Source organism: Corylus avellana, chromosome ca9 (assembly GCF_901000735.1).
Source record: "Corylus avellana chromosome ca9, CavTom2PMs-1.0".
NCBI lineage: Eukaryota > Viridiplantae > Streptophyta > Magnoliopsida > Fagales > Betulaceae > Corylus > Corylus avellana.
In genome coordinates, this window is record NC_081549.1 from 22,100,245 (window position 1) to 22,169,350 (window position 69,106).

Sequence of the window (69,106 nt, forward strand, 5' to 3'; positions counted from 1 at the left end):
CTTTCTACAATGTCCTCAAATGTTTCAATTTTTGCAATTTATCCCCTAATCTACCATTGGGGTTGCAATGTCCCCCTTCTGTGAATCAAAATGAAATACCCTCAATAAGATAAAAAAAACTTACCATTTCTTTTTTCTTTTTTCTTTTTTTCTCTTTTTCTTGTATCTTATAGAGGATATTTGTCATTTTGGGTCACAGAAGGGAGGACATTGCAACCTCAATGATAGATTGAAGGGGGGGGGAGGCGTGTGGGGTAGGCATTGCAAAAATTGAAACATTAGGAAGACATTGCAAAAAAGACGATAGTTAGAGAGGTGGGTAAATGTAGTTTCCCCCAACGTACAAGAAAATTTCATATGATACCTGTGCAGGATATAATGTTTTCTCTGAACCATCAGTGGTCCAGCCATAAGGGTTAATATTCATTTGGCCAGTGCTAGCAGCCTCAAAGATTCCATGGAGTTTTCTATCACTGTAGTTGAATAGGAACAGGGGCAAGCCAGGATCAATATTCTTCACATATGAAAAGTGTTGAGCTGGTAAGCCTGTCAAAGTTGAAAAATATATTTCATATTCTGTTGGAGCCAAATATATGAAGAAAATGACAAATCAGCAGCAAACATGTTGCTCACAAAATAAGATTTATAGTTTGTAATGTACAGAAATAATGCGCTTCACTTGTTCTTCTGATCATGATGCTTTAGCGCTTATAGAAGGGAGTTCAAGGTACAGCTAGCAGTTACGATTAGAGTACAATTAATAGGAAGAAATTCAGTATAATCTTGACATAATTTGCTATAGGAAGCATTTTTTTAATTACTAAGAAAGCTTCACAATACAAAACGAGAATTGAAACCCCAAAGAGAAAGACAAAATCAAAAGTAAGTTGCTAGACACGCAACGAGCAACGAGGGTAGATGACTGACCAAAGAGTTGTTTAAAGAAACATTCTTTTATGGTGCTGTTCGTGCAACCAAAAATGACCCCACCCAGCTGACTCTTCCCCAAATTTCTGGTGGAGACAGAGCTACTCAATGGATTTGGAGAAGAAGATGCACTTTCATTAATAATAAACGTCTGTGTTTTCCTCCCTGGAACCATTCTGTAATTCAAAGAGGCAAAACCATATCAGAAACCCAGATAATAAATGAATACTTATGCTGCCACAAGAGCCATACGCGTGATACACCACAAGCATGGAAAAGGGTGGGAAGGAATTAAAGAGATATTGGTCAACCATGAAGGATCATGAAACACATCTAAGACTAATCACTCTTACGAATGTACCCATGGCTAGACAACTATGAAAGAAGAAAGCTATTAATTAAGCATATTTAATTGAAGATAGTGAGATCACTGGTGAAAAAACTATAGGGGACAAAAGTTGAAATGAAGTCATTGACTTCCTCCCAAGGCAAGTTGTCACTAAACCACATTAAAAGGCATCAAAAATGCAATTTTGACAATTGCATGACAATTTACAATATGGGGTTGTGTGAGTTATCTCGATCAATTATGATAAGGCTTTTGAGGTATTGAGCTCAGTTTAACTGAGTGCATGAAGCACAAGCCTGAGACACCATTGAATGCAACTTATGTAGCTCATGAACATCAATCAATAATATTTCGGAGCAGAGAACATATTATGAGCTTAAAGGTTCATTCCTCGGGCAATACCACAAGAAGCATAAATTCAAATATCATTCACCAAAAATTAAATAAAGAAGAAGAAGAAGAAGATCTTGAACACTGTGAATCCCATTATTGCTCTAAAATATCAGCCAACAGAAATACAAAAGCATAATACTTTGAAATAAATGAACAAAAAATTATCATATTGACAATTAGTAACATATTAAAGCGAAGAAATCAATAGTAATATATTAAATATAGCACAAGCACACTACAGAAATATAATTCCAAAGAAACCACATAGAAAATAAACAAACGAAATGCGAAATAGGCAAATAGCATTCAATACCCATTGAATAGACCCCAGAAGTACCAAATGGCTATAATGGTATGGTTCATCAAAATCTAAAAGGACTCATCAAAAACTCGAGAAATGAAAGAACAGCATAAAGAAAAGGAAAGAAAACAAGAAAATCGCACAAACCCAGTTCTCTTATTCTAATAACCCAATCGACCAAGACCCTAAAACCCATAAACTCCGCGGCCAAAAAAAATCCAAAAAAAAAAGAAAAAAGAAAAAGAAAAGTAAAAAGAAAAGACAAAAAAGTTGATCGTCTAAATCAAATCAATCCATTCACAAAACTCCTCGCATTGTTTGCCTTACTCGTTCAGAAACATAAAGCGAACGGATTTTCAGAGAGAGAGAGAGACGTACTCTGAGAGTGGGGTTTTTGGGCACCAAAACCTTCGAGGAAACTCACGCGAAGCGCGAAATGGAACGACAACGAGAGCAACTTATATGACAAGCAAAGACACAGAGTAGTGGAGCAGAGCTGCAGAGGCAGGTTGACACGTCATTACTCAAAATGGAAACTTTGGAATTGGGTTTCTCATTCAGTAATCCACATTTTTTATGCACTTTCTCCACAAGTAATGAAAGAAACCTTGCTTTTTTATTTTGGGATTTTTCTTTTTAGGTCTCATTTTATTATTTGGTCAATTTTAGACTTGAGTTTACAAAGATTTATAATATGTGAAATTTCTCAAAAAAAAAAAAATCTATCTTTTTATTTGAATAAATAACAGAAATGAGATTAAAAAAAAAAAAAAAAAAACTATTATATCATTCTTATTAAAAGTTTTATTTTTTTAAAAAAAAAAAATCCAATGAGGTGCCACCCTTGAAACAAAATGGTGGCTCGGCTCCAATGAATAATGCTATAAGTTTTCATAGAGTCATCACAAATGTGATGTGGCTTTTAAAATCACCAATAGATCAAAAGTCAATCAATCACATTTCAAATTTAACAACGGTAATTTTAAAAGCCACATCACATTTGTGATGACTCTAAGAGAATTCTATAAAGACTTATAGCATTACTCGGCTCTAAGTTTCCAACCACTAATACAGACTAGCTAGAGATGATCATTTTTTAATTTTTTTTGTTTTATTATTGTAAATTTCTAATGAGAATGACATAATAGTATTTGCTGTTATTTTATTATTTATTTGAGAAAAAAAATTGATAAAATTTATTGATTTTAAATTTTTGTAAACCCAAATTTTAAATTGATAAAATTAAAAATTGAAATCTAAAAGGCAAAATTTGAAGAAAAAAAAAATATATATATATATATAATAAAGAATTCCAAAAACTGATAATGCGTTTCAATAGTACAGAAATGCGGTCTGCGTGTTTACCTTTTTGTACAGAATGTTTTCTTCGCCATGGGTGATGGGTTAATGCCTTTATTGCAGATCACATGGTTTACATTTTGCAAGAATCTCAACTAGAAAAAGGGCAGCCACTGTACTATTAAGAGAAATATTATACAATATATTTTTATTTTATTTTATTTTATAGATGTATTATTGTCAATCAGTCCATTAATCAGCCTTTAATTCTTTTTTTAAAAAAAATATCTAAAGAGTGATTGACATTATAGTAAAATAAAATAAAACGTAAGATAAAAATATAATATATAGTATTACTCGTGGATTAAATAAAGATAGAAGTATATGGTATGGACGGATTTATGGTCGGCAAGTGATGTTCATGTACTTAAAGAATAAAGATAAGGTCTCATGATTTTGAATTAACAATTAAGGGATTTTCTTGGTATAAAATTTATTGAGATATTATAGTTTTTATTACAATTTTTTTATAAATTTATATTTTTTTTAATAAAAATTAACCTAGTGGTTAGTTAGAGTTGTTACAATGCCACGTGTCAATATTATGAAATAATTGTACGATAAAATTATAATTGTTTGTATTACTTGAAAACAATAATAAACTATTAGGGAAAAATAACCAATCAAATAAGTGAGGTTTTGTTGGTGTAATATGGCTAGGCCCATATGGGTCAATAAAGAGAGAGGGACAAGGCCTGGAGATAGGAGAAAAAATGGGCTTCTCTTTTGGGTCATCAATAACCCCAGTCAGAGTTCAAGGCCTAGATTCTGTGACTGTTGATGGGCCTCGAAAACGCTTTGTGGGTTGCCACAAGACAGTTCCGGAGAATAGTTGTAAGAAGATTGGATGGCCAGAATTGGAATTTTACCCTTACAGAGCAGCCGTTGATAAAATGCTCAACCCAAGAAAAGAAAAAGGTTCAAGATTTGTGCCCTATAATAAAGGAAAGTGTTTGGAGAAAATTACTTTAATTCAATAGAGGGAGTCGAATTTTGCACAACTACTTTTTCGGTAGGGGGACTTGCAAATACCAAGAAGAAAGGCTCAAAGGCTTGTATAAATGAGCCGGGAATACTTTTGATGCTTAAGTTAATATGAGATTTTGGGAAAAAACTTTTCTTCCTCAAGAAGATGAAAGTTTCATCTAGTGTATGTTTCGAATGAATGAGGCGCTTATCGTTCCTCTTGAACCTTGTTTCTCCTAGTCGAAGACCATGCCTTCCTCGTACCGTTATATTACAAGTCGTCCTTAAGTTGGATGATGTGTAATGAAATCCGGGGTAGTTCAATGGCTCCAACAAGAGATGTTTCAAGGAATTATATGTAGTTAGTTATAATGAAAATATATTTTTACCATCTTAAAAAATAAAAAGATAAAAATATTTTTATACTACAAGTCTATAACTAACGGGATATATTCATCGTGGGCTTCTAAAAAAGTTTGCTGACATGTCGGGGTTTTTTTTTTTTTTTTTTTGACAAGTTTACATAGAGAATAAGAAAAATTCGAACTAATAATTTTGCTTCATAAAACATAATTTTTAACTGATTGAACTACCTTTAAATACGAGTGTTTTTTCTTGTCAAGTAACGAGAAAGATCGGGTAAAATAAGAGCTGTTATTGTAATTATTGTGTAGCTGCCCAAACGTATTGATGGGTCAACCTGAATTTGGGCTAACTTTTGATCTCAGCCGAACTGAACGGAACCCTTTTGAACCTAAATGTTCATTGAAGGGTGCAACGTGCATTTAGCCACTGATCAAGGACTGGTATTGGAGACATGCAGTGGATGTAAGCGTATAGGGGGGACTTGGAAGACGTTGTCGTTGGGTAATCGCAGGGGTTTCCCAACACCCATCAATCAATCAAATCAATCACATCAATCGATTGCTTTGCTTTGCTTTAGAATTGAAATTTCTACGTAATATGATGTGTGTTTATCATGTCACATGTAGAAACAACTGTTACCACAAGTGGACTGGTTCGACTCTCAAAAACACATGATTAACTTTTCATTTTATTAGTATTAGTTGTTTTTTAATCCATTAATGCCTACTTGATGAAATGTTGTCTCACGGCAATAGGATCCACGAACTGGTCAGTCATCCATAAAATGACAAGTTTGCCCTCTTAGAATAATTAACCGGAATAAATCAAATAAATAGTAAATATATGAAAACTTCTATGAAATTCGCTTATTTTACCTATTTAAACAAATAAACTTCATTAAAAAAAAAAATCATATTTATTAGTACTTGCAATAAATTGGTAGAGGAGACTGTTCACACAAGGAAGTTGAGGCAAATCCCTTCTAATTGGGGAACATGATTTTTCAGTTTATTTAAATTGAATTATATTCTATTAGTTATAATAAAAAATATATATTATTTTTTTATTTAAAAAATATCTATTCAATATAATTTGATATCATTCAATTCAATTTGATAAGAAGAGAATCCTATTTCCTTAATTAGTTGGCTGTCGTGTCCTCCATGGCAACATGGTTCTGAAGACAAACCCCCCAGGACCGACCATGTTCATTCAAAGCTCAAGTCCTCCAAGTCAACAGACTCATTAATTCATGAGCTTACTTGTTCAACTCTCCATATATAATTGTTGCACAGTGCCGCTCCTGCTCTTTCTGCAACTCTGACGCTCTCGCCAGCAATTTATGCTAAAAAAAAAAAAAAAAAAAAAAACTGTTGTATTTAGCTTAGCAATTTGAAAGAATATTTAACGATTTGAAGAGCAAGATTTAGACATCAAATGTAAAAACTGTTAAAATAAATTGTTAATTAATTAAATTTACTTTTTTTTTTATCAGTTTAAGCTTGTAGAATGAATAGTACCTTAACATAGTATTAGAGCCAAAGATCTTGATCAAACTTTGACTCTATCAATTCACCTCCTATTTAATTAAATATTTTACGTGTTAAGCCTCATTTATTAAAAAGGAGTTTGAACCCACACGTAAAAAAAATATTAAAGAAATAATTAAGTAATTAAATTTACTTCTTCCTACTAGCTTAAACTATTAGAATAAATAATAATTTAACAAAAACATTTTTTTCAATCAATTGTTCGTGTTTAATTTCACTTTCTATTTCAACCTTTAAAAAAAATATTATAGGACACATATTGTAGTTATTTTTAGGCACGTGAGCTAAATTCTAAAAGTTTTACTTGTTTCGTTTTTCTCGGTAAAAATTGTGGACAAACAAGTTGTGTCAAGATAATAGGTAGAACCGATTAACCGATTAAATACATTTTGAGAGCTGCTATTTCTCCATCTCTATTTATCGTCTATTCTTTTTTTGTTTTTCTTCAAAATTAATAATTGTATTTTTGGATTCTACATATGTAATAATTGATTTGAAAAGAAGATGGATGAAAAATAAATAATTCAATGCTAATTTTGAAAGTCACGTCAACTTTAAGAGAATAAAAAGATAGCCTCTACCATTACTCACAAAGAAGAGATGAAGAAATATCATACATTCTAGGAAAAAAAACCCCATATATCCTTAAATTACTATGAGATTGTCAATATTCTTCATTTGAATTGTGTCGATGTCTTCCAAACTCCAAAATAAAAATATTAATGTACTCTCAATAACAAAAATACTCTTAATAAAAAAAATTAAAAAAGTAAAATTGAGGGTCACCGCACTCACAGACCCAATCTTTTCTTTTTGAATTTACAAAAATATTTTTGTCTTTTATGAATGAACCGTTCATATAAAATGTACTCTAGATAAAATAAACCGTCCAAATAAATACTCTTAATAAAAAAAATTTTAAAATAAAATTGAGGGTCACCGCACTCACCAGACCCAATTTGTTCTTTTTGAATTTATAACAGTATTTTTGTCTTTTTGTGAAACAAAATAAGAATATTGATGCAATGAACCGTTCATATAAAATATACTCTAGATAAAATAAACCGTTCAAATAAAAGATATTGCATTCAATAGGTATTGCACCGAATCCCAATCATATAAAGAAAGAACATGCAAGATAACATGAAACTTTGGACACGGTTCAGACATAAATAAAGAGATTCAAAGGTAGGGTAACACCTTCGGCAAAGGTGGGTTAATTTGCTTTGTTTGGGCATGGCATGGGTCAAGACTAAGAATGATTGAAAGTAGTTGCAGAAACTTTTTAAGTTTTTTTTTTTTTAATTTAATTTTATTTATCTTCTGGTCTACCAACCTTTGATATTTGCTTAATGAGCATTTAACCCAAATGGGTAGATTTAACCCAATCGGGTCTTCCTTCTTCTGTCCTCCTCGTTCCCATGCTTGAAGTGGTACGATGATGTTCTCCAACAAAGAAGCGTAAATTAAGAAAGGTAGCGAGGAAAATGATGTTTACTTTTTTTGTTTCTATGTCCCGAAATCGATAGCTTTAATAGCAATATTTTCGATCCTATGTGAGCTGTAGTCCTTATTATGCACTACTGTTGGGTTTAGTCGTTATCGTGGGGGCATATAGAGTTACCATGGTCAATGATATTCATGGAAGAATCTTAAACTGGCCTGCTTTAATTTTCCCCTGCAACTACAATTGATACAAATTTGCTTTTAAAGCAATGAGTGTTTTTTAAGTCATTTAAATAAATAATAATAATGAAAAAAAAAAAGGTATTTCTCACATTCAATGTCACTTTTAGAAGTTGCTAAAAATTGATTTGTAAAAAATTTCGATTGAATTGTAGAGGCTGCATTTGACAAATTGTATTTTATTGGAATCTGTTGGCGTTTGTTTTTGCAAATAGCAATTGTACGTAAGCTTTGTTCTTTGTTTGTTAGATTGGATTGAGTGCAATTTGGTGTCTAGATTGTAGTATGAGAGACCTTTTATGAGGTTTATTTGTCTGAACAAGTATTTGGACATTCAAAATTTGTTCAAACACACGGGCTATTGGAAGCCTCTCTCAATTAATTGTCGTATGGCAACTGAAGACAGCAAAATCATAAGAAAATGAAAATATTATAACCTTGCATAGGCAAATTATAATCAAGAAAGAGTAATGTTATATATTATATTTTTATTGAATTTTATTTTTTATTTTTTTAACAATGATTTGTTCAAAAATTGATTAAGGCTGTTACATTATGTTGTGGAAGAAGCAAGAACCAATAATATGTTTATTTACTTCTTTTTTTTTTCTGTCTTTTCTAAACATTTATTTGGGACAATTAATTCATGTGTGACTACATGGCATTGCATGCATAGCCTTTTGTTGGTCTGGTGGGTAATGAAGCTACCTATTCTAGCACCAGAACTTAGCCATAACCTTATTCTGGAATAATGAGAAAGATGGAGCAGCACTTTCATGTACCATTTGCACTTATGCTTCATCTTGCAGCAAATGGGGGGTCTAGCATTTACATCTCATTTCCTCATAACAAGACATTCTCACATAGGTAATATGTTTCAACTTAAGTTTTGGTCGGTTTTAATTATAACTGAACCCGTTGGAATCAAGATATGCATTCCCATAAAGTAATACTATGAATTATATTTTTATCTTATAACAATTTTACAGTACTTATAAATCTATTAAATCTACTAAGGACCACAGCTTTTGGAAAACATAGAAGTAAAGTACAACATGTTAGGTTGTTTTTGTCTGAAGTTAGAATGTTCTGCACACAAAAAAGAAGAAGGTGGTATAATTAGGACGCCTGAGACCTTTAGAAAGAGTGATGATTAAAGGAGATTTAATCAGTGAGGTTTGGTTTTTAGAGTCAAAAGTGATTTTGGTTAAAACCGAGAAAAGTTAAAAAAGAAAGAAATAATTTAGTTTGATAATTTTGTATCATATAGTTTTGAACTCCAAACTTTTTTTACGAGTTCCCATGCGTATGTGAAATCTAAAACTGTACTTTATATAATATTATCCTGCCCTTTCTAGATACCAGTTCCCTCCAAAAGCCCCTAAACATGATCCATCCATAGGACAAATGGATAAAAGCCTTATGCCAAAAAGAAAAAGAAACATCAAATTCTCCTTTTATTTATTTTTTTAATTTTTTTTTACATGTCCGCACAAGAATGAGATGAAGATTCGAATTAATAACTTCCGCTTTATTGGGCGTAGTCTTAACCAATTGAGCTGCCTTTAATTTATGAGAAGCGTGTAATTTTTTAATATAATTATTAAAAAAACACGTGCTTCTTGCATGCTTGATCGAGGTATGGCAGTTTTATAGACTGGGATGAAGAAAAATTCTCAAACCTATTTTGAAGGAAATTTATAACCTTTAAAAAAGCTTAGTTTGGTTTTTAAAATTGTGCATTTTTAAACGCATCAATTATTTGACAAATAAAGGTGTTCTAATAAGGTTAATTAATTAATTAATTGAGATATTTCCCCCCAAATTTCACATTCTTTATGATTGCTGGCCAAGCTTGGTTATTCCAATAGACCCACATTTGTTTAGTGGTGAAAAGGTAGAGAGGAGAGAGGTGGGGAAAATGATTTTAATGGGGTCCAATGGTTAAGCATGACCACCATGCCTAATTGGCTTTAGTCGGATCCCCAGAAATTCTCTTTCTCTTATTAAGCCTCTTCCCCTTCCCCACACAAAAAACTAAATCTGTTTGGTTTTTTTTCTTTCTTTCTTTTTAGAATCCAATGCAAATATTCCAGCTTTCCCTCAAAAGTGGGGCCGAAAGGTCCCCTTCCATTTTCAACATCCCTAACCCCTATCTCCATGTTTTCATACTCTCATTAAAACAACTAGTAAAGCAAGCTGTAAAGGCCGTCTGTCCATTTTGCCCCAATTCCGCGGGCACCCTCAACTCAAAGTTGAATTTTATTTATTTATTTTTTCTTTATTTTTATGGGTTAACCTCATATTTATCCTTTTAAGTACATATTATTTTTAATTTATTTATTGAGTAGGTTGAGCTTTCGTCATATGTTGGGGACATGGGTTCTTTTGTTTTCTTTTTATTTTTATTTTAAAAAATAAATAAATTGTTGCGTCTATGGCTATAGTTATAATTTTAGTGGTTTTTTTTTAAAAAAAAATGAGAAAACATGGCATGATAATCTCCAAAATAGGATGAAATTATTATCAAAATTACTTACTTGAATTAGGGTCCGTTTGGAAGTGCATTTTTAAACCAAATTGCAATTTTGGAGTGTTTAAAATTACGATTTTAAAATCGTGAAAAAATTCACAATTTTTATAAGGGAAATGCTAGGTGTTCTTCTAATGTTCTATTGGTGTTATCTCAACTGTGATGGAGCTTTTAAAATTATCGTTGAATTTGAGATTATTATTATTGACTTTTAATTTATTGGTCATTTTAAAAGACACGTCACAGTTGGGAGGACACCAGGAGAACACTAAATGAACATGCACCTAGTATTTCCCTTTTTATAAGCTGACTAGGGGTGTTTATTTTAAAAAATACGAATTTAAACTAAAATCACGATTTCGCTTAAAACAATATTTGGCTCAATATTTACCTATTTGGCCATGAAACAACAATTATATGCTAATGTTATTTAAACACTCGATTGATAAAAAAAAAAAAAAGTACTTCTTAACATGTTTTATCAAACGCTTATGCGATTTTAAAAAAGTAGCAATTTCAAAAACACAATTTTTAAAAACGCACTTATAAAAATCGTATTTTCAAACGGGCCCTTAATGAGAATTTAAATTGGAAATTATAGTTGATATGGAATATCTACGCAACAAAAATAACCAGTATAAAATTGGCAAAACAAAAGAAAAAACCAACATAAAAGTATGTATAATGTGATGGGTATTATTAATTACGTCCCTTATCTTCTGGGCAACATTATTGTTAATTAATTCACTTGATAACAGATCCCACTATCAGAGTAAACTACAAGAAAGAAACATTAGATCAGTAGAAGCATGATTACTGTTTTCTGCTTTCACTTTGTCTACGTACTTACTATAAACCCCCTTTCATATTACAAACTTATATAAAATTATTATAATTTTACAATAAATTGACTAATTCAGCTATGTTATGTGTGAATGGGTGCACATGTATATACTATATACACGTATAAAACATAACATATAATGTATCCTGTCAATAGAACAATTACCTCACTAAAAACCACTTAATTAGAGAACAATTACGTGTTTATGCTATGTTACATGTGAATCGACGATTGATTGTTTACAAATTGCACGTGTGTAGACGTATGCATCTAACAATTTTTGTCTAACGATTGACGATAAATACTATTTTAAACAAAGAGCTTATCCAATCATTTTAGCATGGTCTTGTTTCTAAGACTTTAAACAACAGAACAACCACCTCAATAAAAACTACTTAATTATAAAATAATTATGTGATTTAGTTATGTTATGTGTGAATCCGTGATTGGTTGTGAATTGTATCCATTCAATTATAAGATTTTAAACAAGAGAATACCGCCTCAATAGAAACCACTTAATTATAAAATAATTATGTGATTTAGCTATGCTATGTGTGAATCCATGATTGGTTGTGAATTGTATCTATCCAATTGCACATGAGTATACACGTATCGAGCAAAGAAATTTTGTTTAAAGAGATGGGTTATCCCAGCACTTCAGCTTAATTAGAGAACAATTATGTGTTAATTGGTTAAAATAAAGTAAACCCTGCCCCAAAGTGGAGGGCAAAACACAGTCAATTTTCTTTTTCGGTGTTTTCTTTTGTTTTCTTTGGACCGTTCGTTTGTTTGGAAGATTTTCAGAAAAGACAACACTGTGTTTTACTGTTTGTGTGTAGCCCGAAATTCGAGCTCGGGAGGCGTGTCACAGTGAGAGGGCCCCACACGTGGCGAGAAAAAAAAAAGGGGGGGAAAAAAGAGCTGATGGGCAAAAACGGCAATTCGGTTTTTAATTTTAAGGCTTGTGGGTCCCACTTTTGACGCAATAAAACCCGTGCTCTGTGCACGGCTTACTCGTGCGCCGAGTCCTCAATTATTATTGCCCTCTCTACACTCCCACCTCCCACTCCCACTCCCACTCCAACTCCACAGTCCCACTCCCACCGCTCTCTTCCTTCCGTACGAGTATACTGAAAACCGGCTCGGCTCGGCCGGTGGCTCGATTTTGAAAACCTATTCGCACCACCACAGCGCGTGTGGTCACACCCTCTCACATTCAAAATCCTATGCTTTTAAGCTGTTTTTGAATGTTCAAACCAGAATCGCGGCTCAAATCTCTCTGTTTCCGCTTGTGTGTGTCTGTCCCCATCTCTTTCTCTGGATAGAGAGAGCCCTGGGCTCAGAGCTTTTCGCAGAGAATCCAGAGCAGAGCTTCGTTGCATACATTGTCTCCTCCTTTCTCTCTAAACTCTTTTGCAATTTTTCACACAGAGATACCATTTGGGTCTCACTCGAAAAACCCATTAATGGAAGCCGCATCGCCCATCTCCATCCAGAAGAGCCCACTGCAAGACCTCCCAGAGGCGTCGCCGAAGCCGTACAAGAAAAGCTTGGTGACGACGCTGATGGAGGCCGCCACGCTCCGCTCTCCTTCCTTCAAGGAGGACACATACTTCGTGTCCAACCTCAAGTCCTCTGAGAAGAAAGCTCTCAAGGAGCTCAAGGACAAGCTGTCGGCCTCTGAAGCCGCTGATGCCTCCATGTGGGGCATTCCTCTCTTGGGCGACGACGAGAAGGCGGATGTGGTGCTTTTGAAGTTTCTGCGAGCAAGGGACTTCAGAGTCTCGGACTCGCTCAACATGTTGCTCAAGTGTTTGTCATGGAGGAGTGATTTTGGAGCTGATAATGTTGTTGAAGAGGAACTGGGTTTCAAGGAGCTTGAGGGTGTGGTAGCCTATATGCATGGCTATGACAGAGAGGGTCACCCTGTTTGCTATAATGCCTATGGGCTTTTCAGAGACAAAGACATGTACGAGAGGATCTTCGGCGACGAGGAGAAGCTCCAAAAGTTCTTGAGGTGGAGAGTTCAGGTGCTTGAGAGAGGAATCAAGCTTCTGCATTTTAAGCCCGGTGGTGTTAATTCCATGATTCAGGTCACCGATCTCAAAGACATGCCCAAAAGAGAGCTCAGGGTCGCTTCTAATCACATCCTCTCACTGTTTCAAGATAACTACCCCGAACTGGTCGCTCGCAAGGTAAAATTCCTATTTCATTTCATGATCTTTGTTTACTTTTCTTCTCTAATCTTTTTTTTTTTTTTTGGTGGGTTCAGATTTTCATCAATGTTCCGTGGTACTTCAGCATGCTGTATTCAATGTTCAGCCCGTTTCTAACTCAGCGAACCAAGAGCAAGTTCGTGATTTCTAAGGAAGGGAATGTGGCCGAGACACTCTACAAGTAAAGTTCTCTCTTATCTTGCTGCTTCTTTTACTACTGTCAAATAATTACTATTACCCGCGGCGTTCTTTGTCTAGTTCCTGCTCTGCACTGAGTAATTTGATTGAGAATCTTCTTCATTTCAACGTTTTCTGCAAATATGTTTATGGTTCCGAGACGCCCTATGATTTCCCAGTCTACTTTTTGACATTTCTGGTTTTGGGTTTTTGTTTCTTTTGGTCAAGACAAGCTGCTTTGATTTTTTGCTGTCTCTGTACAACAACTCTGTAGTCTTTTCCTTCGTGCTCTTTTGCGCGGTAATCTTCATCTTTCACCTTCACATTGTGCCTACTTGGAGCTTGTTTGCTAAGCTGGGTTTTGCTTTTCTGGACAGGTTTATTAGGCCTGAGGATGTTCCGGTTCAGTATGGCGGACTGAGTCGACCCAGTGATCTCCAGAACGGTCCCCCGAAACCGGCCTCCGACTTCACCGTTAAAGGCGGCGAGAAAGTTAATATACAGATCGAGGGGATTGAGGTTCCTTTATTATCTCTATTTATTTATTTTATTTATGGTCCTTTTTATTATATTAGTACTGAACTTAAATATCTATTGCAGACTCCTTAATATTTTTGCTTCTTATCTTTTATTTATTCTTCTCAAAATAAAAACATTAACAAACTTCTAAAAATATAATGAAAAAACACATTAATAAATAGATACAGATATCTCCATTAATTTTGCTCCCTGAGTTGTTAGTGTAAGTGAACTCTTATGGGTCTATTTGCTGAGCAGTTCTCAGCAACCCGCCCTCCTATTTGGGCAAGTCGACTCTTTTACTAGTAATTCGAACAACAAATTACCCGTCTTCAACTTTTACTATAATTTCCTTAAAATTGAATTTTTTATTTAATCATTTTATCAATTATAAATTGGACTGGCAAGATATCTTGTGAGGAGATTTGTAACAACACTGGTTGATGGGAAATGAGCTGGGTATCATTTGTTTACAACTTTAGTTTTGGATCATGGTCAAAGCTCTCTATAATATATATATATATTCCCAAAATAATGGTTTAATTGTTATGGTATTGGGCTCATTAGGCTGGAGCAACGATCACATGGGACATAGTGGTGGGGGGCTGGGAGTTGGAGTACAGTGCAGAGTTCGTGCCGAGTGCAGAAGGCAGCTACACAATTGCAGTGGAGAAGCCGAGGAAGATGGCCGCCTCGGAAGAAGCAATTCACAACTCCTTCACACCGCGTGAAGCTGGCAAAATGGTGCTCTCAGTAGATAACACTGCCTCCAGGAGGAAAAAAGTTGCTGCATATCGTTACATTGTGCGCAAATCCACAGCCATAGTACCATCTACCTACAACTATGCTTAATTAAATCAAAAGGGTGTTTTTTTTTTTTTAATTCTTGTTTATGTTCTTTTTGAGGGGTTTAAATCAATGCTGTTACTGCTCTGAACTTTACCTTAAAAAACTCTACTTGATAGTACTAGTGTAATGTATAAAAATTGGTGGCATTATATATTTTGCTTAGTGTAGAAGAAAAGCAGTTCAACTTTGCTTATGTCAGTACATTGTATCTGTTTGTGCCAGAGACACAGTTTTGCTTTGTCTTGGTGTTTGGTTGGTGTCTTTTGTTTCACGGCGGCGGTCCGCTCTAACGACATGTAGCTCTCTCTAGAATAGAATCTTTTTTATTTCATTTGAACGGAATATTTAGTTAGTTATATTGAAAAAAAAAAATTTGTCTTTTCAATTTTTGAGGAGATAAAAATATTTTTACAATATAACTAATTTGATATTATTAGTTTAAATGCGCACTAAAAAGGATCTTAAATTCTTAATTCCTTCTCTCTAGACGCTGGATCTCATAGCCTAAATTCAGTCTATGCTGTAAATGATATAAATTTTGAGCAGAATTCACCTTAAAAACTGTCTTACAAAAAGGGGGGAGGGGGGGTTGTGTTATGATAAAAGAGGATCGGTTGGTGGTGACAGTAAACAGAGTGAAATTTGCTTTGTGTCTGGCCCTTGGAAAGGGATTGCTTAATGGTCGCCATGCTTTCTCTGGTTCTCAATTGTCTCTTTCATTGAGGGGTGGCGTTGTTGGGGTAATCAAAAGTTGGAAAAAGCGGGGAAGAGATATTGACTGCACTGCACTCTGGGGTTGCTGCTTTTGAAGGTTTTTGACATGATATGAGAACTACCATCCAAAAGATAACAAATGATATTCTCCTATTACAATGTTGGAAATTTCAATGAAGAAGACTGGTCGTAGCCTGTCGGTGTCCCGATATAAGAATAAAATTATATGTATTAATTGTAATCAAATCTACTTAATTAGATAAATTAAACTCTTCGACTCTAATTTATTTCCCGTTTTGTCAAAATTGATCACACCATTATAAGTCATTCTCTATGGTCTCTTTCATTCAATCAGGATGTTGTTGTTGTTGTTGGGGTAATCAAAAGTGGGGATGAGATATTGACTGCACCATAGGGGTTGCTGCTTTTGAAGGTTTTGTTTGACATGAAATGATGCTACATCCAAAATGAAATGAAATGATTTTTCTGCAAATCTATGATGGAAATTACCATGAAGATGATGGGTCACGGTCTCACGTTTTAGAAAGCGCAGGGTTCGAAAATTGTGGTGTGTTGTCGAATTTTGTTGATGACTTTCTTATGAAATTTGTTTTCGTCTTCATTTCTTTCTGTTGGACCTTTTGCTTAGATTTAAATGCAATCTATTTACTTGGTTGAGGAAATTTTAATACCCCATCACCAATCCTCAGCACAAAATTGACCCAAACGTTTTGGGTGGGTTTGTCATGTGTTTTGGAAGAAGTTTTTTTTTTTTTTTTTTTAATTGAAAAATATTTTAAGGTGACATAAGAGTAATGTTAGAAATTTTATTTTTATCTCTGTCTCCAAGCTAATTAGTAGTTACCTTGAGTTGTTGATAGTGTGGAATAATGATGAAATAAAAGTGAATTTGTATTTTTAAAAATGTTTTGTATTTGAGTTATTTGCTAATGTTAAATGAAACCTTAAGCTTAATGTAGGGCTGGCAATTTAACCCACGAACACAACATGTAATTTTAGAATTATGATTTAGGTTAAGTGGGTTCAGATCTTACACGGATCACCCATTTAATAAATGTGTCGTGTTTGGGTTGGCAGATTAACCGGGTTGACATGAACCCGACATATGAACCCGTTTTGCCAACCCTACCTTATTGTATTGAACCATAATTGCGTGCAATATGTAGGACATTGTGTGCTATGTAATAGCTTTAACATGAGCAAATTTTAAATGAATGATTCCATCCAAGGGACAAGAGTAGCCAAACCACCACTTTCAACAACCATGTAGTTTGGCCACTCTAATATCCAGTTTAGAAGCAATAGAAAATATAAAGAGAGCCCCTATGGTACGGACCATCTGCAAACTACCACTTTTACAGCACCCAATTAGCATGTGCCACATCATCATTTAAAGTAAATTACAAAAAACCAAAATGAGAACAAATATAGCAAATCAAACTGGAAAAAAAATACTAAAAAGACCCTTGGCCACCAAACCCAGCAAACCCACAGCCGGCGTGGGTCTCATCGGCCATGACCCGCTTTCAAACCCGCCGTGACCCGACGAAATCCGCTTCGAAACCTGTTTTTAAGGCCCCAAAATCCGTTTCTAATACCTTAAAAATTGTTTTTGGATTTAAATCTAAAACATAGAGGTAGAAGGTTAACCCTTTAAAGATTTTATTACCCTTAAGACCGAAAACCGACGTCGAAGAGAGGTGACCCACACCATGGGTCTGGCGAAACCCACAACAGACCCGCGGCATGGGTCTGTCGTGGTTCACGAAAGGGTCTAGCCAGACCCCTTCTCAAGTTCTTTTAGCTTTTCTTTTTTTCTGTCTCAAACAAATCTAGTGCATGTGGGTTTAGGTTATGTTGGTGCAATTTTTGAGTTTTTGCTTAGGTGTCAGTCAGGGATTGGGGGCTCTAAAATAGGGGTTTTAAGAATGCTTCTGACCAAAGTTAAACTCAAATATAAAATAACCTTTTTTTTTTCTTTTTTTTTTGTAATTTAAATTATTCATTTTTATTATTCCAATTATATAATAACATTACAAAGTCACATGCATATCTTACATATATACCAAAAAAAAAAAAAAAGACATAATTAGGAAGTCACAACAATATTCACCAAATTAAGTAACTACTATAACAGCAAACTAAATGTAGGCTTAAATAGTTAGCCGGATAAATCCATTTAGGCATATTAATGCAGAATTAAATAATGTGTGGGGGTACCTCTCACCTATTTCTTTCTATTTAATAGTGGCACTGGTGGGGGCCGTTGGTTGGTTTCTTGTGCAACAAAGAAAGTGGTGTACACCCTCAATTATTATGGTACCTTATGTTGCTCATCAGGTGGCACTATGTCTCTCTTCCCCCTATTCTATTTGTACCTTCACCACGCTTTCTACTGTCATCTTTTTTTATTATTTTTTTTAAATAAAAAATTTTGAAAAGGTGGCATGTGATGTAAAAATAAAAAATTATTTTTGTGTTGTGAAATAGTATTTTTGGTCCGTTGTTTGTTAATATTTTTATTTTAATAATAGAAAATAAAGATTTTAATGATATAGAAAGACTTGTGTGTTTAGCAAAAGACTTGAAAAAGAGAGTTGATTAGAACTGTAGCAGATTTGATTGATGTGAAAAAAATAGTAAGAATATTTTGTGTTAAAAAGTTTTTTAAAAAAATTATTTTGTAGTGATTTTTATATTTAAATAATAATAAAAAGTAATTGATATAATATAAAAAGTAAGAATGTTGGAATTAATTTTGAGATAAATTTTTTGGGTTTGGTCTAGTCCAGTCGAGTCCTTCGGCAAACATGCTGCAAAGAAAAAGACATTCTCGGAAGTTAAACTTAACTACTTACATATTGTCTATGAACACCCTCACATTTATAAAAGTATAATAAGAGTTTAAAAGATTCTGGGGGTCCAGTATTATTTTATTAGGGGTGGCTTGTGCATATCAATAGATTATTATGAGATATATGAAAATTAAGAAAGAATAAAAAGACCATGGCCACTCTGGTCTACATGTGAGGCTCCGCCAGTCGGCATATTAAATTGGAATTCCCTAGTGTCTAAACCTATAATTACAAGGCAAATATGAGATTATATTTGGAAAATTGAACAGATTATTAGATAAAATAAGTTTATTTTGGTTTTTAATTGCACTTTGTTGAGAATCTCTCTTTTTATTTAACTTGGATTCAGTTTGGGCCAAATTTCAATTAGGATTGGCACACGTGTCAATTATATATCGATTTGGGACACATCTCAATCCCAATCAATTCGGATCCAACTGAAATTTTTATAAATTTTTTACATATTTAAATACCAAAATGATGTTTCATGTATTATATATGATGTCTCCGAGAGATAACTCAATCAGCTGAAACCACGTCTCATAAAATTGATATTACTAGTTCGAATCCCCCTTTCCCTCTTGTGCAGACATATATATATATATAGGCGGTTAGCGGTCAGCTGTCCCAGGCCGAATTTCAGACACGATTTTCTCACGGGCCACCTGTTGGCCCATTAAAACCTGCACTCCCCTAATCAACCAAGTGATGGGCCATTGCCCATCACCTGCGCTCCTCATTGACCCAGAAGATGGGCAATTGAGGCCCATTTATTGAGGTCCTTCTAAGAATGCTTCAACTTTTACAAAAAAAAAAAAAAAAACCACAGCATTGGACCCCCCATTTAAGGGATAATGTAGCTAATGTGATGGTAAACTTGGAGTAAACATCTAAATTTTGGTGATGAAGTCCCTTATGATCAGGAAAAAACAATTTCCTGAAATTGATATATGTTATTACTTGATCTCACATCCATTTTAAAAGTGAGAATCACAAGCATGTGAGAATTACATGAATTTAATAGATTAGTGGAAAGAATTTCTTCAGAATCATTTCATAAACTATAGTGGCAGCACAGCAGAAAAGAGGAAAAATGAAGAGGCAAACGTGTAAAAGAGCTGAACCAGACAGCGACAGGCCAGCACTAGCGGCCTTGAATGTGTCTTACATGCACCAAACCATGGAGCCCTATATATATACACACACATGCATGATACATCCATCTCTACCGCCAAATCCTCAGAAGTCAAACCTTCTTGAAGGGAAGAAAAGGAATTAAGGCACAGCCACAGGCAATGTTTGCACCGCAAGATCAAGAGGCACAGTCCTTCAGGCTGTTGAGTGGCCACACTATACCAGCCGTTGGATTGGGCACTTGGAAGTCTGGTTCCAAGGCCAGGGAATCCGTTTTCACTGCAATTGTTGAGGTACTGCTGCCTACTGCTAACATTTTCATTTTTCTATTGTAAATTTGCAATTGTTCTTCTTTAATTGCTCTCTTGGGTTTTAGAAGGATTCTGCAAATTTTTTCCCCCGAATTTCCTCTGCTCTATGCTGCTTCTTATAACCTGTCATTGTAAACTAATATGAACTGGGATTTTTACCTTTGTGCAGGCTGGTTATAGACACATAGATACGGCTCCAATGTACGAAGTTGAACAGGAGGCATATCTCTCTCTCTCTCTCTGTTCTGAAAAGCTAAATAGGCAGCAAGAAAAATGACCGATACGTGTGTGTCTTCTGGCAGGTTGGGCGCGGAATCCAGGCTGCCATGAAGGAAGCAGGGATTGAGAGGAAGGATCTCTTTGTCACTTCTAAGCTATGGTAATTAGCTGGTAAATCTTAGTTAATGAAGTAAAACTATGCAAATCAGAAACTTATTTAATGTTATGTGGAGGGTGATTTCAGGTGCACCGACTTGTCTCCTGATAGAGTTCGAACTGCTCTGAAAAATACTCTTCAAGAGCTCCAACTTGACTACCTAGATCTTTATTTGGTAATCTTTATATGTAATTTTCTCTTTATTTTGTGCTTGTCACTTGAATGTGAGGCTGTGGTTGCTTTGTCAATGCTTTTGTGACTTCGAATAATCTTGTATGGCAGATTCATTGGCCCTTCCACGTTAAGGATGGAGCCAGCAGACCTCCTAAAGCAGGGGAGATATTGGACTTCGACATGGAAGGGGTGTGGAGAGAAATGGAGAAGCTTGTCAAAGAAAATCTCGTTAGGGACATTGGCATTTCCAATTTCAGTCTGAAGAAGTCAATAAGCTTCTGGGCTTTGCCCAAACCACTCCCTCTGTGTGTCAGGTGATGACATTACATTAAAATACATATTTATACAGAACTTAAATGGTATATGTATTATAAAAAAGAAACCAAAATTGTTTTGGGGCTCAGGTGGAGATGCATCCTGGTTGGAGAAACGACAAAATGCTGGAGGCATGCAAGAAGAATGGTGTTCATGTCACTGTAAGGCTATTACTGATCTGGATGAGCTCATGAGCTATTGATATTTGTTGTATGGTTCTGCTGGTGATTTTTGTGCATGAATTAAATTCCCTGCTAGGCATACTCACCACTGGGGTCATCAGAAGGAGGCAGAGATCTGCTCCATGATCAGACGGTTGAAATGATAGCAAAGAAGCTGAACAAGAGCCCAGGACAGGTGCTGGTGAGGTGGGCCATCCAGAGAGGGACAAGTGTTATCCCCAAATCAAACAACCCCGATAGGATCAAAGAGAACATCAAGGTGTTTGGGTGGAAAATCCCAGAGCCAGACTTCCAAGCCCTCTGCAGTTTCCCGGATCAAGTACTTTATAGTGCCATTTATTCTATATTCTTAAGAGTTTTTTCTCCTTTTATATTACAATCTTTTTCTTGTTGGTTCTGGGTGCAGAAAAGAGTGCTGGATGGTGAAGAGTTTCTTGTTAACAAGGAAGAAGGGCCATTCAAAAGTGCAGCTGATCTCTGGGACCATGAGGACTGATTGCTCTGTTTTTTCCATTAGATGAGTGGCCTTATAAGCTGACCCCAACTTTTGGGGAAAATAAAAGTTTTCTACTCTGTTTTTCACTCTGTTTTCAACATATTACATTATCTTAAAAATGTAAACTAATAAAAAACCGTAAATTTAATTATTTAACTAGTATTAATTACTCACAAAACCTCAGGGGTTGAAGACAAATCCGACGAGAAAATCACTCTGCTAACGAGCTTCATACTCCTAAAAAAGTGCTTCAATTGATAAAGCTGAAGGACATAGACCTATCTAGGGGTTGAAGACACAGCAATCGTCAAAACCGAGTTTAATTACTTCACTTTCTTTGAGCCTTGCCGTTTACATCTGAAGGACATAGACCTATCTAGCGGCCGTGAGCAGCTTGCATCACAGGCCGTCATTACTCCCGGCCCCGGCGCCGGCCTGGTCAACGTAGTTGGTGGGTTTGTGAGGAACAAGCATATGGCTGTACAATCGTCAACAGAGGAACATGGGTATTTACGCCTCCACGCTATAACCGCACGTTTTACCAACAATTTGGCTGCCATGGATCGCTTCTTTGAAGAAGCAACGATTCTTATAACTTCAATGTTTGTTAATACATCCCACACCTGCGAAAGGCAATCAAACCAATATCTTCAGCTCCTCAAATTCAATATATATATATTCTCAGATTTTGAATTGAATTGTGCATTCGAAAACTCTTACTCCATCGGTTGCTAGAACGATAAATTCATCATTGTCTGTAAGCTTCCTATAGGAAATTTCAGGGGTTGAGATGAGGCCATGATCTTTGAGGCAGAAATCTCCGAAAGCCCTTGACATAGCAAGACCAGGGCAGTCTTCATCAGGCATCCATATTCTATAAACATCAGGTTCTTCATGCATTGCAAAAACTCTGCCTCTACAATTTCTGATTCTTTCAGCTTCACCTGATTCAACATCAGAATTAATAAACAATGTTTATTTGGGCTTAATAGTTTAGTTTGTTCATGCTTTGAGGAAGAGAAAGACAAAAAAAACACCCACTTAGAATATCAGGTTTCATGTCAGCTGTGAGTTGAATAGGAAGAAGTTCATTATTGTCTCCTCTAGTGGAAAGAATCGCACGAGAATCTCCCAAGTTGGCAATTATCAAGTGGCAACCCTGAAAATTTGGAAAATAATATATATAAAAAAACTATAGATTAGTTCACAGCAGTTTTGTTATTCGGATTGTGAGAGAGTTCCTAGCAATCCGAACCATAAATATGAGAGAGTTCATAGGAATTCTCTCACATTTATGTGCTAATAATCTGGATCGTTCAATATGAGGCTCCTTCAACTTTGTCTCTAAAAGTACCTGTTTAACTACAGCTACCGCTGTGCTACCACTGCAAAAGCTATCAATGGAGGAATCTTGACAAAGTACTTCATCAGTTTCCTTGAAAGTTTCAAGCAAACTGGCCTCCCATGAAGGCAAAGACAGATTTCTACTGTTATTATCGCTAACGCAATGTATGGTATCGTCATTGTTGTTGTGATTATCATCATCGTCTTCATCAACCAAATCAACGTCACTATATTTGCTGCGGTTGATTCTTGAGAATTTAAGTGCTGCGGAGAGATTTAAGGGTAAAGTGTCGCGTACATGGCGTGCAACTTTGTGCCCGGAGGGACCATGACCATCGAACACGCCGCAGAATAACATTTCTTTATCACCAGTAAAACCCTGAAATATTAATTTTACACGAGTTTAATAACATAACACTCAACATAATATATTAGATGAAAAAAGAAAATGAACTAGGCCGATAGTCCACGTGGCACTTCACACGTCAGCAATTAAGAAATTAAATTTTATTGTGGCGGACGTCAGTGTGATGTAGATTGTCCAAATGAATGCATTGTTTAGCAAAGTGACATATATAAAAGCATGACAGGACTAATAGTCACTGTCAAAATTAGGATTGGACCTTCATTCATACTTGGACCCTCTATGAGAAATCTTAATTTCGTTCTCTTAATTTCGTCCTCGTATAGAAGATTACCCCTCATGTGGGTTCAAACTCATTTCTAATAGCTGAATCCCAACACGTAAAATATTTAATTTAAATGAGGAGTAAATTAACGGAGTTAAGATTCGATTGCAGGACTTTTGATTCTGATATCATGTTAAACTACTAGTTATCATAGGACTATTGGTTTTGATACCATATTAAACTACTGGTTAAGCTTTTGGAATAACTGGTAATTTAATAAAAGAGATAGAGCCAATAACAATTAAACAAAATTCTGATGAATAACAAAACACAATTGGAAAGGATCTTCTAGATTACAATGAAAACATTAAGTTCACCAATTTGGCAAAATCGCATGAGAAAAAATATCAGATTGAAAAGATAGAAAAATATATGTTTTCAAAATTACAACCAAAAAAAAAAAAAAACGCATTATTGAAGTGTGATTTTAAGCCAAATTTTATTTTTACTAAATATTTAATTGCATTTTCAAATCACTACTTTTTTTTAAAAAAAAAAAAAGCAGAATTTGAAACCGCAAATCCGAAATACGTGGAAGAATTGCAAAAGATAGAAATGAAAGTTACCTCCCAAACTGTCATGGAATCTTGATTGATTCCTTTTCTTCCTTGCTGGGTGTACATGGATGTGAACCTCGAAGGCCCTTGCAACCTTATACGAGCCCCGCCGTCTCCATGCCGGATATCATCCTCTTCATCAACTTCGTCTTCCCTTTCATCCACGTCTTCCTCCATGGACGACTCTCTGTACATGCCATCCTTACTGCAACAGACTCCCCCCATGTATGGAGCTCCACGAATGACAATTTCCAAAACAAAGAAAACCCAACAAAATCCAAGCAAAAATCCCAGAAAGATTAGGCGGGGGAATGAAGGAAGAAACAAAAAAAAAAAAATTGTAGGATATATCTAACGACAAATAATGCAACAAATGATTAGAATTTAAGAGTAAAAAACGGCGTACTCCTGTTTCAATGTGTCTTGGGGTAATTTGTTCTCTGAAAATATGTAGAGTCGGAGAGCTTTTTTCTCACAAAATGCAAGGAAGACACGACCTGTTGCACAATTACCGGAGTACCGTACCTCTCATTTATTGTAGGCTAAAATTTAGTTTTTTTTATTATATTTATATTTCTTAAAATTATAATAATTTTTTTTATCATCTTAATATTTATCACTTATATGGAATTTTATGTATAGAAAAAAAAAAAAAAAAATCAAATTTACTTCCTAATTTTTCATGGAATTTCAATATAGTCTCTAATTTTTCAATTTTGATAACTAGAACCTCATGTTTTCATATGATTTTAAATAGGTCTCTTAGTTAAGTTACATCCAATTAATTATCAGTATGCTATGTAAGACCAATCAATTAATGTTACTTGACTCTTATTTGACACGTTATGTAATATGCCAAACGAGAGTTATATGGCATTAATTGATTGGTCTAATGCGGCATATCATAGTTAATATTGTAACAGTCCACCACAAAGTTATTGTAGAACGTTTATGAGATCCTCTAATCCTATCCCGTTAATGGTTCAACAAATATACAATCATAGTGCACACCTTCACTTGAGGTGTAATACAGCTGCATTATGATCTAGAACCATGAGATAGTCAATCCTGTTACCCTTTTAGCTGGAAGTGAATAATAACATTTAAAAAAAAAAACTCCTAATCTAGTGGCTAAAATTTAGGAATGGATATTTATTTATTTTCTTCGAGAACTAATATCGCCATATTAAAGGAAGGAAAAAAGAAAAAAAGAAATTGAGCATTTAAAAGATAACATTTTAAATTAAGTGGGAATTAGAGAAGTACATTTTTCTCGAGAAAGCGGTTCAAATGATTAAAGAAATTGGATAAAGAAGGGAAGTGCGACATGGAAATAGACAGAGCATAGGGTGTAGGATTTAGATGTTTAATCGGCTAAAAATGATAGGGATTGGGTAGGTACTAGGTAGCAGAGAGAAACATTGTTTAATTAATCCAAAAAGTGCTGACAATGATAGGTAGTAACAGAGGGTAATACTGTTTATTAATTTGCTTTAATTGGGTTAACTCTCCGCTAATTTCATGACAAATTCGAGAATTTTTGGATAAAGATTGTCAAAGTCCCACAGCTCCGGATCCCACGAAGCGCTGTTGTTCTTCGTCCTTTCCTGTAAAAACAAGGAGCGATGATAGACCCCGGTTTTAGGCCCATGGATTCAGTGGGTCTGGCGCCTGACATACCACGTACTAGCGAGAAAAAAGGTCCGCCCTTGTCATGTCACGGGCTATAGCACAACCAATGAACACAAAGAAAAAAATGGTATGAGAATGAATGAGACATCACATCCCATTTCATTTGGATCCCCAATTAGCGCATCTCTCTCTCAGGTTTATACAACAATTCGCTTCTAATTAGTAAAGCACCACGACAACAAGTCAAAATCATCATCAAACTTCCAAATTTTGGGAGCCTTTTGTGCCAATCATGCTATATCAATTCTCAACAACCCCACATCCCCCCCACCATTATGTAGCCCATTGGCAATGTTGCTGTGAAATTGTTGGAGACTGTATCCAATCCCCATCACCAATATGCTCCTCAATACAAACAATAAAGTACTAAATAAAACTTTAAAGCTGCTTTACACCACCTTCACTAGATCTTGCTCATAAAAATTCATACATACTATTCTAACATCTGGATTTTACTTTAAAGCCAAGAAAATCCTTTTTTTTTTTTTTTTTAATAGGTAAATTACACACCCTCACCCTCCACCTTGCTAAAAACAATTTTAACTTCATAGAAACATATACATGGAATTTATGATGAGTACTATAATGCAGAAAATAATAGCATTCTAAACATGAACAGAATGGAAGTAATAAGGAAATCTAAAGCTCGATTGAAGAAGAAATTAAAGCACTTTCAAATTGTGTTCAGCTTTAAACAAATGAAGAACAATGAACAAATAAAATTTCATTTTCAGCTACAACCCTTGACATCAAAATTAAAAAAAAAAAAAAAAAAACAAGAGAAAACTACAACCTTTCAACTGTAAAAAAAAAAACAAAGAAAAAGATGTCACAAGAGAATGTGTATAGTTGCTGTTACCACCACTGATGAACAAGAATCCCACTTTGCCGCAAAGAAGAGAAAAGATCCAAGCATTGGCCGTAGGTTTTCTCATACTTGGGACTCCTCTCACCAGGGCAACATCTCTGCCACCGATTGTAATGACACTCGAGAAATATCTCGTCGATCAAGCAAATCGCCCCGGTCTCAAACAACCTCGGAATCAAATCGAACTCCGTCCCTTCCACATCCATCTTCATCACCACAAAGTCCTTCTCCGACACCGTGTTCTTCAGCCACTCCGCAAAATCAAACCCCTCAATCTCATTCACCTCACCGCCATTCCCGCCGCTCAAATGGCGAATTCTACCCATTCCTCGACCTTTATCATCGACATCGCTCTTGCCCGGATCGTGATTAACCTCAAACAACAATGTCTCATTCCTCACCCACGCCGCGTAAGGCAACAGTGTAACCTTCTTCTTCATCCTATACTCCTCGTGAAAAGCCTTGTCCGCCTCAATCGCATACACTTCGAAGGTTCTGTTTTGCTTTGGGTATTGCTTCCTGAACCAACTTCCTATACTAGACCCGTAACTCCTAGCCCCAACATCAATGTACACATACCTATTCTTAAAGCTTATATCAGCCATTGACGGTAAATACCTTATCTTCTTTATATTCCTCTTCAACGTGATCCACGGCTTCAATGGCTCCTCCGTGATCAACGGCTCCGCGTTTCGAACCAGCTTTCGCTTATGCCCCGGAACCAAGCACTTGTTCTCCGAATTGTAATCCGGTTCGGGCTTCTCAAACTCGCTGCCAAGATTATTGGTTTCCACCCGTTTTCGCAGAACAACTTCGCGTATTTGAGGCGTCGACGAATCCAAGCCGTCGATGTCGCGTGATTTGATTAAATCGCAGGAATTGAACAGCTCAAGAAAGGAATTGAAGCTATACGTGTCGTTCGCGCCGATGTGGACCACCAGAAACCCTTCGGGTTTCAGCGTCCGTTCGATCTCCGCCGCGAGATCCAACGGCCGGGAGGCCTTGTCGAGGCGGGCCCCGCCGGAGAAAACGAAGTCAAAGGTGTCGTCGCCGAAAGGGATTTTGTTCGGGAGGGCCTTGATTACCAAAGGCCGCGAGGCCTTCTTGAAAATTCCGATCGAGTCCTTCACTCCGATCTGTCTCAGGGTGTAGACGTCCTGTCCGGTCGGGGACTCCACGCACAAGGCCTTCGATTCCGGTGAGAGGCGGTCCTCGGTGATCAGATCCTGGAACACCGAGGAGTAGTAATGAACGGCCTCGATCCAGTCCTTGCTCGTGTAGAGATCCCCGCCGTTTGTCGCCTTCACGACGTCGCTCGCAACAATGGCCGAGGCTCCGGGGCCGGCGCCGGCAATGACGAAGTTGAAAGTCTCCGGCAACGAGAAGAAACAGAAGTCCCCGACGTTGCAAGACTCTCCGGTTATCGTAACAACGTAGGCAAATCGGACCACGATGACGAAAACGCCGAACAAAAGCAACCGTACCAGAACGTTCCTCAAACAGCCAGGCTTCCCTGTGGTAGGCTCCATGCTTGTTATGTTGCACCCTCTTTTGAAAAGATTGAGAAAATACCCAAAAAACTGTAGTATGAGAGAAAGGGGGAAAGGCGGAGATTAGCGAGAGCAGAAACGAGCGGAGGTGTGGTTGGCTCCGACCAAGGAACTTCCAGGAGAGAGGTAGTTGCACAAAATAGGTAAATAGAGATGAAAAGGAGGGGCCAAACGGGAAGACATGGTAGGGTTTTTGTGGGCAGGCGAGGGTTTCTTTTTATGGGGTGGTGGTGGCGATATCGGAACCCATGATTCTCTTTCCTTCACTCGCAGTCCACCACCGAGTCTTGAGACGGGTTGTATATGAGGAGGAGATAGAGACTAAAGCTGGAGGTGTATTAAGGTTGAACGCGGCGCGGTGACCGGAATAGCCGGTTACAACGCGTAAAAGGAGCGGATAGAGTTGCGTGGAAAAATTGAGGACTATGTCATTATCGCTAATTAACAAGTCTTCCCCTATTAGAAATATAATTGGGAAAGACTTCAAATTTTCTATAAAAAATATATATTTTTAATAATATTCTATATACATTTTTTGATATGCATGAATGCACAAATATCAATTTAATAAAGACAAATGCTATAGGTCAATAAGTTCTTCGTATTTGACCCATACTTTTTTACAAATTCAATATATCAATCATTAGATTTGTGGGGTTTACCATTGACTTATATGAAGTTCATAAGTCTACAAATCTAATGATTAATTTGTTAAATGAGATGGGTCAAATATAAGAATTAAGATCCTTTACAATTTCTCTATTCCAAGAGAAGAGAGGGCTGAAAAATTTGTAAGAGATTGATAAAAGAGGCCCCTCTCACATATGACATATTTCTGCCCAACCAGGAGGATGCAAGAGTACTTGCGTAGATCTTTGTCCCACCGAAATGGAGATTAACTATTTCACGATCAAAAATTGTATTTTGTTCTATCTAACAATGTATATCATGTTATGCGATGAATATGTTGCAATGTCATTTAATTTTTTAAAATAATGTGGCATCATATATATATATATATATATATATATATACAAAAATAAAAATCTTAACATGATTTCAATGTGCAGTAGAAAATAATTGTTTTAATGGTTAGTTAGTAGAAGTAGTATTCAATCCAACTAACACCATAATTTCAATTGCCACTTTGTATGGAAGGTTGTTGTAGTTGGCATAACTAAAATCTACTACCAATTATGGAAAACATTTATAACAGATTCGCAGCCTATACTCCACTGATGGACTAGTGGGATTATGAGTTGGAGAAACCATGACAAGTACTAGTCAGCCACGTCATTATCTTTCTATCTTCATGCTAGTCTCAAATGACACTATCACACGATTCCCACCCATTACTCCAATTTCTATCCTCTTTTTTCCACTTGATTATGGGGAAAATGCAAGTCCAATCAAAGGTAATGGGCATTTTTTTCTTCCCATTATCCGGGCGGGTGTGATTTTTGTTTTTATTTTTGTAAGTAGAGGAGAATAATAGATTAAAGATATATATGTCCGTTCATTTAAAATTATATATCTCTCCTGATCTCTTTTCATAAAATAACATTAATAATTATTGTATGTAGTCTTACTCTTCTCCTTAGTAACTACTTTACTTGAGGAGGCGCCTCCCCGATACTTCATCTTTCCTTCCCTTTTCTTCTCTTTCACCGTTTTCCGCTTCTTCCCATTTCTCCTTTCTCCTTCCATCCCGCAGCCACCTCCCTATTGTCATCCATTACCACCACGGTACATCCCTCCTCCCTCCGTGCTGGCCTCTCTTCTAACAGTCAGTTACTAGTGATTTACATGATCACATTTCGTATGCTCTCAACCTATAAACCAGTGCTTCATAACATTTATGGGACATCCACACTATTTTTGTTGTTGATCTTTTTGATTATCTTAAAATTATTATTAAATTTTGATTTAATTAATAATTTAAAGCTACATAAATTTTAATGACATAAAAGAGACATAGAGGTGACATTTATATTTATGAGTGATTAAGGAAAGCGAGGTTAATAATTTTCCTTACAATTTGTCTCGTGAAAGGAAAACAAAATCACCGGATATGTCGGTCAACCCACGGACTTCTTTGGGAAAATAGCAACACGCCAAAGCGACATAGACGCACCCGGTGGGCGCACCAGACGCCGAAGTAGCCGTTAATAAGTTTTGGTTCTGTTACCCAAAAAAAAAACAAAATGAAAAACGTTTTGCACGGAAAATATCCATAGTGCCCTTCTTGGAAAGCCCCAAACGGCAGGTAGTTTGGACCACCGCGGGAATAAAATTCTTGCGATGCAATTGGGGAATTCACAGTGTCCCACCGCTCACATGGGCACACAAGGGCTGTAAACGAGGACGCCAAACCTCACTTCTTGTTTGTTTCGTTGGTAGTTGATACAGCTGGCGCTAACTAACAAAAATGAATCACATTACACATTGTTCATGCATCTTCCAATTTCCACCATTTTAATGCTTCATATTTGAGGTGGAACTAAAATTTTAGGTTTGAGGTGACAAAATTTTTTTTAAAAAAAAATGTAACTTCACTTTTAGACTCTTGAATTACCACACGATTTGACAAGTCCTCTAAACTTAAAAATTTTTCAATTTGACAATTTGAACCCTTAAACTCTCAATTGCAGTCAATTTGAACTCCTTCGTCAGATTTAGCTGTTAACTTGTAATAGAAATACCTAAAAAGACCAAAATATTCATGATTTTCGGTTTTTTTATTTATTTATTTTTAATTTGAAATTCATGGTAAATTTAGAATTTTATAAAAAAGTTAGGGGTATAAACATTATTGTCTTACTTTTAACGTTTAAAATCTAATGGAGGGATTCAAATTGACTGCAATTGAAAGTTTAATAGTTCAAATTGAGAGGTTTTGAAGTTTGAGGGGGCTTGTCAAATCACGTGGTAATTCAAGGGTCTAAAATAAAGTAAAAGTAAAAAAAAAAAAAAAAAAAAGGTAAAAATCTATTTTTAAAATAATTTATATGATTTTAAAAAAACAAAATAAAAATTATGGAACCAATTCGAGCTTCTCCCCTATAGTGGGCCAATAATGATCTTGAATTTAGATTTGATGAGTTCAAACATTGTCTCTATAATTTCATTCTCATTTCAATTGAATACTTTAAATTTTGAGCTCCACTTATTAAAAGAGACAGAGTTCAAACTTATAACATATTTTCTAATACCATATTCAATTATTATTATTATTATTATTATTATTATTATTATTCAAAATTTTTAATTGATAAAAATTAATAAATTTAGTAATTACATTTATATTCTAACAATAATTAAATTCACTACATTTTTATTACCCGAAGCATTTGGAATCCCATCCAAGTGCTGACAAATACTCACCAATATCTTAAAACAAAAAAGCAGTCTCACTTAAGAAAACGGCACAAACTTATCCATAGTGTCTTGTCCTCAAAACAGAACATCTCTTTTAATAATAGTGCCATAAGTAAGGCTATTGTTTATGTCGTATCTCTGAATACGAAGTCAGAAAAAAGTTACCATCTCCAAATATTAATGTGGCACTACTCATGCCATCAACCACACACAACATAAGAAATGAGCCTTACTATTAGAATAATTATACAATTTTTAGTTAATAGTTGACTACGAATTAAATTGTTTCTTAAGAATATTGTCAGCACACAAATTTTTTAGGAATTCAAACATGTTAAATGAAAATTGATATTTATTATAGTGGGTTGAAATAAATTTCTCTCAAATCAGTTTGTAAAAAATTTATATCTTATTGTCAGCTAACTATTTATACTGTAATTATGAGAAAGCCTTTATGAGACTCACAGCGTTACCTTACCTTACCTTCACCATGATACGGATTCCAAGTTCTTATGGCAGAGCATGAGGAGATTTATCATCAATATGATGCTGGGAATGGAAACCAGGAGCACGACTGGAGTCTTCGTGGTCCAAGATAATAAAACCATCAGTAAGAGTAACGTAAGCATAAGACTTTTTGGTAGTACCGACGAATTAGATGGCCGCGGCGATGGAATCTGGGGCGGAGGACTCATAGTATCTCTCTAGATCTGGCAAAAGTGAAAGACCTCCTAAAGTAATTCGAATGGGGGCTAACCTGACCGCTAAGCCCACTCTGGCCTCGCAGGGCGGGCCCCGTGGTTGCGAGCTGGAGCTGCCATAGCTTATGGCTAGAGCAATGGGAGGGGGCCCCGGCAGAGAGAACAGTAAGGATAACGAGCGCTCCGCCCGCTTGACATACCTCTTATGTGCGTCTTTCTATTTAAGTAGGTGACTGAACTATCTAAACCTTTGTTGTTTTCGAAATCATTCTCGTAATTCATTAAAAGGAAAAAAGCTAACATCAAAGGTCAGCCATTACAATATCAATGACATATTGATGGGCTTCTTCTCTTACATAGAGTGCCATCTTTGCAAGCATATGATCGGCTCCATTATCCTCCCGTTATACATAAGACACTCCCATAGCTGAAAGCAATTCAGCAAAATATGGGCATCAACAATTAACTGTCCAAATTTAATTGGGCAAATAAGTCTCGTAACAACTCTTTCACTAATAATTTAAACAACAAATCAATTTCGATCCCAACAGAAAAAAGGATCAAATAAATGGGCAATAAAGAAAAAAAAAACTAATTGATGCTATGGGTCTTTAGAGCATATTGGGACCCAGAACAGGCCAAAACTAGAAAAAGCATGGTCCCACAGCACCGTTAATAACGACTTTTGGGCACGCAGGAAGTCGCCAAAGCAATTAAAGGGCGTCGACATCCGTTAAATGCAGCCGGTTTCAACGGCATTATTGACAGGGCGCTTTTTACATCCGGCCCGCTAGATTCATGTTGTCTCCATTGGAGCTTTCTAGCAGCAGCACATCATGTTAATCCCATCCACCCACATCCTCAATTATCATACCACTTTTTCCTTTTTTTTTTTTTTTTAAGTCACTAACATAATGATAAGTTTGAAATAAAATGACCTTTAGTTTATTATATTTTTAGTATTTATTTTTTAAAAAATATAATAAATATTGATTTGGTTACATGCCATGTGAAGTGGGGTGTATATGGATTTGTGATCATTTTTATAAACCAGAATTATAATTTATTCTTTTTTTTTTTTTTTTTCTTTCTAATTTTGAGAGAGATGAAGAAGCAAACAATAAATAAAATATATATTTATTTATTTATAATCTATTCACAGCACTTAATAATAAGCTTAGTAATGGATAGACCCAATCATGAGATCCGACTTTCCAGCCAGTTGATAATGCAAATGAAGACGAACAAAACATTATGAAGCATGTGGAAGCATGTGATCATAATCATTTATCATCTCAAACCAAGTCAGCCCTCTTCTCCATAATAAAATCAATTTTGTTACGAATAAAGTAGTTAAAAGTACATGTTTTATACATGAAAAAGGGTGCAAATATTAAATTTGTTAATCTTGATGAAAATTCTACATGTCAAATTGTTTTTATAATTTTCAAACTATTCTTTTAGAGTCTGATCGGTCATGTGATTTTGCAGGTCAAAAGTATATTTTTAAATAAAATCGTAGAAAGTGTTTCGTTTGGGAGTGTACTTTTTTAAAATGAAAAATTATATTTTACCCTCCAAAAGTTTGGGGCGATTTGTAATTCGACCTCTAAAGTTTCAATTTTGGCAATCCACCCGCCTAAAGTTTTAATTTTTTGCAATTTGACCAATTGTATCTAAAACTTTTCATATTGCCTCTAATTTTATTTTATTTTATTTTATTTTTTTTTACAAAATTTTTTTTAAAAAAAAATTCGGTCTTTGGCCATCTAGCAATTTTTGCACTCCCAAATTTGTGTGTGTGTGCGTGTTTTTTTTTTTTAAAAAAAAAAAAAAATCAGGGGCAATATGAAAATTTTGGAATAATATTGGTCAAATTGCAAAAATTTGAAACTTTGGGAGATGGATTGCCAAAATAAAAACTTTTAAGGTTGAATTGCAAATCGCCTTAAACTTTAGGGGGTTAAAATGTAATTTTCCCTTTTAAAATATTATGGTTTGAAAACGTAAAAAATTTTATACTTTCAAATCATAGATAATGATGTGTGTTTTTAAAAACATACAATTTTAAATGTCAAATTACGATTTTATCAAAAGTTTAATTGTGATTTTAAAAATTATATTTTCAAATCGCATATTCTGAAGTCACTATTTTTTTTATAACATGTTTTAAAATTGCAAAATCAAACAGACTCTTAATCTTGTATAACAAAATTGATTGATACGGCAAATTCAGTAGATAAATTTCTTTCAAAGTACTTATGTCAGTAAAGCATGCATTTTCACATACATTTTACACATGTCGGTTTAATAGATTGAATTTGAAAATTTTCCATTTATTTGGTGAATTGTGATAAATACAAGGACCAATTTATCATACAAGAGGATAAGCTTAAATAAAATTTGAGTAATTTTTTAAAAATACAAAAATGATCAAATAGGAAATATAATAAACGAAAGAAGCATTGAAACAACAGCTAGCGCATCCTCTATCCCGTGTGAGATTGTGGGTCCAAAGGAGGTTTCTATTCTTCTTGGCTTCCAAAAAGCATTCCAAAAAAAAAAAAAGGGGCCCACTCTCAAGAATATGATTCTTAAATAGTCTAATTATCTATTTCATCGTTATAACTTTAAATTTTAATCAAAGCAAAAGAAAAAGAGAATTTACAACCTTTACTTGCTTTGCACTTTGAGTGCCGGTTGAAAGTAATACAATTCTTTTTATAAAGTAATACAATTCGTTAGTAAGCCTTTGTTAGTAAAATATTTAGTACTTTTAGCATTTCTCTTTCAAATCACATATTTTAAAATCACAACTTTTAAATCGCATTTTTCAAAATCGAGAGCCCAAACAAACCCTTACTATTTTAGTCATTGTAATATAGACTGTCACGTAACAGTTAACATAAAACTTATTATGTTTGCCCATATACTATGTAACACTTTATTTGATACTCATTTTCATAAAATATAGACTGAATTTCTAAAAAATTATAGTAAAAATTATAATATCCAAACATTTTCCTTACCATTTATCTTGAGTGTAAAATAATGTTGTTGTGGTTATTATTATTATGATTATTATTAAGTTGTTAATTGTGCATTTAAGCCATAGACTAAACCTAGAACATTTCATGTCATTATTCATATCCACCTCGAAACACTGCATTTATAGAACTGTTACATCCAACTGGTATCCATGTGGAGGCTAATTATCATATCATTCAAGAAAAGTAGTTCAATAATGACTAATTACAGAGAACATTTACAAACATCACCTGGTAAATTGATCGAATATGAAAACTTTTTACAATTGATTGTCGGAATTGCACCTAACTCGAACAACCACAAACAAAAAAAAATTGCAGAATCCACCTACCTAACCAAACAGGTAAGACATAGAAATCCTTATTCTGCAAATGACAGAAATGCAGATAAAAAAAAAAAATAGAGATTAAGAAACATGTGAACGTAGATATGATGTCGTGTCAGATTGGAATTGAGAAAGGAGAGAATCTTGAAAACTAACTGTAGCTGTGGAGCATGAGGTAAGAGGGAGCATTATTGGGAGCTTTCTGAAATTAATTGTTCCACGTGAATGATGAGGTGTCGTTGCTATCGGCAGCATGCAGTACAGCTAACATTCTTAATGCTGGAGGGAGGAGCGGTTGATTTTGACCCAATATGGGTTGGACGGTGGAGATTGCTCCATGGGCCTTTCAAAGGGCAGTGCCGGGTGGATGCCTCCATAGAATGTGCATGTAGGACCCACATATACCCTGGACAGCATGGCAAGTTGCCCTTGATATACACAACTCCAAAGCCAAAGGTGTAGGGTATCCCAAGCTGGGACGGGAGGGCGGGGAAGGGCATTTGGTTATGGTTATGGGTATGGACCAAGAGTTTTGGGCTATGCTTGCCCATCTACCTTTGGGCTTTGGAGTTGGTCCAGGCCGACTATTACATGATTAGGTTTTCGCCTTTTTGTATGGACTATACATCGTTTTTTATTTTTTATTTATTTATATATTTTTTATTCTCACTTTACTGATATCTGTCTTTACTTTTATTATTATTTTTTAATAAAATTGAGTTGATAGCTGATTAGCAATACCACATAATAGGATAAAAGTGTAGCATTTCTTATGGAAAAATTATTGGTGTTAATATTTTTTTTTCTTCATATTTTTTTTTTTATCTCATTTTACAAATCAACCATTAGATTTGTGGACTTATGCAGACCTACATATTAGTTAATGGTGACCCTAGAAATTTAATAGTTAATCTATTGAATTTATAAAATAATATAAGAAAAATATAAGCAAATTATTGACACCAACTTTTCTCTTTCTTATGGATATGTAAGATTTTTATCTCTCCCAATATAATATGACTTTTTAAAATTATTATTGAATCAAAATTCAATAGTAATCCATAAAAACTTTGCGGCACTCTTGCTGCCCAAATGAACCGTCGACAGAGCTTATTTTTACGATTATGCCCTATTGCCCTTTGCCTTTCACGTACCAACCCAACTTATGGGCTGCCTAAAAATCTTCATCCATGGAGGAATGAATTTGGCTTACATGCTGTTATTATTAACATGTATGTTGTAGTTTAAGCAACGGTTAAGATTGAATATCTCAAAATCTTTCTTCATTTTCTTTCTCCTATTAAATGCTTCTTAAAGTAAGTCAATTTTGAGATTCAATTTTGACCGTTGCTTACACTATAACATACATACTATTATTAAAATAACAACATATAAGCTAGATCTGAAACTTACATGCCGTTATTTTAATAGCATAAAGTTGTACATGCCCAAAAAAAATAAAAAGGTGCCCATTTAGAGAGCGAAAAGAACCTGAAATGGCTTCGCCTGTTGATCATCACCAGGACTTCCATTAAAACGACAGTTTTGACTAACACAAATGGGTTTAGAGTGGCATTACCATAACGTGGAGCGACAATTCCTGACATGTCGTTTTATAACATTTTTATTCATGAAATAAAACAAACCGAGTCAACCCGTCCACTTCCAATGCCAAAATGTGGCCACAAAGGCTGTCTCACTTTGATTAGACCGTATCACCCGAAGTTAGTTCCAACTATTCCGTTGTTCTGTTATTTTTATTAATAATATATAATTTTAACAATTTTGTTATTTACATTACTAATAATCCGAACAATAAATACAACAAAACTCTTATGAAACTCACTCCCAACCTGTTGGTGAAAATCTACTCAAGTAAGTAGGTCCCATGCAAAAACATAACTAAGTAGGGTCCGGGGTAAGGACAGAGTTTTCCTTCAAATTGAGCTATAGAAATTTTTTTATAAAAATGATACGTGTCCATTTTTTTTGTCCCGGGGTAATAGCCGCCAAAAATCTATGTTTTTTTTTTTTTAAAGGAAATATTCCCTCTAAAATTAACTTTTTACTCCCTCAAATTTTTATTTTTATTTTTATTTTTTGTCCCTTACGCTTAAATGTCTTGTTTCACCCCTAATTTTTAGGAGTTTTTTCATATTTGTTGCTAAGATTGCTATCAATCCAATTTGCAAAATTGCTAAAAATCTCTATAGAATAATTATATATTTTAAAGTTAAACATTAATTTAATAGATTGGATTGACTAATTTTTCTCAAGTCCAATTTACAAGATTCCTTTGTTTGTAGCATTATATACTGAGAATCTTCTTCACCATATATGTTTTTTCAAAACAGTATTTTATTATATATATATTTTTTTAATTTTTAGAAAATGATTAATTATTTAATTTTATTATTAAATGAAATTGTATGATGATAAAATTTATGCCATTCAGAAAAAAAAAATGATTAAAATGAAAACATTTTTATAAGAATTATCTAGAAAATTTAGAAAATTCTAATTTTTAATAATTTCTTGCTTTTCGGCTGTACAAGTGGACTAAGTTCCACGTGGGCACACCAACAACCAACCTCCCGTGTAATAAAAGCAACTCTTCGTTGTCATTTTAATATTTTTCTTCGAAGAAACAAATTTCCATTTTTTCTTTTTTCCTTTTTTGTAAGTAACAAATTTCCATTTTCTTGTCCTTAGAAGCATCTCCCAAGCCTTCTTCTGCGTTGTCTCATAAATTCATAATCATTCACCCAACACAAGTTCTTTTCAATTCTTAGCTGAATTCTGAGGAGTCCATCGATTTCAAATCAACATGTCTACGAATCAAGACAACCATACGCCGAAACAAGATGTGGGGTCCCCGCCAGCTGAGCCCACGGCACCTCCGGTGCCTGACGTGGAGAACCAGACTCCCGGGACGACGTACGGGGTCTCGGACATCATACGGAGATGGAAGAGAGAGGATTTCATAAATAGAGGCTCATTGGGCTTGAGGGGATTGGATTTGCTATTTTCTTTGCTGGCTTTTATCATTATGGCCAGTAACAAACACGGCGATTGGAAGGATTTTGATAAATATGAAGAATACAGGTGGAGTGATTCGTTTATAAGCGATTCTTGTTAATTGGGATTTTGATTTGGTTATGAAATTTTATTTTTTAATCTTTTTGTGGTGATGGGTGTGTTGGGTTGGAATAGATATGTGTTGGCAATAGCAATTCTGTCAACCTTGTACGCCGTCGGGCAAGCGTTGCGACAAGTTCATGAACTTTGGACCGGAAACCGTTTGCTTCAACAGCGTACCTCTTCCTTGCTCGACTTCTTTGGAGATCAGGTTGGTCTTGATTCCTGTTGAATTTTCTTCTAAAAGACTGTTGGGACACTAAACTCGAGTCTTATAGATTTTTACCCAATAATCTTACGTTAACCGCTTTGTTCTAATGTTAATACCCAATTTCATCTGATGTGAAACTCTTAAGGGGAACCCCGTTTCATTATCAAAATGGTTATTTCTCAACGGCATTTCGTCGATCAATTTGTCTTCATGAGGTTTCTTTAATTTTTCTGGGTCGAGAAGTCATTAATTGGTCTGCAGAACGTTTCCATTTGTCTAATTTGTCTTTCTTTCTCTGCTCTGGGGAATTCGTGTGTTGACCGATTTTTGTGGCGCTATTGATTTCTTATTGAGATTGAGATTTGACAAATTTTTGGTTGCAGATTATGGCGTACCTCTTGATATCAGCAGCGTCTTCTGCAGTTCCCATGACAAATCGCATGAGAGAGAGAACAGACAACATATTTACAGACGCTTCAGCAGCAGCCATCAGCATGACTTTCCTTGCATTCTTGGCGCTGGCATTGTCAGCCATGATTTCGGGATACAAACTATCAGCTCAACCTTATATTTGAGATCGATGCCTTTTCTTAATTTTGCCATCGATCGATGATTCTTTATGTAATATTTGTTCATCTTCTTGTTACTTCAGGATGTTGTATGTAAATTTATACATGAGATTTCACAATGTATATGAATTACATTTGGTGGGAACTTTCCTTCTTCTAATAAGAAATATTCTTTTGGTTGTGTTTCTGTTAGGTTTTACGTTGTTGGCAAATTCTGTGTCAAAATTTGGTGAATTGCAAGTCTAGGGTTCGCGGTCGAGGGGGTTTAAAGTTGAGATTCAAAATTGTGTTGGTCGTGATTGTTAGAAAACACCTATTCACCTTCCTTTAGGTGTTGTTCGGGGTCTTTGAACGAATTTGAATTTCATTGGTGAGTGCATAAATTGTTAAAGAAATCTTAAGCTAGGGCAACCAGGTAGAAAGTGTACTTGAAGGGGCATTTGGCAATTGGCATTTTGCACTTACCATCGTTTGGATTTGGTTTCGTTCGGGGATGGAACCAAATTTTTTCATTAGAGACCATAAAATGACAGGTCAAACTTAATTTTGATAGGACAAGTAAATTTTAAAATAAACTTTTAAATTTGGAGAACTATAACTCTCAAGCCCCTAGTTCCGTCTCTGGTTTCGGTTATGGGGCTCTTAACCCACCTAACATGCTCATTTGGATAGGGTGGTTTTGGGCTAGGTTACCCATATGTCGAATTGGTGGCGGAGAGTTAAGAAACTTTTTGTATTTTGTATGGACCAAATTAAGGAGAATACACGCATTCTTGCTTGGTTGAGAGAAGGAATTAAGTAAAGGTTCTTTATAGTAAAATCTAGAAAAATCCTAATAGTAATATATACACTTATGTAAAAAAAATAGAGTGATGTTATTTAGTAGATTGTCATTCAACTGAGATGACAAGGTTGTGAAAATTAGCATTTAGATTACCAAGAGCTTTGTAAAAAGAAAAATTAACAACAAAATTTTATTGCCGCACTATCCCAGTTGTATGATAGTGTTATCAAATAACATTTTTAAAAAATAAAAAAAAGTTATTTTTTTTGTAAATAATGCAAGTGTTATGATGGTAAAGAAATAAGCTGTCACCTTTTATTCATGAGTGGGATAAGCTGTAATTCAGTCAGTAAATTGTACTAGCTAATCTTAATCTAAGCGGTTCCGACTCTTAACCCTTATGAACACTCAATTTTCCTCTCATCTTAGACTCCTCAACCGAGCCTATAACCAAAAAAAAAAAAAAAATCTACAAATGAAAATATCCTAATAAATCCAAACAACCTTAATACATCTTCACAGGGCGTTTCTTAGCAATGTGGAGGGGTGAATTGGCCACATATATAGCTCAAACAACGTGATTATGCTTAAAAACATTACTTATTCAGAATACATCGCTTGAACTAAATAATTAAATTTCTTAAATTCTTATTTTAGTTAAATATTTTACGTTCTTTTATATATACTTGACTGGATTCGGAGGCATTCATCGAATTCAAGAAAAACCATGTCGAATCTCGATGACGATACGCCGAAACAAGACGCGGGGAACTTCCCCCCAACCGTGCCGACGGCCCCTCCGAATGCTGACGTGGAGAACAAGAGTCCCGGTAAGACACCAACTGGGCCCAGGACCCCACAGGTGACTGTCGTGGAGAAAAACACGAGCCCCCCTGGTACGATGTTCGGGGTGTCGGCGATCGTACAGCGATGGAAGAGAAGGGATTTCATGAAGAGTGGGTCGTTGGTGTTGACAGGATTGGCTTTTCTGTTTTCTCTGATGACTTTATCATTATGGCCGCGAGCAAAAGCAACAGGATTTTCCTTAATCAACTTGAAGCATACAGGTGGAGTGATTAATTAGTTTATAATTAGTGATTGTTTGTTAATTAATGGCATCATTTTTTATACTTTTTTTGTTTTGATTGGAATTAATAGATATGAGTTTGCAATAGCAATTCTCTCCACCGTGTACACCGGCGGGAAAGCGTTGCGACAAGTTCGTGAACTTTGGACCGGAAAGCGATGGTTTCAACAGCGTACCTCCGCCTTGCTAGACTTCTTTGGCGACCAGATTATGGCGTACCTGTTGATGTCAGCAGCGTCTTCTGCAGCTCCCACGGCACAGCGCTTAAGACAGGGAATAGAACAAGAGGCAACAGACAGAGGGCAAGAACACTATTCAGATTGGAGTTCCTCGTATCATGAAGCAATAGCATTTGTAGACACTTTAGCAGCAAGCATCAGCATGGCTTTCCTTGCATTCTTCGCACTGGCGTTTTCAGCCATCGTTTCAGGATATAAACTGTCTACCCAATCTTATATTTGAGACGGAATTCTGTTTTTTCTCAGAAAGCCCAGTATTATCATCTTTCTCTGTGATTTTGTTTTATGTTCGTCAATCTTGAATAAGTATGAAGCCATATATATATATACTGTGTACACCCTTTTAAAGTATGAATGAGAAGTATATATACTTTTCCCTTAATCTTTTAAGTTCTCTGTTATTGTTCTGTTTAGTGCTGAAATTCTTCCCCTGCTGGGTCAAACAATTAAACCAACTATTTCGTTGGTGTCAGAACTCTACCATGAATATACCATTAAAAAAATCTAGAAAAATCCTGACACTAACTATAATATATATGTAGACTCATGAGAAAATAAATGAAATTTTTGTAAATAACTTCGGCGTTCTGATGGTAATGAAATGAGCCATCCCCTTTTCATTCACGGGTTGGATAAGCTCCAATTTTGTCAGTAAATTGTATGTAGACAAATTGATAAGTACTGTTTAAACCCGAATCTTCGCACACTTACCGAGAGTTTTGATTATAGTCTCGGTCGCTGGATGTTCAATAGAAAGTATTTAAGATGTAAAAATTCCAGTTCACGAGAGACTCAGTCGAAGGGACTTGGATCCTCCATTTCTTGAGAAGAACAAGTTAGTTGTTTTTAGGGGGGGTAATTTTGTCATTTTTGAGCTCTCTGTTTTTTATTTGGACAAAAATGCCATCTTAAAACAACTAAATGGATCATTTTCATTTTAAATGAAATAAAAAGGATCTTTCTCCCAATCGACGGGGTGATTGTATCACATTCTGAACAAGGCTTATTCACAAGGTCTTACAAGTTGTCTCCAATAGCCTTGATCACAAGGATGATTGCAAGATGTTCGAAAGTGATGTTTTTCAAAGACTCACCTTAGACATCTTTCAAAGACTCACGAACAAGGCTTTGGGAAAATCGTATTTGAACTCTGTTAGACTAGAAAACCGTGAAACCCTAGCTAGCATGCGTTCAAATGCGTCATGAACCCATTTAAACATGAGAAATGTAGAAGACCCAATTATTTGGCCCAACCTGGCACAACTTATGAGTTCTTTCTTAATTTTTTTTAAAAAAAATGTCTGAAACAATAATATCCTATGTGATCATTCTTTAAACACTGAGACCTCACACTACGCTTTTTAGGAACCGACTTTCACCTAAAGTCTTTGTTTTCCTGGGGTTAATATAAAAATCATAACCTACTATTTTCATTAGATCCATAAGCCATTATTTTGTACTCTTGGATAGAACATGAGCATCCTTATGCCTTTAGTCATAAACCTCTCATAGACTTAATTTGTTTAAACCACACAAAATCAAACCTTTAACCACCAAAATTTCGGGTTGTAAATGAAGATTGGTCAGAATTCTGGAGTGACATATTGTAGTAAAAACCTAATGAGCCATTAGTTGGGTACAATTCAAGTTTACTATAAAGGTTTTATAAGTATAGTTGATTATAATTTAAATCTTCTATATTTAATAAGTTTAATATTGGGGTTGGCTAGCTACTCTCGAAATGGCTTTTCTTTTAAAGCAAAAGTCCTCAAAAATATTTTAATTTCGTCACCAAAATTGTTGCTTATACTGTTTTTTTACCCCATCTAACTGATCTTCGGGGTCGTTGGGCAAGCCAAATTTTTAATAAAAATATTTTAAAGAAAATTTTTAAAATTGAGAGAACCATGGCCTCCAAGTCCTTGGTTTCGTCTCTGGTTTTAGCTCCAAGCGAGCTAACTAGCCAATCTTGATCCCAGTAGTTCTGACTCTTCTCACACTCAAAAACTTCAAACCCTTACGAACACTCAATTTTTTTTTTCTATAACAAAAAAATCTACGAAATAAAATATTCTAATAAATATAAACAACCTTAACACATCTTTACAAGGCGGCGCTTCTTAGCAACGTGGAGGGGCCACTTGGCCACATACATAGTTTGCCAAAGGAAGAGCCCCGCACTGTAGCTGGAACGGCACTGTTCCAGCTACAGTGCGGACTGATATGTGGCTGACTTTTTCAGCTTAAATTTTTTTTTTTTTTTTTTAAGCAAAATATTAAATAAAAAAAATAAAAAAAACAGGAAAACGCTGGGGTGGTTCCATCCACCCCTTGGCCAAAATGGGGTGGCCGGACCACCCCATTTTTGGCCAAGGGGGTGGCTCCAGCCACCCCCTGGCCGATCTGGGGGTGGTCGAACCACCCCTGTGGCCAAGGGGGTGGTCCAGCCACCTCCTTGGCCCAAAAAAAAAAAAAAAAAAAGGGAACGGGTGCATTTGGGGGTGGCCGGACCACCCCCAAGGGGCTGGGGGTGGTTTCGGCCACCCCACACCTGTCGTATGGGGTGATTGTAGAGACTTCAGCAGCAAGCATAGGCATGGCTTTTGTTGCATTCTTCGCACTGGCGTTTTCAGCCTTGATTTCTGGATATAAACTATCTACTCAATCTTATACTTGAGTCGGATTTTTAATTATTATTATTATTTTCTGTCGATGGTTAAGGTATCACGTATGTACTCTATATGTTCAAGCCGTTGTTTACTCTATATTGTATGCAAATTTATGTTTTAAACGCAGTGCAGATGGAATTCTGTTTTTCCCAGAAAGCCCAGTAATTCAAATGCTTGAATAGGAGTAGTGATATACACTTCCCAATTTTTATTTTATTTTATTTTTTAAAATAATATGTTACAATTTTTTGAGATTTATAGAATAGTATCCAATTTTGACCATAAAACCACAATTAAATGATAATGTTATCTAAATACTCAATTGATAAAAAAAAGTACTTCTTAACACGTTTTACTAAATACATATGTAGTTTTAAAACGCAATTTTTAAAATTATATTTAATAAAATCAGACTCTCAAACAAGTCCTTAATAAATCTCTAGAAGGCGTTTCTTAGCATTGTCACGGGGCCAGTTGGCGACACCCACACACACACACACACACACATATATATATATATATATATATATATATAAGCGCCTAATTAACAACGTGATTGCCTTTGTCTTTAACAACGTATTTATTTAGAAAATATAATCTAAACGACTGAAATCAACCGTCCATTTCACTGTGTCGGGAATTCCAAGTTGATCCTTTGGGCCCCACGTGTTGTCTCACTTCGATTAGACCGTATCAGACGTTGGTGACAACTATTCATACCACCATCTAGGCCAATAGTCACTTTCCACGTTACACCTTCCTTCTTTGTAATGTTTGATTTGAAATTGATTTTTTTAATATAATAATAATTTTTAATTAAATAACTAAAATTTAAAAGGTTTTAATGTAAAGTTACTCAAAATTTTAGGCTGCACAAAATTAGAAAAATTTAACTCAATTTAAAGTTTTTTGACACACGCTTGAACTTGATGTAAATCTTAATGGGTTACGTTCGACTGGTATGATCTATTTAATTAAATGAATTAATTTATAATTAACTAATATAATTTTATGTTTATATTTTGACACACGAATATGAATAGTCATCCTTAATAAAATCTATATATAATTTTAGGTCCACCAATTTTTTTCTTCAAATTAAATTATAAAAATTCCTCTAAATCTATGAAACTCAGACGACCAAACCCCGAAACAACACGTGGAGTACCACCACCCGAAGCCTCTATTTAAAAGGAACACTTTTCCCATTTCACTGTAGCAAAGCCTCGACAAGTTCAGTTCTTCACTGAATTAATTCTAAGGCATTCATTGAATTCAAGAAGAACCATGTCGGATCTCGATGACGATACGCCGAAGCAACACGCGGGGAACATCCCCCCAACTGCGCCGACGGCCCCTCCGGTAGTACGACCCCAACACAGCCCACGGATCCTCCGGCGACTGACGTGCAGAATAAGAGCCCCTGTACGAAGTTCGAGGTGTCGGAGATCGTACAGCGATGGAAGAGAGAGGATTTCATGAAGTGTGGGTCGTTGGCCTTGACAGGACTGGCTTTACTGTTTTCTCTTCTGTCTTTTATCGTTATGGCCGCCAACAATCGTGGCGACGGGATCGACTTCAATCGAGTTGAAGCCTTCAGGTGGAGTGATGCGTTTATAAATTACTGGTTGTTGAAGAAATTCATAAAGCTATGAATATTAAATGCAGAATAGTAAAATAGGAATAATAAAATAGAGATTTTACGCGGTTCGGTCATATATATATATATATAAAGCCTAAATACCACGTTATACTCTTATTGTTTATTGTTTGATTGATATTATAATATAAATGTTACTATTTATAAAAGAATTAAAATAGATAAGTATGTGATTACCATCAAACTTGATTGAAATCACTCGTATACAAAGATAAATAACATACAATATAATCTAATATATTTTCTTTCAACTTAGGAAATAATTGTTTGTTAATGGCATCAGATCAGTTTTGATAGCTTTGTTTTGATGGGGTGTGTTGGAATTTGGATTGGAATGAATAGATATGTGCTGGCAATAGGAATTATCTCGACCGTGTACACCGGCGGGAAAGCGTTCCGACAAGCTTATGAACTTTGGAGCCGAAAGCGTATGTTTCAACAGCGTACCTCTGCCTTACTCGATTTCATTGGAGATCAGGTTAATCTTCATTCTTTTTTCACTTTTCTTCTACGATTGCATTGGGAGTTTGATAAAAGTTAATCATTGGAGATTTTGATTAACTTTAATTAATTGGTTGCAGATTATGGCGTACCTGCTGATATCAGCAGCGTCTTCTGGAGCTCCTTTGATAAATCTAATGAGAGAGGCAATAGACTCTTCAGCACTAGCATTTTTAGACTCTTCGGCAATAGCATTTGTAGACACTTCAGCAGCAAGCATCAGCATGGCTTTCCTTGCATTCTTCCCACTGGCGTTTTCAGCCTTGATTTCTGGATATAAACTATCTACTCGATCTTATATTTGAGACGGCTTAATTTTTAAGTTTTTTTTTTCCTCTTTTTTTTCTATGAATTTCTTGTTTACTCTATATGTTTTGGAGTGCGTGGAACAACTACTGTTTGGTTTTATGAAGATGGAATAATTCCAGTGCAGATGGAATTCTGTTTTACAACTCCTACGTGTTGTCTAGTATTACCATGTTTCTCTGTTTTATTTATTTATTATTTTTCGTGAATAAGACAATCTATAAATATATATCAATTAGACGTATATTTAAATTTAGGGAAAATTTCACTTAATCTCCTTGAATTGTCATCACTTTTGCAATGTCTTCCATAAAGTTCAATTTCTCTCAATTTAGTGTATTTATTTTTTGATTGTTTGCAATCTCACTCTTCCGTTAACTTTTTTTAAAATACTCCAATTTGTTTTAGGGGGTAAAAAAAAAAGAATTACAAAGACTAAGGCGTTGGTCCAAATTTAACGATATTTGTAAAAATACTCATACCTCAATCTTTACAAAAAATTTCAAATATATATATATATATATAAAATAATAATAATAAGGGGGGTATTTTGAGATTTTTTTTGGGGATTTAACAGAAAATCATAATGTCTTGAGTTTAAACTTTGTCTCGGTTACTAGAGTTCAAGAAATGTTGATCATGTTTGCATTATCTAGTTGGTGGGATAATATATGAAGGCAAGAACAACAATTTTGTTCTGGCTAGCAGAGTAGAATGTTTGATTTCTGTGTTTCTCACGCAGACAGTTGATGCTGGTTTGCCAAATATTGAGACAATCTTATTTGAAATTCAGAAATCTGATAGATTGTTAAAGAACGGCAGAGAAAGAGACGAAAAATAAAATATACGCATAAAAAAAAGGTAAAGAAAAGAGTTCTTCAAGAGCAGAAAGTGGCACTAGTTAGAATTTAGAACTCATATGACCATTCAACATTCACCTTGTTTTCTCTGTTCTTGTTTTATTAAAAATTGAATCGAAATGAAATATATTTCCTAAAGCTTGACATGGCTTCAAATTGTATAAAGAAAAAACAAATGCAACTAATTCCTACACTTATTCAAGTCCCTAATTTTACACAGCTTATGCTATGAAACTACATATAAAAAACACATGTAATTAGTCGGTCTGCTTCCTCTGTATTCCGTTGTTAGTAATCCCCAGACAGAAATGAGTCAAGGAATGTGTTTGGTTCTTCCTTGGCCATGGAGAACACACCCTCTGAGATTTGTGTTTGATCCATGTAGGAGTGATTTTGGTTCCTGTACCCTGAAAATCCTGCGCCCCCAGCTGGGTTCTGCAACATTTGTAGGGTATATGGTGCTTGACTTGCTGCTGTTGTTGTTAACCTTGTATTTTGAAAAGAATCTGAGTAGCTCGCCAGGTTAGGATGGGTGCCCATGGCTGAGGGCCTTATTAGTTGGGGTATGTTAACGTTGCCGTTACCGTTATTGGATTGTGGCTTACTCGCAGCATAGCCGCCACTGCCGCGAGCTGCCGGAACATCGTGGTTGTGTTTCCCCTCGTAAGTGGTGATCACAGCCCTCATGTCGTGGGCTGCTCGCTCGACATGTTTCCTCACCGGACAGCCTATCGTTGTACATTTGTAGTAGCTCCTGCAGATAAGAGAAAATAGCAGAGTTAGCAGCCAAGCTTCAAGTGACATTTGATTTCCAATACCTAACCAAACCATACTTTTGGTGCATATTTGCATTGCTTTTTTTTTAAAAAAAAGGTCTTCTACTTTGAAATATGTAGTGGAAGGTTGCAGGAAGTGCAGTACCTTGCATTTGGATTTCCCTTCACTACTTTCTGACCATATTTTCTCCATCTATACCCATCATCAAGAATATCAATTTCACTAGTTGTCTGAACTACAACTCTAGGCTCCCTCACAGTCCTACTTGCAGAAGCTGAAAACCCCTCGTTTTCATTTCCACCCTTCCTGTAAAATAGAAATCATTAGCATCAACAAAACCCAAATTCTAGATTTTATCTTAGAAAAACACATACACAAGGCTATAAGACTAGTACTTTAGTCTTTTAAGGCTTACCATCTTTTGGCCTCAGACTCGTTTTCATCGTCGTCTCCTCCGGATTTACTCATTTGATCAAACTCTTCCTCTCCAATTGAGGCTGAAGAATCTTCCTGCATTGTGGCAGAGTAATCCATTTGTGTATTGCCAAGTGTTACACCTGACTGATCAGAAATCCCAGAACTGGTGCATGAAGAATTGTGAAATGATTGAGAATTTGATCGTCTATTAGACTGATCAGGCTTGGGATGATTATGATTTCCTTTATATACTATTTCAGTAATCTCTCCTTCCAAAGATCTCTCAACTTTCTTCTTCATTGGGCAATTTCTGTACGAGCACTTGTAATAGCTTCGCGGATTTTCACTTCCCTTCACTTGTTTTTGTCCATATTTTCTCCAATTGTAACCATCATCTGTTCTTCTCTGTTCTCTACTATATGGAGCTGGTTGACTGTATTGATTGTGGCCGGATAAAGAAGCAGTATTGCTCTGCATTTTTGCATGACTTGTGCCCATTTCTGAAGTGAAGCTCTTTATTGGTGGAAACTCTGATTTTACTTCCACCTTCTCCATTGAAAATTCAGTTTGGTCGGTTGGTTTATTGAAATCCCATGCTTCTTGTTGTCTTTTAAACGATTCTTCCTGTTCAAGTAGATCACAAATGTTTAGTTTTCAAAGAAAAATTGAAGAAACAAAACTAAATTTCAAACATTCTGTTGCTTAGTAGTCTCATAATTGATATTGAACCTACCGACAGGATTTGACTCATCTTAATGGTTACCACATGATCCTCGTATGCATACAGATATCAGATTAATAGACCGTGTTGGATAAAATTCTTTACCTATCTTGCCTATCACGGCTAGAAACTTCCCGCCTTAATAATAACCTAATACTTTGACCTAGTCCATGTAAACAATCTAAAAGTCGCGTCAATAGCCAGACGATGACCACAACAAAACAAAACCATATTTGATAATTCAATTGTTTACAGATATGACACATCCAAAACGTCAACTCTCTCCCTTCCTAGAAAAAATCTGGGAAAAGGAAAAGAAAATGAAAGAGAAAAAGAAGAAATCAGAAATCTGAAATCAGAAATCAGCAAGAATTGACACATACCGCCGAGACCATGATTGAAGAAGATTGAAAGGCGGTTGATGATACGGCTGCAAGCTTTGTTTGAGGCTGGAAGGAGAAATCAGAAGTAAATTTCTCTTCCCCCTTCACCCCGATCTGGTTTTCTGCAGAATTACTCATCCTTTTGAATGCTTCACCAGCAAAAGCCCCTGTAGTTGGAGATGCAAGATTCTGCATAAACATAGCAAAATAACAAATACCCATCAATCATTTTGTATAAAAACACGCATATAATATATATATATATACGACTCAGACAAGAATATATAGCTTACACTGAAATGGGAGGGAAACAAAGGTGAGTTGAAGAAATCAGTTGGGCTAAAACCAGGTGAGATAGCGAAATAAGAAGAAGGGGAAACCGGAGCAGGAGAGAAGGGTAATGAAGGCGGTTGAAGTGACTTGAATTTTGGCAGTTCAACGCCAATTCGATCGGATTTCTGGTCGGAATATCCCCAGCTGTGAGTAGTTCTGTCTTGGTTATTACTGTCCATGTTGCCGTTGCCGGCGAGAAGGTCAGTAAAGGAGGTCATGAATTTGGGTTGTCGGGAAAGAAAGAGAAGTTGTAGGATTATATTTAAAGAGAATCCAAGGGATCAGGGAGCAGATGATGAATAAATTGTTGGAGGCAAATGTGTGCTCTGTTGGTGAGGTTGTAATAAGGCTCCCGCTCCCCCATGCTCTTTCGGAGAAGGTAACTAAAGAAGTTTGACCGTTGAAAACAAGCTTCGGTCAAAGCTTGTGTCTTTGACTTGACTTGGTACCATCTTGGCGGCCAAAGGCCGAGGCCATCACTGTTGGCCACTTGTTTACTCGCCCGCTTGCCACTTCATTTTCATAGTTAAAAGTAAAAAAAAAAAAAAAAAAAAAAAAAAAAGCATTGGACCTCCTTGTTATAAACCATACTTTTATTTGGATTAATTTTTTCTAAAATAAAATTAAAAGTTAAATTGGCACTGTTACATCAACATAATAAAAAAATGACAAGATAAAAATATAGTTTTTAATATTACTCTTTAACCTCGGCTTGTAGATTGAATGAATTAATTCATACGTTAAATACTAACGTGACAAGATATGGTGACGTTTCAAGTATGAGATGGTATGCTTTAGGGGTACTACAGCTTTTACTACAATTCATAATTAGTATATGATTGATAAGTGAGCCAATAACTAATTAAAAAGGCCCAAGTTAAATTTTGTATTTAATCATTTCATCCAATTTTAAATTTTAAAACCCAAGTGGGTTTTTTTTTTTTTTTTTTTTTAAATAAACAAAAGGAGTACTAAGAATAAGAATAGATTTAACCCTATTGTTAGTCCAAACCCAATGACTTGCTATTTTTATTTATAGGAGTCTTTTAAGCATTGTAGCACAATCACTTGATCCGTATTGGACGTTTGGTTGATCATTTTCTTTTCCAAACGGTTTATCAAAATGTCTCCCAAGGGGTAAAGGGGGATCTTCTAGAAAACATAGATGGATTTGTCTTTTCATTGGTGCTTTTTCTCTTCCTCTTTCTTTCCGTATATGTATATGGAAGTCTATGTACCGGACATTGTTCATATAAAACAAAGTTAGAGAGATGCTTCAAGAGGTCATCACTTTTTATAGTAACTTTTTTTTTTTTTTTCTCAGCAATACATGGGTAGGGGAAAGGCGAAAGGGGGAGCACTTTTTACTGTTTTCCAAATAATTCTTAAATAGAGAAATGTTTAAGTTAGAGAATATTTTAAAAGAGGAAGGGGTAGGAAAGGAAAGATGAAGGGCTTGGGAGTAAAATGCAATATATATCTAAGAAAACAATGAAAAGCTTTTATCAAAAACGGTTCTATGGTGTAGTGGTTAGCACTCTGGACTTTGAATCCAGCGACCTGGGTTCGACTCCCGGTAGGACCTTTTTAATTTTCTAAATTCCGATTCCCTCCAACTTTGCTTGAAATTTTTTATTCATGTATTCCTTATTTGCATAACATAAGCAACTACCGTCTTCAATCGGCTATGAACCACGTCTCATAAAACAGAGGTCATTAGTTCGAATCTTCCCTTCCTCTTCCCTTAGGTGGACATGTAAAAAAAAAAAAAATTAATAAGCAACTACCAACTAACCTGAGCAATGATGTTTTTTGTGTCACATGTTAGAAAATCACACTTTCATTTGCATATTATTTTATTTGTTTATGTGTAGTAGTGTCAATTAGTCTTATTTTTTTTTTTTAAACAAAAGTTAATCCAATATTAATAAAATAAAAATATAACATTACTCCCTCGTATACAATCATATAATTCTATTCCAAGAAGCATTTCAAATAAAAACATAAAAGAAAAAAGTAGCTTTCTGTGACTTAAACCCCCAAATGGATTGATTACTTGTTATTTTCTTTCTGCATGGACCACTAAGAAGATGATGGATCATGAGTCATGACCAATTCAACCGGCCCATCTAAAATTCAGTCGAACCTAGCTTTACAGCCCATTGAGTCACATTCTCGTTTGTGTAGTAATTAGGAAGCCATTACGACCCGAAAAGCACGTGTGTTGACACATGTCTACAAGTTGTAAAAAAATTATAGTTATAACATTATTCTTATTTGGCTGCCAAGAGTCAGATAAGTGTCTGTCAAAGTCTGACGTGGCTTTATTAAAAAAAAAAAAATTTGTAAAAAAATCTCTTTTCATAGTTCTGCTAGATTTTTTTTGGTTAAATTTTTATGAGTTAATATTTAGTTTCTAATGCCTCAAAATTTATTTTTGGATTTAAAACTAAAACCTAGGAGTGGAAGGTTAACCCTTTAGGGATGGTATCACTTAAAATGAATTTTATCATCATAAATTTAATACTAATATCTCAAATTTGAATTTCTCTTTAATATTTCTCTTCTTCAATTTAAAAAAAATGAAAAAGAAGTGTCTGACGCTTGGCAGCCGGAAATCTCAACTCTTCTTCTATCTTTTTTTGAAACATTGCCATATTCTTTTGTGAAGTTATTAGGACGCCATTTGGAATCTGCTTGTCCAAAAATTCTCGTTGAAATTGAACTCATTGATATTTGAAACAATCCTTCGTATCGTGTTATGAGACACATGTTCCAGTTTCAACAAATGGACACAAGCCAAACCACTAACATGTTTTTGCTTTGCTTGATGACAGTTAGGATTGACCTAGTGATTAATTGTGAGTGAGATTCTCATTATCCAGCCAAAACAAAAAAAAAAAAGAAAAAAAGGGAGGCCTTTAATCCTAATTACACATCTAGGAATCCAAGTGACAACTGAGCTTAGTAATTGTCCCATGGCTGCCCAGATCTATTGAAGTAACAGAAATTTGGAAAAAGAGACAAATGTCTAATCCTTTTGGCGACTGTCGTTAGGTTTCCATGACATAATTTGGAGGAAATTTTGTCCTTACAAAATGGCCCTTTCTTCAAAGAGCTGCCAAAGGCTAAACTAATTAATCACTTTGCAAAACAATATAACAATTATAGGGGGAAAAGTCCCAACACCAATATACTACTTCTGCATAAAACCTCCTGTGACTTAAAGGAGCTTCAGAAAACCCTATTGCATCACATCTTCCAACTGTAGTTTCCAACACTTCTACTTGTGTATAAAACCTCCTCTGACTTCAAGGAGTTTCAGAAAACCCTATTGCACACCACATCTTCCAACTGTAGTTTCCAACGCTTCTACTTGTGGGTAAAACCAAGTGAAGAATTTGTATTCGACTCCGTCAATTTCTGCATACTTCAAGGAGCTTCAGAAAACCCTATTGCACCACATCTTCCAATTGTAGTTTCCAACACTTGGGATCTAATTCAGCCTGCCAATCATATCAAAATAACTTTAATATTGTAATTAAGTAAATTTAAATAACTATGAATAATAATTTTATACTCCATCTGACTTTTAAAGTTAAGCATGCATTTTGTTGGTTGTTCACACAAGTCACAGTTGTCTAAACCTAACAGTCAAATAAACATCGGCGGCTGTTGACTATAATGTGACTTCTCTTGGATTAATTATATCAAAAGCCACACATGATCTAACATATGCAGCAGCCAATCTTGAAAATTATTATATTTCACTTAAGGAAAAACTTAAAAATTCTTGCTTGTTGAAGAAATGTTGATGTTCGAGTATGTTGCAAACATTTCAATGAAACTGATCTAGACATGATTGATCAAGTAACTTACTTTTTTAAAATTAAGCACATGTTTTTTCAAAATATTCTTATAAGGTGTGAAAAGTTCTCTAAGAAGTGATGTGTTTTGAAAAGTTTTTTTTTTTTTTGAATTGTTTGTCAATAGTTTTGAAAATAGTGTTTTTTAAAAATATTTTCAAAAACATTACCAAACCAGGATTTTGTTTCTTCATGGACCACTGAACCACCTAAAAAGAAGTACCTGAAACTCTTTATCTCTCCACTGGAACACACAACCACGTGCCTCCAAATGTTCAAAAAGCGGTTTGGGTAACAAGGATTTAAAGGACGCATGGAGCTTCACTTTTGTCAGACCTCCACATGCCAATAAGGAAGCTGCTAGTCCACACGGACTCAAGCCTTTCATGTGCAAGATAGTCAAGCTCTGTAGGCAGCTGATGCTGGCAAGGGACAAGAGCCCCAAGTCTGTAACTGAGCTATATGACAAATTTATCTACAAGGAAAAGGAAATAATCATTGAAGCTGGATCTCAATATTTTCTCTCGATCCATTATGTGACAACAAAGACAGAAAGGGGGATCATGGGTACCTGCTTGAGGTTCTGAGAAAAGTGAGCAAGCGGAATCATCCCAGCATCATCAATTTTGTAACATTTCTTTATATCTAACTTGGTCAGTTGCTTGCATCTTGCAGCAATTTCTGCTAGACCTGAAGATGTGATATGCGGACATCCTCGGCTTTCAATCGTGTCTAGTTTTGAGCATTTTGAGAGTGATATTAAGGAATCATCAGTAATTTCTTTACAGTAGGCCAAGTTAATTATCTCAAGGCCAGGGCAACCGCGGGCAATTGCTAAAATTCCTGAATCAGTTATTCCTGCACACCTGAACAAAGCAAATACATTCAATTGATTACCGAGGTTTGTCATCACATCACCTGTACAGAATTTTTTGTCACCAGGGTTTTTCTTAGGTACAAACACAGAATTCTTTGAAACCAGATTTAACAATAACCTGGAAATGACATGGATAAATTATCACAATAAAAAAAGAGGACAAAAATCGTGGGTTAAAAGTCACAAACCTGTACAAATCAAGTTCTTTAAGTCCTACACAGCACATGCCAACATGGGCAAGTCCCTCATCAGTTATGTTTAGACAAAGTCCCAGTTTTAAGCTAGAGAGTTTGCAGCATGTGGAGATGGATTTTAAACCTGTAAAAGGAACATTACTATATAAGTATTTTGCTCAATAAAGTAGCCCTTATTTAGACTAGAGTAAAGCAAAGGGGAAGACCTTCATCGTCAATTTCATTATCTGTCAAGTCAAGCTCCTCAAGAGAATGGCACCGTCCAATTAAGACAAATGCTTCTCTAGGAACCAGGGTACATAATTCCATCTTGAGAGAACTAAGAGCAGTGCATGAATTTGCGATGTGGGAAATAGAAACATCAGTAATCTTGCGACAGCATGTTATATCTAGCTTCCTCAAATCTTTCTGCTTTATAACAAGGTAGGACAGACCTCCATCCGTCACCCCTGAACATTTACTTAAGCTCAGCTCCCTTAGCGATCCACACCAATCTCCAATGGCCCTTAGTCCAGCACAGGTAACTGAGCAACCATCTAATTTGATTGATTGCAACATGCGAAGCTTGTTCAAACTGTCAGCAAGATCAAAAGTAACCTGAATCACCACCATCATATCATCGTCAGTAAGGGGCCAGATAATAAAATTTCGATTAGGCTGTCAGAAAGACCCAAAGAGTTGTAGCGACTTACAGAAGAACCATAAGCTAAGGTAAGTTGTTCTAAACATCTAGTGCAACTGAATACGGAAGACAAGCCAACATGAGTAACATTCTGACAACTTGACATATCAAGTTTCTGTTCAAAGGAAAAATAAGAAAATTTGTCAAATAGATGCTTGAAAAGAAACAGAATCGACTTTTTTACAAGTAGGAAGTAAAAAACCCATGGCTAAACAGAATGTTTACTAACGTGGATCAAATATTGAAAAAAAAATATATATATATATATATGATACACCCAAAAATATATATTTGTGCAAAACCGTGTAGATGATACTGCAGACTCTGCACCTTAAAACTACACATTGTAATATTGCAAGGAAAACGGATCCATATACCAAAAGTGGACAAAACTACAATGAGAATTAACTTTATATCCTTCCAAATACGCCTAATTAAATAGTTTTTAGCCCCACCTTATCTCATCTTTCCAATTAGTACAAGAAAAGGGATACGACAAAAGAACACCACCTAACCATGAAACAATACCTTTAGCGATTTGCAGCCGTGTTTGAGGACTGCAAGGCTGTTGTCATCAATACCAAAGCACCCTTCCAACACCAAATCTTCAAGATATTGCAAATTCAAGATGGAAGGTAAACATTTATCAGTGATCTGCAAAAGATGAACAACAATCAATATACAAACCAACATTTTGCCCAAAAAAATTCAACAGTACAAGAATAACTCATACAGCCTAGCGGTCTTTATCTATTTATTTCTTTTCCCATTTGGGCTAGGATGATCAAGCACACATTCAACACATCAGCTACTTAAAACATAACCAAGCTCAAAGTTCTAGTATAAAATAACAATCTCGACAGACCATCGGAATCAGTAAAACAATGAAATGAAATGAAAGACCCGAAATTGACATCACTAGTACTAATCACACGCGAATTTCATTAACACCAATCACCAGATTTATTCATTTCCCCCCCTTGGATAAACAGCACCACCTAAGTTCAATCCAATCAACCCAATACAAAACATCCAGAATAGTTTGCAATCACAACAAGAAGAGTGCCTGTTGAAGAATTACCGGCAAGTAAGAAAGATCCAAAGTACGAATATCCTTGCACTTGACAGCAACCAAACCCACACCCAGATCACCAACACCCACACACCATTTCAAGCTCAGCAGCTTCAGCTTCCTACACCCCACCGCAATACACCCCACCCCCATATCCGTCACCAGCTTGCACCTCCCCATCCACAGCCTCTCCAGATTCTTCGCCTCCGCCACTGTCGCTGCCGCCCCGTCCCTCAGCTCCGTCGCGTTCGACAGGTCCAGCTCCACCAGGTTCGCACACCTCACCGTCAAGCTCAACAGCCCTGCACCCGAGAAGAACTTCGACCGCGAGAGGTCGATGGAGCTGAGCGTGGACGCGCACGCGCCCGCAATTACGCCCAGCGACCGGTCGGTGACCCGTGGGCACAGGGAGAGATCCATGTGGGTCACGTTCTGGTAACGGGTCAGGACCTTCGGGAGGTGCTCGGTGCGGAGCGGCTTGAGGGTTCGGCGGTGCCTGGCTTCGATGGCATAGAAAGATCCACACACCAAAGAAAACGACTTCCTGTCTAGCGGGTTTGGGCCAAGGAAGTCGAGGATTGAAAATACGATTTCTTCGGATAAGAGATCAAAGTAGTTGGCCCCGAGGCCACAGTTGAGTCCTTGAGACAGCTTTTGCTTCTTCATGGCTCTTCGCGAGGAATTGGAAGTTTTCTGGGTTCTGGGTTTTGGAGAAGGGTGTGAAAGAAAGGTGTGAGAAATGATGTTTGGTTGTTTGGGTTTTTTGAGGTAAAAGGTGAAGACGAAGATGTTTGTTTATAGTTGGGATTGGAGGAATAGAAGTAACCGTTAACAGAGAGAGTATGGAGTTGGTGATGCTTTGCAACGTGAGGGAGGGAGGGTGTGGGGAAGAAGGAATATATCCAAATTACCTTGTTACCCTTCGTGGACCTTTCCTAAAAGCCTCCTTTGATTGTATTTGTTGTCCCACTTGAAAGACCTTAATACCCCTCTGATATGGATTTCATGGATGGACTAATTGACCAAATCGTATTCCGTATTGTTGGAGTTTGACTAATCCAATCCCGTACGTGTTTGTTTTATTAGTTTTATAAGTGAAATCAAATAATTTAATTAAGAAGATGCTAACTTATTCCTTTAAGGCTAAGATGAAGTGCTGTTATGAACTTTTTCATCTCCACATAAAATATTCTAAGCTTTTTCTCTTTTTTTGTGATCTTAAAAAAATAATTGGCTCATCAACTAGAGTCTGTCTATACACTCTTCAATCATTTAATCAATTATAACGATAATTTGTAAGATAATTGTAATAAAAACCTCTATATCCTAAACATTTTACTTATTAGCTAGCATGGTTGATTATTATTATTGTTATTTTTTTTTATTTTGAATTTTTCTATTATTATAGATGGGGGGTATTTCCGTCGTTTTCTATTATTATTTTTTCTATTTGGAAAACATGGGGGTATTTCCGTCGTTTGACGCGGCAGAAATGATCCGTACGCAAAAAAAGGACGATAAGGACGACTGGTAAATGGGGAGGTTGACGCAGGGCCAGTATTGTCTTTCGGCAAGAGGTCGCTCTCTGAAAGCAACCCACATAGGCCTTACTCATATGGTGGAGGACTATGTGAGGAAGGACAGATTCAAGTGCAGACGCGTACGAAACGTATTGACAAAAAAGAGGGGAATCAATTTCCAAAAACTTTGAGTACTTTTTTATTCCGAGAAAATTAACTTTATTTATTATTACTTTTTAGAGAATATTTTTTTTAAAAAAAATTATTTTAAAAAGTATTACATAAAGAAGAAAAAAAACCATTTAAGTTATTTTTTATTTTAAAAAAATAAAATTATTAGGCATTTAAAACACTTCATTCAACCCGTGTAAAAATAAATAAATTGAAGAATGGATCAGGATCCATTGTAATTAGTGATCCCGACATTTTTCTTTTACCCAATGCACAACGTAAGAGAATGTGAGGGGGTTAGTCGGCGGTCGGCCCTCTCATTGCACGGGCATAGAATTATCTCTCACAAATTATTTACAATTTTTTCCTACCCTTAGTGAAATTACAATTGATGTCAATTATTGAGGAATAACATTATTCTAAGGTAATAAAATAATAATAATAATTTGGGAAAAGTTCATTCGACAATGTCTCACCCAAACTTTTAATTGTGACTATGTCCCTTCTCAAACTACTAAAAATTGTCAATATTCCTTTAAATAATAAAATTACTCTTAGTAAAATAAAAACAAAAATACTACAACTCTTAGAAAAAAACCTAAAACTAACCAAAAAAAAAAAAAGCGGTGGCCAATTTTTTTTTAAACAAAATCCTTTTTATAAGAAAAAAATTAAAACATTTCGATTTTTTATAAAAATTGAAAATTTTCGTTTTTTATTTCATTTTTGTTTTATAATTTTTTTTTAAATAAAAATTTCAGTTTAAAAAAAATAAAATTTTCGTTTCAAATTTTTTTATCGTTTTTTAAAACAAAATTATAAAAAAAAATATATTTTTTTTAAATAAAAATTTCCGTTTTAAAAAAATATAAAATATATATTATTTTTAAATTAAAATTTTTTATTTTTTAAAAAATTTAATTTTTTTAACTTTATAGGAGTATTTTTGTCTTATTGATAAATTTATAGGACATTTTTCTTTATTACTAGTCTTGGAAGGAAATATTTAACAATATTTTAGTAATTTTAGAGAATATTGTTACAATTAAAAATTTAAAAAAGACATTATCAATTAAGTGATAATTTAATGAATATATATACTTTATCCGAATAATTTTAAAGTATTTTTCATTTTATATTATTTTTTATTTAAAAAAATAAAAAGACAAAAAAAAAAATCTGTAATAAATGAAGATATTAAAGTATGAAAATAGCGAGAGAAAATATATATATATATATATATATATATATTCTTTGGGATAGTGCCGTACTTATAGTGGCCTAGCGTAGTACCAGCCTTACTCAGATAAGAACGGCTAGAGAGAGAGAGAAAGAAAAAGGCAAAAGCAAAAAAACAAACAAAAAAAAAAGCAATTATTATGAGAGAGAGAGAGAGTCAAAAAAGGTAGGGATTTTGGTCAGGAAGGTTGTGACTCATGCAGCTCCAACTGGGACAATGCTATTGGTGTGTGTTCCCAAGTGGTATGACTTTTTAGTGGGGGGAGGGGGGAGATATTACCAATATGGTGCGTCGTTGGACATTCCAAAAGTGATAGAGGCAAACTGGCAAACCAATTTTGTTTAATCATTATTATTATTATTATTATTATTATTATTAATTCTGCTCTATTTTATCAGGGGTTTTTTTTTTGGACCGCCCTCTAATTGGGAATCTCTTAATTATTTATACTTTGTATTACAATTGTGTGAGGTTTTTTTTTATTATTAGATGTATCTACTTGAATACGCATCCCGAGTTCAAGTACTTGTTCGGACAAGTGATTTCTTTCTTTTACAATACTACAACAATTCAAGCATAGACTTGTAGTCAATCTTGATTTTATACATATAGAGAGAGGGGCAGGTAAGACATAAGTTTAGCTTATTTCCAATGAAAATCTCATTAGAGATATGCCTAACTCATAGAATAAGGATATTCTCTATTTTATTTAAAATATGGATGAGTTATCATTTCAAAATAAAGGAATGTTATACATCTCAAATTTATTTTTTAAAAGTTAGTTTTTAAATGATATGTCACAATCTTATAAGTTAATGACACGCTTTTTAAAATAATAAATCTCATGAGATAATGACATATCATTTGAGAACTAACTTTTGAGAAATAAATTTGGGATGTGTAGCACTCATCTCCAAAATAAGATGGTTTCCATTTCAAACGAAAAGGACATAAACTATTTTATAATTCATATTATATTTAGTAGAATTTAACCGTGTATATAGTGCTTACGTTATCACGTTATTCAAATTGTTTAAATAATATAGCCCATGTACATAGTTACATATTATAAAATCTAATATGGATAGAGAGAGCCCCTTAGATTCGGACCATCTGTAAAAGGATTGTTTTGCAGCCTCTAATCTCCATTTGACACATCGCCATTTCAAGAAAATTGCAAAAAACTAAAGTGAAAACAAAAACATAAAATCAAAGTGAAAAAAAAAAAGAAGAAAAAAAAGAGACCAAACCCCCTGCACCCCTGCCGCCAAATCCAGCACCATTATGACTCGCCTCACAATTCGATTCTAATGTCTCAAAACTTGTTTTGGGATTCAAAACTAAAACCTAGAGGTAGAAAATTAACTCTTTAAGAATTTTATCACCTTAAAAACCGAAAAATAGTAACTCCGACGCCAATGAAGGTGACTCATGGCCAGACCCACGGGTCTGGCCGTGACCCAGCCCACGGGTTTGGCATGACCCGCCACCCAGCCACCAACCTTTCTCTTTTGAGCTTAAAATGAGCTTAAATATAGTGTGTGAGGGTGTATGATATATAGAATTTTTTTGTTTTTGCTTATATGGCAATTTGCGATTAAGGGCTATAAAAGTAGCTTTTTTAAGGCTTATCCGGATTTGAGGTTTTCTCATATATATATAAAATTCGGTAGGAATTTGTTGTGGTATTAATGCAGCAATGGGGTGGTTAATGGGCATATTTTGTGGGTGTGCCGTGTGCCATGTGGGGGTGGAATCCACGATGGCAAACATAGATTCGATCACACGGAGTGGTAAAGATTCGTTACGTGTTTCTTTGGGAAATCCGTCATATTTTGTTCGGCTTCCGCTGGTGGAGGTCCTTACTACTTACTACTTACTAGCTCTAATTCTTTGCGGGGTTTGTTTATCTATTAATAAAACAACAATTTCTCATATCAATAAATTAACATATATCCATTCAGGATATTATTTTTTAAAATGTCTGCTGTTTATGCAATTTAAATAATATTTCCATTATATTCCAGTGATTTGGTTATGGGGCAATTTTTATACAATGCATACACGTGTCATAATATTACTTAGTATGCAATAACATTCCATCAAAAAAAAAATAAAAAATTAACAGATATTGGACAGAGGAAGTAATTTAATAAAATATTAAAGCTTAAGTATTAATTGATTTTATTAAAGTTAAAACTACATAGTCTAAAACAGTAGTTTTCCTAATTTTACCATCAATTGGAATTTGGCCCAGCTGGGTATTGATGCATGACACGACAAAAGTACTTTCATTGCACTTGGTCTGTACAGTAAAAGAACATTAGAAGATTATAGGGCTGGAAAAGACAGAAAAGCTGGTGTACGACAGAATATGGGACCATTATCATTTATTAGTTCCTTTTTTTTTTTTTTTATATATATAATTTCCCGATTTTTAGATTTTAGATCTTTATTACTTATTTTCTGGGTTTTTTGGAATCGATCTGCAATTGCCACCAAGCTATAAATGAGAGTTAGAGTTTCATATTCATCAATATATATATATATATATTTTTGGTTCGAAAAATTATCTTATTTATAATAGATTTGAAAGTTTTTTATTGTGAATTTAAAAATGGTTATGGAATTATTAATGATGATTTATATATAATTAGAACATAATTAACTTTTCATAGAGGCTATAATAAGATGTAAAAATAATAAAAAGAAGTTGATATTTAGGTGTTTTGTCATTTTGCTATCATTTTCGATTCCCTTTCATTTTAGCCCCGAGTTGTGTGGATGATTCGGCGTGAGATTCCTTGTCGATAAGTGTGCAAATTTCGCTTTTGAGGAGGAATTATGTGCGGCTTTTCCGTGCTAATAGTAATACTATCTATCACGGTCGTCAATGAGGACAGCTTTGCTGTTTACATTTTTTTTTTTTTTTTGTAATTAACTATTTACATTTGTTAATAACAGATCGGGAATGATGGTAATTTTTTTTTTTAAAAAAAACAATGAATTGCAGTTTGTCTGCTATAATTACGAAAGGCCTTTTGATGGGGTCATTTTATTAGCTGGTGCTTGATGAGAATGAGATTGAAATGTGTTGGATACATCATACGTGGCCCCAAGGGGTCTCTCTATGACAAAGTGCAAAAGTGCCTTCTTTACAGAGGCGGCCTGAGTGCAAAGTGTCTATTTACATGAGTCGGGTAGAGTTTGAACTTTTTATTGGTGAGCGTAATCTCAAAAAATTATTTGTACTAAAAAAATGTCAAATTTTAAACTTAATGTTTTATGATATAACATGGCCAAATAAGTTATCACTAGATCCAATCCCTTGAAGTTAGCTTGTAATACACTTAATTTGAATCGTTCATTTAAATGATGTAAATGAACAGCTTAGATCGTAACTACAAAAAGAAAAAGAAAAAGAAAGGTTGAGAGGTGAAACTACTCTCTTAGCTAGCCCCATCGGTTGGGTTAAGAGTGGCTAAAACACTCATAGGCTAAATAAGTGGCTTGGCGATGGTTCGACCATCCCTTAGCATTTCAAGCTAACTTTTATTTTTTATTTTTAAATCGTTGATTTTAAATGATGACCCACATAAAATATGTTGCATATATCCGGTGTAATACCCAGCTGATCTAAGTGGTATTTGTTCAAATAGCCTTCCAATTTCGTTTAAAAATCTCTTGCTTTGCTCACCCAGATGGGACTAATTCTGTCAATTGTATATTACAAATTGAAAGGTCAAGTACTAAAAGCACGTGGACCAAATTGAAGGTCAAGTTGTTGTACGGAAACGTGGTGGGATGATGCTCTTAATTTATTCGGCTGCTAAATAAAACACTGTTACACGCCGTGGTCGGAATTTTGTTTATAAGTCATTATTCAATTGAATAAAAAACAAAAACAAAAACAAAAAAAAACGGTGACACTTGCCGTCATGACGACTTTTGGTCATGGTTGAATAGGCAAAAGAGGAAAATATATATTACCTTCACCAGCAAAATATTGGAAGCAAGATATGAGAATCACAATGTTGTCTCCTTGATGGTGACTTATAGCCTATAGCATATAGCCTATCATGTCTTATGCACAACAATTTGTTGAGAACTGTTTTTTTTTTTTTTTTTTAATTTTATTTACATGTTTTTAAAATAACTTTTATTCGTTTTAAACGAATGGTCTAAAATTTAACACATCAAAATGCATATTAAAATTTATTTATTTTTAATTATTTACTATTATTATTATTATTATTATTATTATTATTTTATGTTTTTCCAACCGCCGACCCCTATCTTTACCATAACCACTGATTTACTGTAATGCCACCGTCATTGTCACCCTCACGTCATACAGCAACACCACCACCAAATGTTTTTATTTTTTTTAATTGAATAAGAAAATGACTACAGGCAAAAAAAAAAAAAAGAAAAAAAAGAAAAAAAAAGAGAAGTTTCTCTTTTTGTTTATATTTGTGTATAGACAATGGAGTGGACCTTCACCCTTTGGTTGTTTTAGGGTGGTTAAAGCCGCTTTCAATAGATAACGAAGGTCATTCATTCATTCTTAGATATTATAAAAGTGTTTCGATTACCTTCAAAGACCAATTTTGATTTGACCGAATCACTTGGGCCATTAGGGCGATAGTTGGGGCATTTAAAAGTGACTAAAACAGCTATTTTAGGCTTGTTAGCCATGTGGATGGTTCAACGGCCTTAAATATCATAACCATCTATTTGGGCTAAAATTGGCACTTAAATTACTTTCAAAGTTGTCAAATCATTCATTTGGGATGAATTAATTGTTTTTAGGTTAATATTCTTATGTGACGTAACGATATGAGTCATTCATTTAAAATGAACTGAAAAAAAACTATAAGTATTACATCGCATTCAATATCTTAGATATTACACAATCTCAATCATGTTTTCAAATAAGAGCAACGACTCCCTACTTACCACGCAGTTACAATGCTTATTATAAGCAATTTTTTTTCTTCTTTTTATAATTTAAATCATACACCCTTGACTAGTGATCTCTCACCCACCATTCCTCATATTTAATGGGATAGTTATAGCTATTTCATTTGCACTACAGTCCAGGCTTTTAATTGGATACCATCCTTAATAATCACATAATCACACTTTCTTATTCAACCTCACATGGAAACACAATGTTATATATATATATATAAAAAAAAAAAGAAAAGAAGAGAAATTGCTAGCAAATATGCCTACTATTGCTTATCATAGATAATTAGGTATTAGATATATGTTGGTGGGCTGTCCACCCACCAAAATCCTGATGAAAATAGATAATTGCAGCCAACCAAAATCTGATGAAAGGTTTATGTTGACCGCAGTTATCTATATTGAATGGGACAGATCCCATGGCTGAAGGAGTTGTCTCAAAACAATTGTCAGCCAACGTCTCAATTGGGTCACTAGATCTGGATTTATCGACGGTTTAAATTGCAATTAATTCAGAGAATGGAGAGAGGGTTCTAAAGGGTTCATTTTTCCAAATAAGATATCTGCAAAACAAATGGGTTTCAAAAGAGTTATTTCTCATTTGAGGCTCGTGTAGGCACAAATTGCATCTAATCTCAATCTCTCTAAAAATACACATTTCTTTTTGGCCTTTTGATTTATTCTTTGATGCTTGTTGATGTCTCATTTTTAACCGTCCATTAAAAATAAACATAGAATTTCTTCATTTACGCTCATTTTGTCATTGATTTGCAGCGAGTATGCGCTATTATAGCCACAACAAAGAACCTTCTGCCTTTTTAACTCGAAAAAAATCATAAATCAGAACCCATAACTATAGAATTATATATCAAGCCGGAGCATAAAATAAAATTCCAATTGACATCGGAAAAAAAAAAAAAAAAACAATAACTGTGTGTAAGAGAAAGTAAAAAAGTCCTAATTCCAATTGGGGCTTCCCTTTGAGCTGTCGGATTATATGATCCAACGGCTAGAACGAACCTCTGATCTCCGCGGTTGTCAGCGATGCAATACATTTTATGCTGTCCGTTCATTCAAATTAACGGTTCAAAAAAAGACACCTCAGCGATCCCAATTCAACAATCCACCGTTGATCTCTACTGTGCACATCGTCGGCCCAAAAAGAAGTGTAAGTAACAATATTGTAACCCAAACCTATATAAGAAGTGGTGAAAATAAAGCCATGCTTGCGCGAGGTGAGGGATGAAGGCCAGCTTTCCTACGCAATAATCTCCAAGAAAATGGTAATTTTCCTTTTTCTTTAAAGATCGTGTTACTTTGCTGAAAATTTTCAATGCATTGTTTCATTACTATCATCCATGCACCTGATTATTCATATATTTACCAATTTACTCGCATTTCTGACCCGGGTTCCTTTGATATTGATGTTGATTGGGTAGACTAGGTTCCATACCCAGTACCCATTCAGATTTGGGGGTTTTTGCCCTCCAATCCCTTGAATTTCGTAGTTGTTCTTGTTAAGGATTGAATCCATGGATAACGGTCTTCGATTTTTACCATCCAATGTTGTGCTTCTCCGTTCGTATCTGTTTCCCAGGATGCGCGGAGAAAATAAGCCAAATAATCCAAACGACTATATTCATTTCTTGCCAAATGACTCTCTTCTTTCTCAGAGTTTAAACGAAATTCTAGAGACATATCCCATACCCAAACAGCATACTATTTCATATTATCAACAACGCAAATACCTAAAGTTGGAACATAAAATGGTATAATTGTGGAAGGAGTCAAGAGAGTTTTGGTCTCCCCAGTAGGTCAATCACAAGTTGGGTTGGGAGAATTTTACGGCAATGCCACTGAATATGCGTACATGCAAGATGAGCATAACACTGGTTTGTCTATGACCAGTTTGGAGGCCGACTTGAATGCAGTGATGAATCACGGCGGCGTAGCTTTGCTACCGGAACAGCTTCAGGTATATCACTTCCTTTCAATTCTTAAAATTTAATTTAATTATGATTTTTTAAATTAATTTTAATCTAAGATTTATTTATTTTTTGTTAATTACAAAAAGCTTGATTGGAGGATCGGAAAAATTTTTCCTCGCCCGCACAAAAACGCGATAATTTTTCATAGTCGGGATTCTTGGGAAGTGCTAACGTTTAATATGAAGGATACCCTGCCAGGCTGCCACCACAGCCAGGAGGGCCAGCAAGGCACTGAGGCCGCACCACTGCCACCCACGGTCGCACCACTGCCGCCACCATTACCCCCAGGCGCTGCAGGATTCCAAATATCTTAGGTTTATTTTCATTGTGTTTAAAGAAGTTTTTAGTTGTTAAAGAAAAGGGTTTTAGTTCTTTTATTCTACAGTCAAACAATTCAGGATTTTGATAAGTGGAATTTGGATGTTTGCCATTTTTCTCTGTTGTTGTGTTGAGGAAAACAAAAATGAGTAATCCAAAAAGTTCAGCTCAAGAAAACTGGACCAAGGGGCTTTAAGCATCTACTACCTTACAATTGTAAGGATGTTTGGACAGAGGACAATGGAAATGACTACTTAAGGCCAGCAAATATGATTGATATGCCGTTAATCTCCGGCAGGAAACACGGGTAATATGAGTAATTACAAGTAATTACTCTTTAAACTTCATCTTGATTATGCATCTTCATGTGATCTTATAACCCTGATAATCAGCTAAAGTGTAGCTTCTCAAAATGAAAGAGGTGCTTCCGGACAAGGTACAGATAGATAGTATAGAGGAATGCAGCCAATGTCACCAGCACAAAGGATATCAAAGTCAACTGCCAGAAATCCTGAAAAGCAATAACATGAATGGAATAAAGTTATCAAAGCAGATTTTCTATGCTTTCAAATTGTAATTTTTTAAAAATGCAATTCTAAAAAGATATGTTTTTTCAAAATTCTAAATAAGATCACCTGTGGATTTGAGATGATTATTCCCATGACATAAGTCATCAAATCCAAAATAGACTGCAGTGAGTTCTGAACACCTCCCACAACACCACGATCCGCTTCAGGAACATGATCCTATCCGGGAAAGAAAATGAATGAGAAGACAAGTAGAAGCTACTGGTAAGAGAAGAGAGATATATCTTAAAAAGCATAAACAAATTGCAGAAAATAACTTGTTCACCCATCAAGACGAAGAGTTTCAGAAATTTGCTATGAGAGGAATATTATTGCTGGGTTTTTCCTACCTGCATTTGTTGGAGGACAGATAAGTCAAACATCCACAATCCAAGCCGAGATGTTGCTACACCCGCCATCAGCATATATGCTGCTAAAACACTATTTTTGACCCATATTGAACCAACACATACTAGGAGGCAGGTCCACTGCAAAGAAAACACACGAAGAATGATCCATAAAACCAATAAAGAAAAAAAGGAACTGAAGGTGATTGCATATGGACATGTTACTTCAAAAAAAGTAATAATAATAAACCTAATTTCCAGCAACCAATGACTTGTTTCTTGCCTACTAAATTTTCACCTGAGACCAAATAGACCAGAGTCCTGTTCTAATTGTGGAAATGCGAGATTGTAAGACTGGGTACACAAATGTCGCCGATATTCCGATCACCGCACTTATTCCACGTGCGATAGCAGTAACGTAAGCAGGTATACCTTCCCATTCTAAATCAGCAATCATCAAAGTTCCAAAGCTGCAGAGATAAAATCAGCAAGAACTTATTCAAAATATTGGATCCAGAAGAACTTGTTAATAGTTCATTACCTGAGGACAGTGAAATATAACAAAGCCAGGGCTAGTCCAGGGAGCACAACATCTTGTTGAAAATATACTCTCCATGCATCAAGACAAGGGATCCATTGAATTATCTTGCTTTCCCAGGTGTTCACAGTCAATGGTGAATTGCCTCCATCATGAGAAAGCAAGCTTTCTCTCTCCTGGGAAGTTAGTGTGCTCTCTTCCACAACTTCGACTGGTGAAAGCCTTGAGATCCTCCTTTCACTGCTTTCACCTAAAGCTGGTATGCCATTATATACAGAGATAAAAAGCCAATATTCCACCCAAATGGATATTGCATTCCAGAGTGCCAAAGCCACA

The 69,106-nt window shown here is 35.2% G+C and overlaps 10 protein-coding genes, 1 non-coding gene and 2 pseudogenes across 13 annotated transcripts in view; 7 read left to right on the plus strand and 6 right to left on the minus strand.

Moving 5' to 3' along the window:
* Positions 1-2,475, minus strand: part of LOC132162497 (uncharacterized) — a 5,676-nt gene extending 3,201 nt beyond the window's left edge. The window contains exons 1-3 of the mRNA XM_059572734.1: positions 2,349-2,475; positions 928-1,103; positions 365-546 (exon numbers count right to left, since the gene is read on the minus strand). Coding sequence (XP_059428717.1) covers positions 365-546; positions 928-1,102 — 357 coding nt within the window. The 5' untranslated portion in view covers position 1,103; positions 2,349-2,475. The remainder of the gene's footprint in view (positions 1-364; positions 547-927; positions 1,104-2,348) is intronic.
* A 9,949-nt stretch (positions 2,476-12,424) lies between these two features.
* Positions 12,425-15,273, plus strand: LOC132161941 (patellin-6). Its single transcript, XM_059572165.1, has 4 exons — positions 12,425-13,469; positions 13,547-13,671; positions 14,045-14,186; positions 14,754-15,273. Exons 1-4 carry the CDS (start codon positions 12,741-12,743, stop codon positions 15,036-15,038), a joined length of 1,281 nt encoding a protein of 426 aa, XP_059428148.1. The 5' UTR covers positions 12,425-12,740; the 3' UTR covers positions 15,039-15,273.
* Positions 15,274-19,862: 4,589 nt separating this feature from the next.
* Positions 19,863-21,679, plus strand: LOC132161592 (aldose reductase-like). Its single transcript, XM_059571745.1, is given in 9 exon segments — positions 19,863-20,052; positions 20,240-20,290; positions 20,373-20,449; positions 20,534-20,621; positions 20,729-20,885; positions 20,888-20,934; positions 21,025-21,096; positions 21,194-21,436; positions 21,524-21,679. Coding segments are annotated over 9 exon segments (957 nt in total). The 5' UTR covers positions 19,863-19,920; the 3' UTR covers positions 21,614-21,679.
* A 131-nt stretch (positions 21,680-21,810) lies between these two features.
* LOC132161591 (probable protein phosphatase 2C 65) lies at positions 21,811-24,428 on the minus strand. Its single transcript, XM_059571744.1, has 5 exons — positions 24,213-24,428; positions 22,968-23,336; positions 22,655-22,772; positions 22,334-22,557; positions 21,811-22,236 (listed from the first exon to the last, which is right to left on the minus strand). Exons 1-5 carry the CDS (start codon positions 24,426-24,428, stop codon positions 21,937-21,939), a joined length of 1,227 nt encoding a protein of 408 aa, XP_059427727.1. The 3' UTR covers positions 21,811-21,936.
* Positions 24,429-26,545: 2,117 nt separating this feature from the next.
* Positions 26,546-28,626, minus strand: LOC132162080 (uncharacterized). The gene has a single exon (XM_059572327.1). The coding sequence runs from the start codon at positions 28,290-28,292 to the stop codon at positions 26,751-26,753; it is 1,542 nt and encodes a 513-aa protein (XP_059428310.1). The 5' UTR covers positions 28,293-28,626; the 3' UTR covers positions 26,546-26,750.
* A 9,793-nt stretch (positions 28,627-38,419) lies between these two features.
* On the plus strand, positions 38,420-39,868 carry LOC132161865 (CASP-like protein 4B1). The gene is made up of 3 exons (XM_059572071.1): positions 38,420-38,870; positions 38,979-39,114; positions 39,498-39,868. Exons 1-3 carry the CDS (start codon positions 38,593-38,595, stop codon positions 39,687-39,689), a joined length of 606 nt encoding a protein of 201 aa, XP_059428054.1. The 5' UTR covers positions 38,420-38,592; the 3' UTR covers positions 39,690-39,868.
* Positions 39,869-41,194: 1,326 nt separating this feature from the next.
* On the plus strand, positions 41,195-42,016 carry LOC132191362 (CASP-like protein 4B1; annotated as a pseudogene).
* Positions 42,017-45,749: 3,733 nt separating this feature from the next.
* LOC132191315 (CASP-like protein 4B1) lies at positions 45,750-46,928 on the plus strand (annotated as a pseudogene).
* Positions 46,929-47,849: 921 nt separating this feature from the next.
* Positions 47,850-50,733, minus strand: LOC132191820 (probable WRKY transcription factor 33). The gene is made up of 5 exons (XM_059606929.1): positions 50,381-50,733; positions 50,088-50,276; positions 48,982-49,607; positions 48,711-48,872; positions 47,850-48,543 (listed from the first exon to the last, which is right to left on the minus strand). The coding sequence occupies exons 1-5, from the start codon at positions 50,636-50,638 to the stop codon at positions 48,078-48,080; spliced, it is 1,701 nt and encodes a 566-aa protein (XP_059462912.1). The 5' UTR covers positions 50,639-50,733; the 3' UTR covers positions 47,850-48,077.
* Positions 50,734-51,933: 1,200 nt separating this feature from the next.
* TRNAQ-UUG (transfer RNA glutamine (anticodon UUG)) lies at positions 51,934-52,005 on the plus strand. Its single transcript has one exon. It is a non-coding gene; the product is annotated as a tRNA-Gln (tRNA).
* Positions 52,006-53,446: 1,441 nt separating this feature from the next.
* On the minus strand, positions 53,447-57,980 carry LOC132162034 (F-box/LRR-repeat protein 3). Of its 2 annotated transcripts, XM_059572280.1 has the most exons (8): positions 57,121-57,980; positions 56,568-56,693; positions 56,050-56,154; positions 55,564-55,954; positions 55,352-55,481; positions 54,858-55,152; positions 54,510-54,761; positions 53,447-53,926 (listed from the first exon to the last, which is right to left on the minus strand). In XM_059572280.1, the coding sequence occupies exons 1-8, from the start codon at positions 57,775-57,777 to the stop codon at positions 53,873-53,875; spliced, it is 2,010 nt and encodes a 669-aa protein (XP_059428263.1). In that variant the 5' UTR covers positions 57,778-57,980; the 3' UTR covers positions 53,447-53,872. The 2 variants fall into 2 exon arrangements, with proteins under 2 accessions (XP_059428263.1, XP_059428264.1); XM_059572281.1 differs by lacking the exon at positions 56,050-56,154.
* An 8,254-nt stretch (positions 57,981-66,234) lies between these two features.
* On the plus strand, positions 66,235-67,431 carry LOC132162632 (uncharacterized). 2 transcript variants are annotated; one of them, XR_009438238.1, is made up of 3 exons: positions 66,235-66,296; positions 66,922-66,988; positions 67,088-67,431. XR_009438238.1 is itself a non-coding variant. In XM_059572910.1 (2 exons), exons 1-2 carry the CDS (start codon positions 66,884-66,886, stop codon positions 67,313-67,315), a joined length of 333 nt encoding a protein of 110 aa, XP_059428893.1. In that variant the 5' UTR covers positions 66,429-66,883; the 3' UTR covers positions 67,316-67,431. The 2 variants fall into 2 exon arrangements, 1 of the variants encoding a protein (XP_059428893.1); XM_059572910.1 differs by lacking the exon at positions 66,235-66,296 and having other exon boundaries at positions 66,429-66,988.
* A 50-nt stretch (positions 67,432-67,481) lies between these two features.
* LOC132162631 (solute carrier family 40 member 2-like) overlaps positions 67,482-69,106 on the minus strand; it is a 3,800-nt gene continuing 2,175 nt past the window's right edge. Inside the window, exons 4-8 of the mRNA XM_059572909.1 lie at positions 68,774-69,106; positions 68,531-68,702; positions 68,236-68,373; positions 67,955-68,065; positions 67,482-67,830 (exon numbers count right to left, since the gene is read on the minus strand). The exon at positions 68,774-69,106 is cut by the window's right edge and continues 144 nt beyond it. Of these exons, the coding sequence (XP_059428892.1) occupies positions 67,708-67,830; positions 67,955-68,065; positions 68,236-68,373; positions 68,531-68,702; positions 68,774-69,106 (877 nt within the window). The 3' untranslated portion in view covers positions 67,482-67,707. The remainder of the gene's footprint in view (positions 67,831-67,954; positions 68,066-68,235; positions 68,374-68,530; positions 68,703-68,773) is intronic.

What these genes read in the sequence shown, in the direction of transcription:
- LOC132161591 (XM_059571744.1), bottom strand. Translation starts at nt 24,428, where the DNA reads ATGGGGGGAGTCTGTTGCAGTAAGGATGGCATGTACAGAGAGTCGTCC. An exon ending in ATTCCATGACAGTTTGGGAG is followed by an intron (nt 23,337 to 24,212) that starts GTAACTTTCATT and finishes TTAATATTTCAG; the next exon opens with GGTTTTACTGGTGATAAAGA. An exon ending in CGGTAGCTGTAGTTAAACAG is followed by an intron (nt 22,773 to 22,967) that starts GTACTTTTAGAG and finishes CCAAATTTTCAG; the next exon opens with GGTTGCCACTTGATAATTGC.
- LOC132162632 (XM_059572910.1), top strand. Translation starts at nt 66,884, where the DNA reads ATGCAAGATGAGCATAACACTGGTTTGTCTATGACCAGTTTGGAGGCC. An exon ending in TGCTACCGGAACAGCTTCAG is followed by an intron (nt 66,989 to 67,087) that starts GTATATCACTTC and finishes AATTACAAAAAG; the next exon opens with CTTGATTGGAGGATCGGAAA.
- LOC132191820 (XM_059606929.1), bottom strand. Translation starts at nt 50,638, where the DNA reads ATGACCTCCTTTACTGACCTTCTCGCCGGCAACGGCAACATGGACAGT. An exon ending in CTTCAATCATGGTCTCGGCG is followed by an intron (nt 49,608 to 50,087) that starts GTATGTGTCAAT and finishes CTACTTGAACAG; the next exon opens with GAAGAATCGTTTAAAAGACA. An exon ending in GAGTCTGAGGCCAAAAGATG is followed by an intron (nt 48,873 to 48,981) that starts GTAAGCCTTAAA and finishes TCTATTTTACAG; the next exon opens with GAAGGGTGGAAATGAAAACG.
- LOC132162080 (XM_059572327.1), bottom strand. Translation starts at nt 28,292, where the DNA reads ATGGAGCCTACCACAGGGAAGCCTGGCTGTTTGAGGAACGTTCTGGTA.
- LOC132161865 (XM_059572071.1), top strand. Translation starts at nt 38,593, where the DNA reads ATGTCTACGAATCAAGACAACCATACGCCGAAACAAGATGTGGGGTCC. An exon ending in GATAAATATGAAGAATACAG is followed by an intron (nt 38,871 to 38,978) that starts GTGGAGTGATTC and finishes GGGTTGGAATAG; the next exon opens with ATATGTGTTGGCAATAGCAA. An exon ending in TCGACTTCTTTGGAGATCAG is followed by an intron (nt 39,115 to 39,497) that starts GTTGGTCTTGAT and finishes TTTTGGTTGCAG; the next exon opens with ATTATGGCGTACCTCTTGAT.
- LOC132161941 (XM_059572165.1), top strand. Translation starts at nt 12,741, where the DNA reads ATGGAAGCCGCATCGCCCATCTCCATCCAGAAGAGCCCACTGCAAGAC. An exon ending in CCGAACTGGTCGCTCGCAAG is followed by an intron (nt 13,470 to 13,546) that starts GTAAAATTCCTA and finishes TGGTGGGTTCAG; the next exon opens with ATTTTCATCAATGTTCCGTG. An exon ending in TACAGATCGAGGGGATTGAG is followed by an intron (nt 14,187 to 14,753) that starts GTTCCTTTATTA and finishes TGGGCTCATTAG; the next exon opens with GCTGGAGCAACGATCACATG.
- LOC132162034 (XM_059572280.1), bottom strand. Translation starts at nt 57,777, where the DNA reads ATGAAGAAGCAAAAGCTGTCTCAAGGACTCAACTGTGGCCTCGGGGCC. An exon ending in TGGATCTTTCTTACTTGCCG is followed by an intron (nt 56,694 to 57,120) that starts GTAATTCTTCAA and finishes CATCTTTTGCAG; the next exon opens with ATCACTGATAAATGTTTACC. An exon ending in TTTCTCAGAACCTCAAGCAG is followed by an intron (nt 54,762 to 54,857) that starts GTACCCATGATC and finishes TTTTCCTTGTAG; the next exon opens with ATAAATTTGTCATATAGCTC.